Source organism: Neoarius graeffei, chromosome 5 (assembly GCF_027579695.1).
Source record: "Neoarius graeffei isolate fNeoGra1 chromosome 5, fNeoGra1.pri, whole genome shotgun sequence".
NCBI lineage: Eukaryota > Metazoa > Chordata > Actinopteri > Siluriformes > Ariidae > Neoarius > Neoarius graeffei.
Window position 1 is genome coordinate 33,890,820 of NC_083573.1, and position 72,089 is coordinate 33,962,908.

General features: G+C 41.7%; 2 long non-coding RNA genes and 1 pseudogene across 2 annotated transcripts; all 3 read left to right on the top strand.

Moving 5' to 3' along the window:
• The first annotated feature begins 1,605 nt into the window (after positions 1 to 1,605).
• Positions 1,606 to 5,510, top strand: LOC132885956 (uncharacterized). Its single transcript, XR_009654646.1, has 3 exons — positions 1,606 to 1,676; positions 1,820 to 1,897; positions 5,035 to 5,510. It is a non-coding gene; the product is annotated as an uncharacterized LOC132885956 (long non-coding RNA).
• A 599-nt stretch (positions 5,511 to 6,109) lies between these two features.
• On the top strand, positions 6,110 to 38,755 carry LOC132886236 (carcinoembryonic antigen-related cell adhesion molecule 1-like; annotated as a pseudogene).
• An 11,859-nt stretch (positions 38,756 to 50,614) lies between these two features.
• Positions 50,615 to 62,715, top strand: LOC132885957 (uncharacterized). The gene is made up of 4 exons (XR_009654647.1): positions 50,615 to 50,894; positions 51,071 to 51,142; positions 51,286 to 51,363; positions 62,291 to 62,715. It is a non-coding gene; the product is annotated as an uncharacterized LOC132885957 (long non-coding RNA).
• The last annotated feature ends 9,374 nt before the right edge of the window (positions 62,716 to 72,089 follow it).

Sequence of the window (72,089 nt, forward strand, 5' to 3'; positions counted from 1 at the left end):
ACGGCAAGCCCGCCTGTACGGCAAGGGTATGCGCCTTAGAGCGTTTGCACCGGGAGATAAAGTACTCTTACTGTTGCCCACATCGAGCTCTAAATTAGTTGCCAAGTGGCAAGGACCCTTTGAGGTCACACGGCGAGTTGGGGATGTTGACTATGAGATGAGGCGAACGGACAGGGGTGGGGCGCTACAGATTTACCACCTCAATCGACTCAAACTCTGGAACGAGGAGGTCCCCATTGCGTTGGTGTCGGTGGTTCCAGAGAAGGCGGAGCTGGGGCCGGAGGTTCAAAAAGGTGCATTGACATTGCATACCTCTCCGGTCCCTGTCAACTGGCAATAGGTCATTAACATGACTGGGTATAAAAAGAGCATCTTGGAGTGGCAGCGGCTCTCAGAAGTAAAGATGGGAAGAGGATCACCAATCCCCCTAATTCTGCGCTGACAAATAGTGGAGCAACATCAGAAAGGAGTTTGACAGTGTAAAATTGCAAAGAGTTTCAATATATCATCATCTACAGTGCATAATATCATCAAAAGATTCATAGAATCTGGAAGAATCTCTGTGGGTAAGGGTCAAGGACGGAAAACCATACTGGGTGCCCGTGATCTTCGGGCCCTTAGACGGCACTGCATCACATACAGGCATGCTTCTGTATTGGAAATCACAAAATGGGCTCAGGAATATTTCCAGAGAACATTATCTGTGAACACAATTCATCGTGTCATCCGCCGTTGCCAGCTAAACTCTATAGTTCAAAGAAGAAGCCGTATCTAAACATGATCCAGAAGCGCAGACGTCTTCTCTGGGCCAAGGCTCATTTAAAATGGACTGTGGCAAAGTGGAAAACTGTTCTGTGGTCAGACGAATCAAAATTTGAAGTTCTTTATGGAAATCAGGGACGCCGTGTCATTCGGACTAAAGAGGAGAAGGATGACCCAAGTTGTTATCAGCGCTCAGGTCAGAAGCCTGCATCTCTGATGGTATGGGGTTGCATTAGTGCGTGTGGCATGGGCAGCTTACACATCTGGAAAGACACCATCAATGCTGAAAGAAATATCCAGGTTCTAGAGCAGCATATGTATGTCTGTATATGAGGGCGGCACAGTGGTACAGTGGTTAGCACTGTCTCCTCACAGCAAGAAGGTTCTGGGTTCGAACCCAGTGGCCAACAGGGACCTTTCTGTGTGGAGTTTGTGCATTCTCCCTGCGTCTGTGTGAGTTTCCTCCAGGTGCGCCGGTTTCCCCCACAGTCCAAAGACATGCGGTTAAGTTAACTGGTTACTCTAAATTGCCTGTAGGTGTGAATGGTTGAGAGGAGAAAATCTCTATAAATAATCCAGTCGAAGGCAACAGGAAACCACTACTCTTATTCTTCCCTAGAAACACGGACCTGCCATCAGGCAGAACACGAAAGAAGGAGAAGCTCTATATGAGGTAATCAGCCCTTTCAAAATGTCACTGTGATCTCAACATGTGAAAATATGAAGAAGCAGCTAATATACTTACTATACACTAGAATGTTTATTAATATTAAAAATATTAACATTATCTTGAATGTTTACTCATAATACAGCATTTTACAGTGTGCTTCTTTTGCTCTTAGGATTTAGACGATATAAATATAGACTGTTTACAAAATAATAAGAGTGGGGTGACTACTGGTGGATCCAATCAGGTAAAAACTCTTTAATTTATTTGTGAACCTTTATTAGTTTAATTCCAGCCCCAATGTTAATGAAGTGACCTATTGTGATCCTGACATTTTGTCATTTCAAGTACATACTATTGAATTTATGTTTTTTATTCCTGACCATCGAGGGAGTAACATATGAAAACCTCAGACACAAGCAGAAATCTGTCCATGGTTAGGACTCTCATCTCTTTGAGGATATTGAGGTAAGCAGCTTTACTTCAATTAGTTTAGGAAATGAATTTAAATATCAGAAATAAGACTGATGATGCGTCAACTCCAGAATAACATGTGCAGTGAGTTATATTTAAGCAATATTGCATGAGCATGTTAAGCAAGAGAGCTATGATATTGAATATCAGCACAGCTGTGATTTGACTGTCGGCACGAGGTTGCAGACCGAGTGCTTCAGGTAATAACAGCTGTGCTGATATTCACTCCAACAACAAGTGAGTAAGAGTGAGTGTGATATTGCTTTTATAAAACGGTTCTTATTCTAAGAAGAAGTGATTATCTTATTGAGTGCTTTGTGGTCAACTCTTAACCTCCTGGCAGAGGAACATGGACTTGGAGGATTTGAGCTAAAATATCCTGGCAGTAAGCAAAAATCAACAATCATTATTAACACAGACTCATTTCGACTCATTTGAGGAAAACACGCGGTCCTATCTGTAATGTCAATGATGCTTGGCAATATTTAAGTGCTGCATTTTGTGAGCTGCTTTCATGCAGCCCTTTAAAACTACTTAAATCATGTTAACCATAAAACTCAGCTAAGCTGCACAATTCTGAAACCGTGACCTTTGGGTTCTTCTTTGGCTCCTTCACCGTCCTCAGGAGGCTCATGTGTCTTCTTCATGGCACAGGGCTCGAAATTCATATATTTTTTTCACCAGCCAGCTGGACTAGTTACCTTCCAAAGTAACTAGCCAAACAGAAAATCAACTAGCCAAAATTTGTTCATGTATGAATTTTACTTCTGTCAAAAATAACACAAAAGAGAGTAGTTACCATTGTTCATGACTAATGTGCATTTATTTCAAGACCCGAGTATTTTGATACTGTTGTTAAATACATAAATGAGAACAACACAGAGCACCATAATATAATATCAACAAATAATAATATATTGGAAAACTTGGCAACTTGGTGTATGAGTATTAAAAACAAATATACTTACTATCATGACTATACCACCCAAAATATGTCCAACATGCTTTCTGTATTTAACCATTTATGAGAGAGAAAGCATTAGGAGCTTCATATTGACTAGGAATCAACTTCTCATCTCATCTCATTATCCCTAGCCGCTTTATCCTGTTCTACAGGGTCGCAGGCAAGCTGGAGCCTATCCCAGCTGACTACGGGCGAAAGGCGGGGTACACCCTGGACAAGTCGCCAGGTCATCACAGGGCTGACACATAGACACAGACAACCATTCACACCTACAGTCAATTTAGAGTCATCAGTTAACCTAACCTGCATATCTTTGGACTGTGGGGGAAACCGGAGCACCCAGAGGAAACCCACGCGGACACGAGGAGAACATGCAAACTCCGCACAGAAAGGCCCTCGCTGGCCACAGGGCTCGAACCTGGACCTTCTTGCTGTGAGGTGACAGCTCTAACCACTACACCACCGTGCCTCCGGGAATCAACTTGAAAAAAATTAATTATTCCATAAAAATCGTAACGCAGCCAAGGCCTACCCTGCTCCCACATTTGCTTATAAGTCCTTTGTCGTTTCTCCTCTTCAGACCGAGGTTGCTTTGTCCCCGTCTCTGGTGGTTTCTGTACACCTTTCAGAAAATTCCTCATCACAACGTAGCTTTGGCAGATGTAGATGTAAACAACAAAAAAACACTTGTTTAAATGGGCGATAATGTGGCCACATCTATTGAATTTGATAAAGTGATGTGGCAGTGGGGGTGTGGCCAAGCATTGGTCTGTGAATGGAGGGCGGAGTCAGGGAAGGTACCGTAAATGGTGGAATCATTGCACCTGATGGGGATTAACCTGTGTTTGTGTGTCTTCCCCAGTGACCATGCCCTTTAAAAGGAGAGGAGAGCAGAGAAAGGGAGCTCTCCCCAACCAGAACACGTGTGGCTGGGAAGTGATAAAAGGCTGAAAAGCTAGCAATAAATAGTTCATTGAGAACTCAGTTCTGGCCTGCCGTGCTTCTGTGCTCCACCCACCTGGTTCAATACTACATGTGATTACTGCGATATTCAACAAGATGCGTTATATGCATGTGCAGTAGAGAAAAAAACGACAGCCTGACTCGTACACGATATGATTCTGAATTCTTCTGTATTTTCCGTCCTGCCGATAAACACATCGATTAACACAGACATGGCACACCCTTAATATGTGGCGGCTTTAGTTGACGGTGTGTCTGAATCTTCGCTTCATATATATATTTTTATTTTCAACTAGCCAGCCGGGCTGGCTAGTGACAGGAATTACCCGCCAAATGACAAATTAAGTCACCTCGGGCGACCGGACCACCGCGAATTTCGAGCCAGGCAGGTTTTCAAATGTCCCAGACACTTGAAAATGTAATTTGTCCATGAATGCTGTTCATAAATGTTTAATTATTAACGTATTTTTATTGCCATAAAGCTGTGCAGATCAACAGCCAACTGTATGTTTACTGTTCAGTGTTATTTGGTCTTCTCTGCTTCCTTGTGTCAGTAAAAGCACTGAAACCAGCAGCGCTAACCAAACTCCAAACATGGCCACTCAGAACTACAACAAGCAAGATTCACAGTCCCACCTGTTCCTCCTTACCTTCCATGAACATCTCTCTTTCATGAACAGTCATCAGTTCAACAAAGCTTTCTTTCTTTTGAGTGTTAAACTGGATTGGCAGAATGTTGCCTGTGAAGAAAAGACTGTCTGTCTGTCTGTTTTTATTACCCTGTGCCAAATTAATATTTACTTAAGTGCAATTTTTAAGAGCCATAGATTATTTTATTTGTTTTTGTTGTTAGTGGTTTTGTTTTGATTGTTTTATTTCTTTAGGTTATTTATTTATATATTTTTTACGTTCCACTGTTGAATTGACTTAATTAAAAAGTTTACTGTTCTTTGAAAGGGTGTATTTGCATGATCATTATTATTTTACTCGTAGCATAAAATTATCTTGAAAAGACGTCAACAATAATATCGTTTATCGCAATAATTTCTGCGACAATATAGCCAACAAAATTTGTCATCGTGACAGGCCTAATTTTAGGTTAATTTTGTGTTCTGTTATTGTAATTTAGCTTTAAACATATTTGCTGCAATGACAATATGGATATAATTGTGTGATCAACCCACTGCACTTTCATCTTTTACAGAGATTAAAGTTTTCTAGAGGACAGACTTCACCTGTTCTGGGAAGAGGAAGTGAATATTTACCTAGTTAAACATGAACTAAAGTACCCAGATTATGCCACATAACGATTTTACAATCTTCTTGGATCTGACTGACAGCTGTGAAGAAGAGCAAAACATTCCGATATGGATATCCTGATCTCCTGGCTGTGCATCTGATGCATCAAAATATAATGTTTATAGTCCATTTACCTGGCATTTAAAAGAAGCTCCAGATATACAGACACTTTTATTTTGGGATTTGTGGAGAAGATTACTAATTAAAATTAAGATAATTATTGTAATTTTCACATTAAGTTTAGTCTCGTAAGCTGTTCTATTGTGTTTATGTAAAAGGCCTTCACACAGCATGTGATGAGAAATATACATTAATGTTTAATGAAAGGCCACTGACCTGCTTTCCATCTTGCTGTTTTTATGTCTTCACTTAAAGCATGAAACTGTCACTTGTTTGACAATTATAGATATGCGAAGTTTAAAATAATGATATATATATATATTTTTTGTAAGCCATATGTGTGTAATTTCTGGTTTTAAATTCTGTGCATTTTAGAAATGTCATTTCAGTTGCAATTCATTAGTCATTATAGTTTCTCTTGTAGAAATAACTAATATAAGGAAGGACTGGAAGGGTTTCTGTCATAAAAACACTCATAAAAGGCAAGTGTGTGCAAATAATTCCCAGCAGTGCAATAATCAATTATTTAATTTCTTAATATTTTTCTAAATATATTTCCCTTGGAATTATAGATAATAAATTAATAGTGGTGTCTGTTCACTTGGTTTTAAATTTCAGAGCTTAAACTGGTTTGTTCATTTTGATATACTGTACATTGTCACAGGATATTGGAGTGATTATACAGTGACTTGTTTCATTTGCTATCATAAATCTCTGTGCTGAAATCGCATCTTTTAACATTATTTTATAGTTAACAAGTATTAAAATATAAGGACATTGCGTTTATAGGACAGAGCTGATGAAACTTGTCACATGACTATAAAGTTATAAAGGCGGAACCTGAATGTGACTGACAGGGTTTTTCCACTGAACTCTGTTCACCTGCTGTCTCGCCTGTTTATTCTGCTCACTTCTCCGGAGGTTTGTGTTATAACTAATCGGCACTGTTCGGTTTATTTCGGGTCACACTGTGGGATTAATCAGCACAGATCTTTCTGTAGAGACTCTGAGAAGCAGCGGTGGAGCTCTGGATCTCTCCTGATGGATTTACATGCTGTGTGCTGCACTCTGCTTCTGCTGACATGTACAGGTGAGTCTGTTATTACACCTCTCTCTCTCTCTCTCTCTCTCTGTCTCTCGCTGAGTCTGTGTGTTTATTTGGATACACAATGCCCACCACGATTATTGGCACCCCTTGTAAAGAGGTGACCCCTTGTAAAAAGGGTTAGAAAAAAAAAGCTTCGTTTTGGTGAAGTTCATCTCACTCTGAATAAGGAAAAATCCAACCTTTAATTGAAATAAATTTATTCAGAGAAAAGCAAATCCCTCGTCAAGAAATATTTTCAACAAAAACACGTGCCACTATTGGCACCCATCCATTTAATACTTTGTACAATCTCCCTTTGCCAGTAAAACACCACTGAGTCTTCTTCTATAACATTATATAAGATTGGAGATACAGAACAGGGCATCTGAAACCATTCCTCTTTACACAATTTCTCGAGATCATCCAGGGTCCTAGGCCCTCTCTTGTGCGAGCTTGTCTTCAGCTCACCCCACAGGTTTTCAATGGAGTTCAGGTCAGAGGACTGAGATGGCCATGGCAGAAGCTTGATTCTGGGGTCAGCAAACCATTTTGTGTTGATTTGGACATATGCTTTGAATCATTGTCCTGCTGGAAGATCCAATGAAGACCCAGTTTTAGTTTCCTGGCAGAGACGGCCAGATTTTGATTTAAAATGTCCTAGTATTTCATGGAGTCCATGATGCCATGTACTTCCAAAGGTTTTCAGGACCTTTGGAGGAAAAAACACCCCCACAACATCAGAGAATGTTGGGATAGGGTTCTTTTCATAATAGCCATCCTTCTTTTCCCACCAAACCCACTTTGAGTGTCACTTGTCAAAAAGTTCCATTTTTTTTACTAGCCCCATTTCCAGAAAAGTTGGAATATTTTCCAAAATTCAATAAAAATCTGCAATTTCTTAATTTATGTTAACCTTTATTTAACTGACAAGTACAAATAAAAGATTTTCAATAGTGTTACTGACCAAATTAATTGTACTTTGTAAACATAAAGTAGGTTACAATTTAATGCCTACAACACACTCAAAAAAAGTTGGGACAGAGGCAAAATAAGACTGAAGAGTTTATAGGATCTTCAAGTAACACCATTTTGGAAGATTAGACAATAAGCAAGTTAACTGGCAATATGATTGGGTATAAACGGAGCATGCACCAAAGGCGCAGTCTTTGCAAACAAGGATGGGTCATGGCTCACTCCTTTGTGCCAAAATTCATGAGAGAATTGTCAAGTAGTGAGTAAATTCATATGATTTATTGCATCTATATTTATAGATATTAAATTATGCATTTTTACATTCAAATATATATCAGTTATGCCCAAAATAATAATAAAGTGCTTATCTAACAAACACAACATAATATTTGCTCATTCAAGTATTATTCATAATAAAAATAAATAAATAAATAAATTGAATATTTACCAAATAATGTAAATTAAGTCAATTTTGTCATGGGTTAGTTTCATAAATCTTCCAGGATAGAGGAGATACAGTTTGGATGTCCTCCTCATGCCTATGTGGGTTTCCTCTGCATCCTCCAATTTCCTCCCAGAGTCCAAAGACATGTCAACTGGCTACTCTAATTTGATGATAGGTGTGAATGTCTGTCTGTCTCTCTGTGTTACTGCGATCTTTTGCCGACCTGTCCAGGGTGAACCCCACCTCTCACTCAGTATCAGCTGGGACTGGCTGCAGTTCACCTGTGGATAAATAGTACAGAAAATGAATGAATGATTCACAGTCATTTCAAATAGATTTATAGTCATTTCATGAGCAATTTAACTTTGGTTTATAATGTGTCTTTTCAGAGAGTAATTGCTTCTAGATAATCTTTAATATAATGATTTACATTATATAATAATTTATATAATATAATTTTTGAATTCCAAATGGAAAGAAGTATTGCTGTTGTAGTAATTATTTGTCAAATAAATAAATTTGCTAGAATAGTTAATTTTGAAACCACTAAAATAAATGCCAATTGGGTTTCAGTTTAAGTGCCTCAGCCAGTTCCATGTGATTGAATTGCATGACATTAAGATGATTTGTTTTCATACATCCAACATATTTGAAATGGCATGATCAAATTTCCTGAATAAAACCACATCATGTGCTCTCATAAAAACTCAGGCTTGAATCAGGATTGCTGGCGTTGTGAGACTGTGATATTTGTTGCCGCACTGTTCGACCTCACCAGGTTTAATTGCAAGATTTTAAAACATAATTGGATCAAGTTAATATTGTGTGAATTACACATGATTGAATTATGTAGTGTGTATACGTAGTGTATAGTTCAGTCTAGTAACTTTTGGAATACAGAGGAACAATACAGTTATTATTGTAATAATCACAGTACTGTAATTATCATCACAATAATAGGGTGCTGTATTTATCACAGCAGATATTTGACTACTGTAAAAGGAATTACGGCATTAATTTTATTATTGTAAATTAATTACTATTACATCCTGTAAAACAAAGATAGTTTTTCTCACAAAAATTTAATTTTTCCCCCACATCATTCAACTTTCAGCATTTTTAATTTGAAAATATAAAGGCACCAAATAATTTTTTGTACGTTTCATTTTGCAAACATATTTTATTTTTTTAAGCAATAACCTTCACTAAAAACTTTCAAATTACCATATACCTTAAAAATGAAAATGAAAAATAGACCTAAAAATGGGGGCAGCACGGTGGTGTAGTGGTTAGCGCTGTCGCCTCACAGCAAGAAGGTCCGGGTTCGAGCCCCGTGGCTGGCGAGGGCCTTTCTGTGTGGAGTTTGCATGTTCTCCGCGTGGGTTTCCTCCGGGTGCTCCGGTTTCCCCCACAGTCCAAAGACATGCAGGTTAGGTTAACTGGTGACTCTAAATTGACCGTAGGTGTGAATGTGAGTGTGAATGGTTGTCTGTGTCTATGTGTCAGCCCTGTGATGACCTGGCGACTTGTCCAGGGTGTACCCCGCCTTTCGCCCGTAGTCAGCTGGGATAGGCTCCAGCTTGCCTGCGACCCTGTAGAACAGGATAAAGCGGCTAGAGATAATGAGATGGGATGAGACCTAAAAATGCATCTGTTAGGCAGCTGGGCCATAGAAGGTTCACGCTGCACGCTGCATGCTGCACGCTACACGTGTGTAAAGAAAAGTGGACAAACATAGCATGACTTGCTCTGGGCCATAGAACGGTGTTCACGTTGCACGCTGCACACTTCACACGTGAAGCGAGAAATGAACATGCACACTTTTTTCTAGGCGTGAAGATGGAAATTCCAGTCAATGCATGCGGTCACCGCCGCGCCAGCCAATCAGAACGGGTCTAGGGAGATAACTCTATGCTTTCAGGGGAAAACTTCAGAAAAAATATAATTGAATGGTATAATTGAAAAATAGTTCTTCATCGGGATTGTCAAGCAGATTATAGAATGTTCGGTGAAATTCACCACGGGTTTCTCTCAGAAGGAAGTGTTCTCGGCTCCAAATTCTGTTCCTTTTTCTCTTCCTCTGTCTCAGTAAAAGCAGAATGAGGCAATCGTCGTCATCCGAAGAGTCCATATTGTTGGTTACTCGGTCAAAGTAGAACAGGCGCAACACGTGAACATCCAAGCATGAAGTTTAATGGCCCAGGGTCCGGTTCTTCACGTGAACGTGTAGCGTGCAGCGTGAACCTTCTATGGCCCAGCTGCCTTAGGGAGCGGTAGTAGATGGATGTAAGTGCAGAAGTAATATTTATCAATAATAGAGCAGCAGCTACAATTATCGACAGTCCATAATTATCAACACCTTTTCAGATTTACCAATAAAAAACAATATTACAAAGGTGAACTTCAGTTACAACAGTTATTATTGGTTAATTAATCAACCGGAATACCCCCTCGCCCTTTGATCATCTCATGTGATGACAGCTCGTTACCGGAGATGGAATTTTTTTTATCACGATCAGCAATTTGAGGAAAACTCGGACGTTATCATCGCAGGTAAGTATGGTGAAAAGCTCATGAACATGTTTTTACTTATCAAATTTTATCAATTAGTTTTTGCAGCCCTGGTTAGTTTTCACTTTAGCGACAGTAACTGTGCTAGAGGGCGGAGTTTATTTATAGCGACAGTAACGGTGCTAGAGGGCAAAGTTTATTTATAGCAACAGTAACCGTGCTAGAGGGCAAAGTTTATTTATAGCAACAGTAACTGTGCTGGAGGGCGGAGTTTATTTACAGCGACAGTAACGGTGCTAGACGGAGTTTATTTATAGAGACAGTAACGTGCTAGACGGAGTTTATTTATAGAGACAGTAACGGTGCTAGAGGGCAAAGTTTATTCATAGCGACTGTAACTGTGCTAGAGGGAAAAGTTTATTTATAGCAACAATAACAATGCTAGAGGTCGGAGTTCATTTATAGCGACAGTAACATGCTAGAGGGCGGAGTTTATAGCGTCAGTAACTGTGCTAGAGGGCGGAGTTTATTTATAGTGACAGTAACGGTGCTAGAGGGCGGAGTTTATTTATAGCAACAGTAACTGCTAGACGGCTGAGTTTATTTATAGCGACAGTAACGGTGCTAGAGGGCGGAGTTTATTTATAGCGACAGTAACGTGCTAGAAGGCGGAGTTTATAGTGACAGTAACGGTGCTAGAGAGAGGAGTTTATTTATAGCGACAGTAACTGTGCTAGAGGGCGGAGTTTATTTATAGCAACAGTAACTGCTAGACGGCTGAGTTTATTTATAGCGACAGTAACGTGCTAGAAGGCGGAGTTTATAGTGACAGTAACGGTGCTAGAGAGAGGAGTTTATTTATAGCTACAGTAACGGTGCTAGAGGGCGGAGTTTATTTATAGCTACAGTAATGGTGCTAGAGGCCGGAGTTTATTTATAGCGACAGTAACGGTGCTAGAGGGCGGAGTTTATTTATAGCGACAGTAACGTGCTAGAGGGCGGAGTTTATTTATTATGACCGTAACTGTGCTTGAGGGTGGAGTTTATTTATTATGACCGTAACTGTGCTTGAGGGTGGAGTTTATTTTTAGCGACAGTAACTGTGCTTGAGGGCGGAGTTTATTTATAGTGACAGTAACTGCTCGAGGGTGGAGTTTATCAATAATGTGACTGCGTTTGAGCTTGATCAGCTGATTCGATGACTGAACAAGAATAAAATGGACAAGCGGCGGTTTGGGGCGGAAGCCCCCAATAATACTTGGGAAAAATACTATTCAGAACCTACCTCATAGCTATGTGAGGGGGGTATAGAAAGCGAGAGCAAGAAATAATTTTTTCCAAATTGTTAAGGAAAGGAGCACGGTAACATTATCTCCAATTAGACGTGTGTGTGTATGACAGTTATTCCATAAAATCAAGTCATATATATATATATATATATATATATATATATATATATATATATATATATATATAAGCTGATACCCATTTGTGTAATTATATAAAAAATTGCACCCTTTAAGTGGTAGGCATGTTGTGTAAATCAAATGGTGCTAACCCCCTAAAAAAATCCATTTTAATTCCAGATTGTAATGGGACAAAACAGGACAAACATCAAGGGGTTTGTTTATATATAAAACGAACATGCTTCTACTATAATTAGTGACTGTTGGAAAGGAATACTCATCTCACTATGAACCACAGTAAAGATACAGGGGCATGCAGGAACTCCACTGAGAGTACCTGGTATGCAGTGAAACAGTTTACTGACAACAGGCACTGTAAAAAACACTATCAAATCTACTTTTTGGAGTACTGTGTCCATAAACAATATCTTTGCATACATGATGATAAATTCTTGGATTTCTTGAACTTGATAAAACCTGTTCAAAATGGGGAAGCTATGGCCTAATGGTTACAGAAGCAGCTTTGGAACCAAAAGGGTTTGATTCCCTGGACCAACAGGAATGGCTGAAGTGCCCTTGAGCAAGGCACCTAAAACTCAACTGCTCACCAGGCTGTATGGTGTATGTCGCTCTGGATAAGTGTCTACTAAATGCCATTAATGTAATGCAATGTGTTCTGAATAGTATTTTTTCCACAAGTATTATTGGGGGCTTCTGCCTCCAAACCCCTGCTTATTAATTTCATTCTTGCTCGGTCATTGAATCAGCTGATTGGGCTCAAATGCCATCGCGTTAGTTAGAATGAGATTCCGCCCCCTAGCATGCATCAAACACACATGCCCAGTGTAGTTTCTGGGGTGTTACTGCCACTATAGTGCAGTTGTCCTGCAGCCCTAGAAAGAAAGATATTCATTCATTTATTTATTTAAATCCATGGTGAAAACACATCCAATGAAACCGTCTTACCTGTTGTGATGCTCTGTTTCACCTTGACCCGCTTCAGTACCTCACAGTGACTATCAAGAGACAAAGAAGTGAACTCCAAATGAAGCTACGTAGTTAGCACACATGCGTACACACGATTCCAATTGAAGTTTTATCCAATAATGTTACTCCAACACCAAACTGATAACGTTATCAACTAAATGTTGCCAGATAAGTAAATCTATCAATTTCATGTGTAAATAGTTTATTTTGGTCAGATTATGCACACTAGGGTTGCCACATTTCATGTAGAAAAATAAAGGACACCTACCACAGCAGGGCCCCGCTCCTAGGGGCCACAACCACCACGAGCCCCGTGACACAGCTGTGATGGTAAATCATAATTTAAATCAGGGTCTAAAGAAAGTATTAAGGTTCTACTTAATGTCTGAAGTGCTTTATTAACAATGGACATTAAAAATAAACTGAATGGATAAGTTTTTAGTTATAAACTCCAATTGGTATACAAATCACTGTTAACAGGTGAACTCAGTCACTTTCTGTTACAACTTCACAGGCTTCTCTAGTGAACATATTGTCACAGCTGAATACATAAGCCACAAAAAAATAGGCTTTTTGAGGTGACGTGTAACAGAGTTAAAAATGCACTTCATTAATTCTTGTTTCCAATTTGTATTTGTGAAATTTTATTTATCATTTAATTATTCTGTTGAGTATTTGTGAATTTTATCTCAATGAGTTGTTTTCATTGACTTATTTTTATTTACATTTCCCATAGAAAGTACTTTTTGGCCATCACCTTTTCTGTAGGCGGCACGGTGGTGTAGTGGTTAGCGCTGTCGCCTCACAGCAAGAAGGTCCGGGTTCGAGCCCCGTGGCCGGCGAGGGCCTTTCTGTGTGGAGTTTGCATGTTCTCCCCGTGTCCGCGTGGGTTTCCTCCGGGTGCTCCGGTTTCCCCCACAGTCCAAAGACATGCAGGTTAGGTTAACTGGTGACTCTCTAAATTGACCGTAGGTGTGAATGTGAGTGTGAATGGTTGTCTGTGTCTATGTGTCAGCCCTGTGATGACCTGGCGACTTGTCCAGGGTGTACCCCGCCTTTCGCCCATAGTCAGCTGGGATAGGCTCCAGCTTGCCTGCGACCCTGTAGAAGGATAAAGCGGCTAGAGATAATGAGATGAGATGAGACCTTTTCTGTAGTTCCTCCTGTCTTCCCCTCACGGTGCCGTTACACTTGCTGAGGGAGCAGAAGTGCAGAGAAAAAGACCAGAAGGCAATTAATTGTGTTGTATTGTCTTCTGCAGGAGCAAATAAATGCAAGAAATCAGTTCCTTGTCTCGTCCCTGTCTATGCCCCACCCACATCCGTTACAGAAGCATAAAATGAAATTGTTCAAAAATGCTATAATTTAAAATAAAATTACACTGTTACACTAAAAAAGTAAATTAAACTTCAAGATATAAGTGATTAAATTAACTCTTCCATAACTTATTAAGGATATATTAAACAAATGCATTGACACTCCAGGGTTTCCCATACATAGACCATTGTGTGGCGCAGCGCCACACAATGGATTCCTAGCGCCACACAATCAGACTCGCGATTTTGAAGAAAAAAAAATTCCCAATCGAAACATTAACGTCTGCCTCGTGCATATGACGGAGTGCGCGAGGGAGCGCGCGAGAGAGCGCATATGACGGAGTGCGCAAGACAAAGAGCATCCTGATTGGGTTACTCAGCAAAATAAGCCAATCAGCTTTCAGTGTGGGTGGGCTTCTCTTTTCTCGAGGACCGAAGTTTTCAGTTGAGTCAGTGCAGCCTACAGGATCGGCATGGCAGAGAGAGAGCGCGCCCCAAAAAACGAAAATACAAAACCCACTTCACCTCAGATTACACAAAAGAATCTCCCTGTCTAATAAGGGTCAACAATAATGACAGTTTCGCGCGATGTACTGTTTGCAGCAGTGGTTTCAGCATTGCCCATGGTGGCTTAAATGATTGTAAAGGACATGTTGAGGTGAGGAGTGTCAGTTCATGTGCATTATATTTAGGTCTACAACAGGCTGCCATGAAAAGACCAAACTTACTGAAGATTTCCATAAAGTAACAATGTATGAATATACATCATATCAAATACACGTCATATATAAGTGTGTATCTTTTATAAATGGGGTTAGCTTATCTAATGTAGTATGTTGGGGAGAATCATAGTATCATATCTATATTTCTGATAAAATTTTAGGTATGATACCGTGTATAACATACGTGCTGAAATCAAGTTTAAGACATAACACGTTAGCTAGCTCCATAAGACGGCTACAGATACCAGCTGCTAGAGCTTACTGTCGCCAGATATGAGAGATATGAAAACATGATCAGCTCAGTGGCGTGGTATAGAGAAATTCCCTCTTCACAATAGATGGTTTCCAAATACAGTTTTTTTTTTCGAGAGCTAGAAAGCCGACAGGGTGTTTTTCTCCTAAAAATAAGCACCAAGCGTCTTTTCAAATCCCCGTGACAACCGCTTGTTCTAGCTTGCTCTGGCTGTAGAGCGCAAGCAATGCAGCTACATTGCAGCTCCTACTTATTGCTCATTTCATAGGGGGACGGAATTGCTGGCATGTGCCGCGCGGGAGCGTCTGCCCAAATTTTTTAGGCCGAGATAAACTTAGTTTTTTTATTTTAAAAAAAAATTCCAATATGTAATGCCCATTGTACATGCCTGTTCTTTAATTCAAAATCACCATCTTGATCTTCAAATTGACCATATGGTATCTGTATTACATTACACATCATCCTGTCCAGATAAAACCTAGTTAGTACACACAACAGTTGAAAGGGAAGTGATGAGTGATGTTGAATGTTGCCTGCTTAATATGCAAGACCTCCTGCTACCATGATAACATCAGAAGAAAGCTTAAGAGAATTATATGACAGAACTTTTTTCTGGTTTGCACTTCATTGTAAAGGATTAGAGTATTCAAAGACATGAATAGCAAAAATGCAGAAATATAATACTGTAGAGCTCGTTTATATTAAAAGGTGCATTGATTTTTTGAAATCATCAAATGTGAATTGATTAAAAACAAGTCTCTTGTACCATATTAATCATTTTCACCTGGTAGTCCACCAAGAAGGGGAATTCATTTCCAAATACATTGCAACTTTTTGCTGATAAAATTAATGGTTTTGGGGTAAAAAAAAAAAAGCCAAAAATCATTAGCTCCCTGCCCCTGGGCCCCACTGCAGCCCCCAAACCCCTGGCTTTTTTCAGACTTCAATATTTTTCATTCTCATCCCTGAATAACGCAGCCTTCCCGATTCGCCTTCCGACCCCTTATTTTAAAAGGTAGCCTACGTCGTGTTCGTGATGAGCTTTATCATAGCCTTCTTGGCTTACATGAAACAGACATCCCTGAGTCAGGCTATAAACCAATTTTGGTGCATACACTAGCAGCTTGACGCGAGGAACCGGCCTTATTGCATTATCCCGTTTATCCCGCTTCAGCATTCATGCAAGTTATTAATAATGGTTTGACATTCACAATAAATAAGGATTTCCCACTAGCCTAAATAAAATGTTATACTCGCGGGGATGCCTAGTTGATGCTATCTGAAGCATAAAATCTGAATATTTTAAGAAACATCTTTATTAGCTTTAATGGCGAAGTAGATAAACCATCACTGCACTGGATTTCTCAGCTATGAATAGGGTAAGCACATAGAAATTCAGTATTCCTTTGTATATATTTTTTGATGTAATGGAAATTTTTAGTGCTTTGATGAAGAAAATGTACTTTTTTATCCATAGATTAAAACAGACCTCCAGGAATAGGCTCCAAGGGGAATACCTGGCAGCCTGCTTACGAATCTCCATAAATGGTCCTGAACCCAATGACTTCCCTTATGATAAGGCACTTGAGTTTTTTTTCAGGAAGCCACGCAGAATTAAATGTTCTGATAGGGCATGTAGGCTTTGCACCAATTAGGGTAATCTCATCTCATCTCATTATCTCTAGCCGCTTTATCCTTCTACAGGGTCGCAGGCAAGCTGGAGCCTATCCCAGCTGACTACGGGCGAAAGGCGGGGTACACCCTGGACAAGTCGCCAGGTCATCACAGCAATTAGGGTAATGCTTTTTCATTATTGTTAGTTGTCTTGGTGTTACCTTAAGTGGTTTCTTACATCTAATTATGATATTTTATTATTATTTTGTTGTTACATTATACTATTTATTTTATTTTAGTATTGGTTGAGGTAAGTGTTGAGTTCAATATTTAAAATAAAAACCTCCAGCTTGTTTTTTTGCACTTGATTCCTTGAATGTCAACTAAAGAATGATTGAAAGATTGCCACCAAAAAGGCAAAAAACTAAGGTAAAAACTAAACTTTAACTTCAATTTTGGTGAGTAATTTTCATAAATTTAAAAGACAGGTTTTCCACCAACATCAAGCCCAGCAAACTAATGGCCTGCCCTGTAATGTAAAGTTGGGTCGAGGAATGAAACCAGGCAGGGTTCTGGTAAAAATTGTTTTAGCTGTCTTCTCTTAAAGAACTTAAAATAATTTAGATTGAACTGAATAATCTCAAATGCTTCTTGTAGCTTTAAAATAGTCCCAGCAGGTGACTCTGAAGAAAAATACTGTGTTTGAACACCGCCCGCTGTAAACACTTTGCATACACCCCAATGACCCGACTCCACCGCACACGATTCCGTCATGGGCACAGTGGAGCACCACAAATTGCTACCTGGTCTGTGGGAAACACTGCACTCAAAAGATCATTTAAAAAAACACACAAAATAATTGCATCAGCCCTTTTGTGTTATGTTTTTTCACAAATGAAAAAAACCCAAAATAAATTCAGGGTGTGGAAATAGTTTATGAAACTGTAAAACATTCCTCCTTACCTTCCATGAACATCTCTCTTTCATGAACAGTCAACAGCTCCCTCTCTTTCTCACTGTGTGTGTTACTTCCTTCTCCACGTGTATTTCTTATCACTCTTTGCAGCACTGAGTATCCGTTCGTCTTTCAAAACCGTGGAGTCAAAGTCGGAACAGGACTGCTCAAAGTTGAGAGTGATCAAGAGATCACTCCTCATGAGCTGCATGGAGCACCTGTTCTTGCTGTCACTTCATTTGTTGGTCATTCTGGAAAAGATCCTTTCCACATACCCAGCGGATGCTGGGATGTTCAGGATGTGGCTGACAATGGTCAGCATGTTAGGCAGGTCAGCCACTTGAAAGAGAGCCACCCACCTGGCAGCCACATCTTTGGATTTCCATTCATCTTCTGAACCTTCTCTGAGCCCCTTCAGAATGGTATTTGCTGTCATGCATTCATCATAAAATTCATCCATGTTGACTTTTTGCATGAGGCTGAGCTTATTAGTGATCCTCTCAGTATTACTAAAGGAAAGCATGCCATGGTGCAGAGAGAGAGGTTGCAGGGAGAACAGCCAATCGTCCTCTGGAAAGTTGAACCGTTTTTCAACGTAAAAGATTGCTGTGTTAAGAAATGCAGTGAAATCTGCCCTTGCCTCGTTTGTATCATGTGGGAGGAGACACTGCAGCTTCCCTTTTGTCAAGTAGCCATAAAACTGGTTATCTCTTCTCTATGTGAGTTTTTGTTTGAAGGTAAACATGATGGAATAGAACTCAACACAGGTGGTTGGATCATTTTTCAGCTTCTTTACAAATTCTTCAAAGAGGGAGAGTATGCTATTGCAGAACAGGAGATAAACCTCCACATCATCAGCATCTTCCTCAGTTGAGTCTTCACTGAGCTTGAACAAAGCTCTGATGTGTCTGGGACACTCTTCCCTCAGGCTGATGAAGTAAGACCTGAGAGCAGTCCAGGTTGTCTGATTTTGGAGTCTTGCGGAACATTTTGGTTGAGCTTGTGTCCACAGTTGGCACTATTATAGCTGAGGTTGTGTTTAACCGTGTGGTACACCTGCATTAACTCAGCTGCTGTAACCTAGAGGGGAAGAGTAGGATGAGAAATTATTAATGCACTTGAATAATTGTAAAGGATGACGTGAACACAGGTTTTGGCTAAAATGTGTCATTGATTGCAGTGGTCAGACATTTTACATACATACATTTTTAATCTATGGAAACTACTTAAGTAAAACACAATTTCCATTATTGTGCTTTATTTATATATCTATTCATTCATTCAGTTTTATAGTATTGCCTACTGTTAATCCATTAGTATTTAAAGATGCAATTTTCCAGACTGGTTAATCATAATATATCATAGTTGTTTATTTTCTTCACATGGGCACTATATTTTGATTCATGTATTAAATAAATGCTCATGTATCCGACAGTAAACATCAACTTGGCCTAATGTTACTCAAGAAGCCAGCTCATGGCACAAACACCTCGTTTCAAAAGACAATCAGTCCCTAGTAGAAAGTTATGGGATGTGATTCATTTACATGTAATGGTACATACAGCTAAAGTTATTTGATAACAGACAGGCAGCCACATGTGAAATCTAACATAGACAGACGGCCATTGATGTTTCCCACCGGCTCTCTGCTAAGAGACCCGCCCTCCTTTGCCTCTGATTGGGTAAGACCATCAGGGTCAGAGTCAATCACTAGCGGCATAGACCCCAACAAACCAATCCAACGATGGCGAGAGTATTGGGGCGGGTCTTTACGGAATGTAGACGGGATGAAGCTCCGTTCAAAACAACTCGGAAATAAGCGACAAACCGCGTCCCGTACTGATTAAAACCGGGACGGTTCCGTATTTTAAGGGACGTGTGGCAACCCTAAATTAGTATACACATTAGCCTGCTAGCTAATGAAGGCGTGTTTCTCCTCTTCTCTCTCCCACGGCGCTTTTAAAGTTCCACACACGGGGAACCTGAAAACTGCTAAATTAACATACAATTGTAAAATAATGAGCTCAGGGACCTTGCTGAAGAAATTGTGGAATCTTGCCAGTAAACTCTTGCAGCAAAATTGTTTGGAGAAAAGCAGGTTTAAAAAAAAAATCCTGCTCAAAATGACCGTGTTGTATTTCACAGGAAAAATATATTTAGTGTAGAATTCACCCACCAAATAATTTAGACCATGATGCTTTGCAGATCTCCAGCAACCTGCCGTATACAGGTTCTACAGTCTACATTTATTCATTATACAGTAAAAAGGTTGTGAAAACTACAGAAATTTGGAACAGTGTATGTTTTTGGTGTTTCAGATATTAGAACCTTACTTAATCTTTTTCTGGTTATATTTTATACAGTAAACTCTGGTGGTTTAGCATATCTTTTTCTTCCCACAGGAGCATGTTTTGCCCAACAGCTGTTATTACCTGAGAAAATGGATAAAGCGGTTGGGGAGAATGTAGTGATTACCCCAATCCGTATTCCTGATCCACCACACGACTACATCAGCTGGAGGTTTAATATGAGCATCATTCTCGCTGGACCTCCTGGTGGAATTACAGTACTGCGACCGTACAGAGACAGAGTCAGTCTGAACAGGAACACTTTAGCTCTGGAGCTCAGGAACCTGGCTGAGAGTGATACTGGAGAATATTCTCTGACTGTAAACACTCCTACAGCTTCGCTCACAGATGCCACCTCACTACAGGTGCTTGGTGAGTAAACGAAACATTTTCTTTTTAACACAACTGTAGTAAGATTTTTTTCTTTAATATTTTAGTCCCCCTTTCACAACTTTTACAACTAATAGATCACTATAATCAGGCTTTTTTTAAGCAGATGTGTAAGAATTAAAAGTACACAGATTTGTATTGCATTACATCTTCACAACTGAATCTGAATACACATCTTTCAAATAGTAAAACATTATCATATTAATCTTACATTAGATCAAGGGCGTAACCATGGTATAAATATTGGGGGTGTCCAAATTTGAGCCCTTCCCAAAATATTTTTAAGTGCATTTCGCGCAATTTTCATATGGGCCTATTGATAAAGATGTGCTTATCTAGAACATTGTTTTGATGAATACAATTACCAATGAACATGTTAACATTTATATCTTGTTTTTTTATTGTGTATCAGGCAAAACACAAAACAGAATGTGCAACTGCAAAACATGTAACGCAATACAACATACAAAAAACATGTAAAACATTGCATGAAAATCTGTCACACCAGAGCTAGTCACACACACACACACACACACACACACACTTCAAACAAATGCAGAAATGCCAAATTGCTACAAAAAAATGGCTACCAAAGCAATAGAAAGGAGCATTACCCTGGTTAATAGGTCAAAACAACATAGAACTTTGTAGAAAATATATTGACTTTATCTAAATAAATGGCCCAAAAATATGGAGGCGTTCAAGAATAGAGGGCTACCGCGTGACGTCACCGTACCATGAGATTTTGTTAGGGCGCCATATTGGAAGACCTCAAGTACATACATACATACTCACAATATAAAACAAACTACGAGCGAGAGTGAAGTGACATGATGGCTGATAATTCTGGTTATGTGAGTACATTACCAGCTGCAGAAAGGGCACGGTATGTGGAGAAACTCGCTGTGATTGATGGGTTTGACCCATATGATAAGACTCGGGGCAAGGGAGAATGGAAACATAAGGAGGACCTGACACCAATTCTGCCATCTGTTTGCTACCCAAACATTGTAAACTATTTGTTGTTTACACCCAGTGCCTACACTGCTGATGACTTGAAGGCCTACAAAGGGCTACAGGCTTATAATTATGTTGTTAGTGGTATTACAGCTGTTGTTAAGAATAACCTACACATAGTTATGGCCAAGGTAATCTTGTTGATATTTATCTTTTAATAATATATCTTTTCAGTTGAAAAATTAATACTTTTTGTTCCTATTAAGGTATCCATAATTTAGGTTAATTTATCCAAATTATACATATGTATTTATGATATATGCCTACACAACAACTATGCTTTATTTAAATAATAGGAGGGAGAGCAAGCCCCAAACCATCCTAAATTATTATTATTATTAAATTGTAGAAGTCTGGGAGGCTTGCTCCTCATACAGTTATCAACTTGGGGCCAATTTAGCATGTTTTAAATCTGAATTTCTTGCGTTTGCTTACCTCAAAGTGTCCGCAGATCATGCACAGACTTATCCATTATATCCACAGTTTTTTGCCAAGTCTCACACAGGTTTCTTTCAAGTCTACTGTTGGGCCAATAAATCATAAATAAAACAGCTCAGATTTGTTTGTTTAAGTCGTTTGCCACTCCACTTTATTCTCGTGGGTTCACATACCGCTGCCGTTATTTCCCCCTAATCACGAGTTTGTTGGTCTTCCAATATGGCGCAGGGTCTGTTTACTTCTGGTTTCGGGTGACGTCAGTGAAATCCCTCTTATAGAGGGACTGACCAAAATGATAATTATGACTGACCAAAATGATAATTATGACTGACCAAATTGATAATTTTATTTAATTTATTTACATTTAATTAAAGGATAGTATGCTCTTATTACTAGCCTACTGATGACATGCAGCCTATGATGAGGTTAAAAATAATGTAAAGCTGTTTTAAGGACTCGTAATACAATGCTCTTTACCAGTTCATCTTCAGAGCAGGTCTCTATCTGTTCCCTTCCTCCATCATGCCTGTGACTCTCTGTGACAGACTCATCATGTCTGTGACTCGTCTGGAAAAAAGGCGAATGTCAGCCTGTTGGTCCTTCCTTTTCTTTGCGGCTACCGCCATTTGAATGTGTCCACCAGCAGCCTACCTGACAGTCCGACTGAGTGGATTTTCAAACCAACTAAGCCGCACTACGGCGTCATGGGCTGACCCAAGTGCACAATCATGGGGTGGTCGCAAAGTTTTTTTTGTTTGTTTGTTTGTTTGTTTGTTTGTTTCTCTGTGCTTCCTAAATTGAAAGTAAATCGGACATAAGTGAAGGATTCATTATATAGCCATGGTTCAGGATGGCATATTATTTGTCTCATATTGATTTAATACGCCAAATATTGGGGGGGGACAGATTGGTACTTTCCCAATATTGGGGGGGGACATGTCCCCCCCAGTGCCTATGGTGGTTACGCCCATGCATTAGATGACTAAACATGCACTAGATGTTCCTGCTGATGCAAAACAAGCAAATCTTTATTAGTTTAATTGTTTCATTTGATAGAATGTATTTGGGTTAGAGACAGAATATTGTCAGGTCTGACTCGAATGTCTCACATTCAGAATATTCATTTTATCGTAAAATATTGAACTGTATAAAATGCAGGAACGATTGTGTGTAGTACCATTTTTTGGTAACAGATTTCTGTAATGATCATCCTGTAAATAATATGCTACACGACCACTAAGCTAGAATAGTTGTGTCTTTGGCCATTCTGTTTGTGCCAGTTTAACATCTGCTGCCACATTACATCAAAATGTCCTCTTTTGAGAGCTTCGTGACATGGCCATAACTACCATTGAGGACACCGAGGTCATGTCCTCTGTGTTTTTTTTTTCCAGAAATTTCAAATTGGTCTACGCTGAATTCGAGCAGTGATCAATGTAAAACGCAGCGTCCACATCCACATGTCATCTGTATTTCCCCCCAATAAAATTCATATTTGTCTAATGTCATCTGAAATCTCTCAGCCTCTATCTCTATCGTTGCCGTGTCTAACGCAGCGTCACGCGACTACTAGTGTCGGCCGGGGAAGTTGGGTTTTGGATAAAACAGGCAGGGTGTAGTCTACACTCTATCACATATGCCTACCTAACCTAACGTAGGCTAATAGTCACATAGCATTATAGAGCTTTACCTGAGTGCAAAATGAAAAAGTTGCAACAAACTAAATTAAGGTTTGGACAGCCAACAGAAGAGCAGGGAAAGAGAAGGAGGGAAGGTGAGAAAATATTGTCAGTGCAGTGGCAGACCGTTCAGCGGTGTCATGCCAACTTTCCAAGGGGAAACGTTTCATTGTCATTGCCTATTACATTTTAGTTAGCATTTCGAGAAACATTCAAAATTACATTGTCACAGGCAGCCCTGTGCAGGGCTGAGTAAACGGGCTTGTTCGAGTAACTCTCTCTCTCATATAACTCTTTCTGACTCACTCACACAGACACACAAATACAGACACACACACATACACACAAATAATACACTCTCACACACTCTCTCTAATGCATAGTCTTCACACAGAACTAATAGCTCTACATTCTAATGTAATTTAAGATAATGAAATGTAAATAATGCCAATACTTCAGGTAGCTGAGCAATACACTCAGTTCAGTTCAGTTTTGACTTTTATGTCAGCCAAAACTCCACAGTTCTGATGGCACAGTTTTAGAATTGTTGAAGTAAATGTGTTATGAGCCAAACTTACATTACAGGCAATGGTGAGAACACTCTGTTTCAGAGAAAGCATGCAAATGGATCTCAATTCAAGACAGCCAGATAGACTGATGCCTTTACATTACTGCTCAGAATGTCTCTACACATACAGACACCCACAAATAACACACAAACTCTCTCTCTCTCTCACACACACACACACACACACACACACACACACACACACACACACACACTATTATAAGGTGTAATACTAAAGCTTACAATTCAGCAGTTCACACCCTTTGTCATGTGTATGCTGCAATGTAAATAATGCCAATACTTTAGGTACGTAACTGGTACTTTAGGTATGTATACTCAGTTCAAGAGTTCACTACTTTTCTACTTTTATGTCAGACAAAAACACCACAGTTATAGTGCCACAGTTTTAGAATTGTTAAAATAAATGTGTCCACCACCAAATCTATCCTTGTTTGTTTATTTATTTAAGTTGTGCCGGGGGGCTTCGGTGCTGTCAGCCATGTTTGACCTCGGTATTTGAAAAATCCTGGCTACGGCCCTGCTTCGTGACTGGTGGCTAAAGATCGGTGGCTGGCGCCCACATTAAAAAATTTGTAGTTCCATAATAGCAGATTTATTGGACTAAAAATAAGTTGGCAAAGAGTACTTTCCTCGTTTTAACTCTCAACTAATTTTTACTCTTTTTTTTTTTTTTTTTTTTCCTCAGTCAGTATGGCTGAAACAAAGAAACAGTGTTGGTACAGTGACAGTGAATACGCTTATGTTTTGATGATAATTTAGTATTCAAATATTATTTATACTGGTGTCTACCTGAGCCCTGTATTACTTTTTAAATCCCCAGTTCCTGTCTCCAGCGTTACAATAGTACTAAATAACACAGAGCTGATTGAGGCTACGTTTACGTTACGTCGAATCAGCGGATCATCAGATTAATGTTCTTAAAATGATTCGCGTTTACACTAAAACCGTTAGCCGTGCACATAGCAACGCCAATACGCGGATACGCTCGGCTCCGCAGGCATCCTGCGCTCCAAATCACTCCGCCCTGAACAGCGAGTGCCCTCTGGAGGGTGCGCACTCCGGCCCTGCGCAGCTCACACAGCGCGCGAGTGAAGTGCACAAGCCACGATTCGGGACTGAGCCGCTGTGTGTGTGATCCCAGCGCATATCACTTACTACTTGCAAGTGGAAGGATGGCAAGCCTAAAGACAATCATAACTACACAATGGGCAGTATTTGCATCAGTATTTGCAGTATTTTCATACTTTTATACTCTTTAATGAAAGGTGATACAAGGCGGAAGTCCGCGCCGTTTTTCAGCAGTCACGTCACATGACCAACGCCAGCGAATCAGGAAGGTGGATGTCACAGTGACGTTGTCCAATGAGACGCCAGCTAGAGCTCAGCACAGCGTATCCACGTATTCTGAATGTTTACACAGCACTGGACCAGATACGATCTAGATTGAATACGTGGACGCTGGCGGATTCCCGTTTCCTGGCTTTTCCAGGGGGTTTAATGTAAACGGACAGTGCATCCGCGAAGAAAACGAGACAGATACGGTCTAATGTAAACGTAGCCTATATGCGCCAGCACTATGAACCTCGTCTGCTCTGCATCTGGTTCCTTGCTTTCATTTGTTTGGCTGAATGGCAGCTCTGAGGTAACCGCAGGGGGGCGAGTTCAGCTAACAGACAACAACAGCAGTCTGACCATCACCAGTGTGATCAGAGGTGAGACAGGCCCATACCAATGTGAAGCGTCCAACGCCATCAGCAAGAAAAGGAGTCCTCCATTGAGTCTCACCATTTACTGTGAGGTATTTCATATCGTGCGTCTTGTTGACAGTCATGAGATTTACCGAACAAACACGCATTTTATCTCTGGTCTTCACCAGACCATAATGGCTCTAAAGCTGATTTAAATATGGACTGCTCCATTGCAGATGGTCATGTGGGTGAAATACCTCAATAGAGGACAAATGGTAATATGACTTTGGATACAACATTCTCATACGTCTGGCATTTCATCATGTAAAAAAATCAAACGAGTATTTAAGAGATTAGTTATCGTGTATTGTATTTTGGCTATGCATGTTTGTTGGTGTGTGTGTGTGTGTTAGAGAGACCCAACTTGCTTAAACAATGAACACTGACTGTGTATTGCACTTACTTCTCAAATAAAAAATGTTAAATTGCACTCTTTTTTTTGTTTTGTTTTCCCATTAGCCCATGTCCAAATAATATAATTCAACATATTTTCAGGGAAGGCATAAACCAAGCATAGGGGGTACACACTTCTAATACTGGCCATTTCTTGTGCACACTTTGTGTGGAGTGAAGCATTATTGCCATTTGCAGTAGTTCATCAAATATTCAGTTCGAGTATCATGTAGTGAATAGTAGTGGCTTGGTGTTTTGTAACAGTTTCTAACACATTACATTACACTTAGCTGACGTTTTTATGCAAAACAGCCTACGGTTATTTAAGTACAGGGTATTGGTTACAGAGCAATGTGCTTTGCTCAAGGACCATGAATGAACGTGTAGGGACAAATATTCTTCCTACAGGTAAGGGTGGGATTCCTACCCGATATCTAACACCAGGTATCACCAGATGTATTTGTTTTCTTTAGATGATAATATGTCAAAGGTAAGGGTTAAACTTGGTAAAACCATGGGTGTTGTGACACTTTTCCTAACAAATAACCCAATATTATCTTGATGCTGTAATGCATACGACTTGTTTTAACTGTCCTGGACTCGGTCTTGACTCTGACTCGAATCTTTTTGGACTCGGTCTTGACTCGGACTCGGAACCTCTTTGGACTCAGTCTTGACTCGGTCTCGACTAGTCCTGGTGTCTGACTTGTCTTGGACTCGACCAAGGTGGTCTTCACTACAGCCCTGACTCAAGAAGCCAGCTCATGGCACAAACACCTCATTTCAAAAGACAATCAGTCCCTAGTAGAAAGTTATGGGATGTGATTCATGTAATAGTACATACAGCTAAAGTTATTTGATAACAGACAGGCAGCCACATAGGAAATCTAACATAGACAGACGGCCATTGATATTTCCCACCGGCTCTCTGCTAAGAGACCCGCCCTCCTTTGCCTCTGATTCGGTAAGACCTTCAGGGTCAGAGCCAATCACTAGCGGCATAGACCCCAACAAAACAATCCGACGATGGCGAGAGTATTGGGGCGGGTCTTTACGGAATGTGGACGGGATGAAGCTGCGTTCAAGACAACTCGGATATAAGCGACAAACCGCATCCCGTACTGATTAAAACCAGGACGATTCCGTATTTTAAGGGACGTGTGGCAACCCTCAATTAGTATACACATTAGCCTGCTAGCTAATGAAGGCGTGTTTCTCCTCTTCTCTCTCCCACGGCGCTTTTAAAGTTCCACACACGGGGAACCTGAAAACTGCTAAATTAACATACAATTGTAAAATGATGAGCTCAGGGACCTTGCTGAAGAAATTGTGGAATCTTGTCAGTAAACTCTTGCAGCAAAATTGTTTGGAGAAAAGCAGGTTTAAAAAAATCCCGTTCAAAATGACTGTGTTGTATTTCACAGGAAAAATATATTTAGTGTAGAATTCACCCACCAAATAATTTAGACCATGATGCTTTGCAGATCTCCAGCAACCTGCCGTATACAGGTTCTACAGTCTACATTTATTCATTATACAGTAAAAATGTTGTGAAAACTACAGACTTTTGGAACAGTGTATGTTTTTGGTGTTTCAGATATTAGAACCTTACTTAATCTTTTTCTGGTTATATTTTATACAGTAAACTCTGGTGGTTTAGCATATCTTTTTCTTCCCACAGGAGCATGTTTTGTCCAACAGCTGTTATTACCTGAGAAAATGGATAAAGCGGTTGGGGAGAATGTAGTGATTACCCCAATCTGTATTCCTGATCCACCACACTACTACATCAGCTGGATGTTTAATATGAGCACCATTCTCACTGGACCTCCTGATGGAATTACAGTAGAGCCACCGTACACAGGCAGAGCCAGTCTGAACAGCAACACTTTCGCTCTGGAGCTCAGGAACCTGGCTGAGAATGATACTGGAGAATATTCTCTGAGTGTAGAAACTCCTACAGCTTGGTTCACAGATGCCACCTCACTACAGGTGCTTGGTGAGTAAACAAAACATTTCTTTTTAACACAACTGTAGTAAGATTTTTTTCTTTAATATTTTAGTCCCCCTTTTACAACTAATAGATCACTATAATCAGGCTTTTTTTTTTTAAACAGATGTGTAAGAATTAAAAGTACACAGATTTGTACTGCATTACATCTTCACAACTGAATCTGAACACACATCTTTCAAATAGTAAAACATTATCATATTAATCTTACATTAGATGACTAAACATGCACTAGATGTTCCTTCTGATGCAAAACGAGCAAATCTTTATTAGTTTGTTTCATTTGATAGAATGTGTATTTGAATTAGAGACAGAATTGTCAAGTCTGACTCAACTGTCTCACATTCAGAATATTAATTTTATCGTAAAATATTGAACTGTACAAAATACAGGAACTATTGTGTGTAGTACCTTTTTTTGGTAACAGATTTCTGTAATGATCATCCTGTAAGTAATATGCTACACGACCACTAAGCTAGAATAGTTGTGTCTTTGGCCATTCTGTTTGTGCCAGTTTAACATCTGCTGCCACATTACATCAAAATGTCCTCTTTTGAGAGCATCGTGACATGGCCGTAACTACCATTGAGGACACCGAGGTCATGTCCTCGGTATTTTTTTCAGAAATTTCAAATTGGACTACACTGAATTTGAGCAGTGATCAATGTAAAATGCAGCGTCCACATCCACATGTCATCTGTATTTCCCCCCAATAAAATTCACATTTGTCTAATGTCATCTGAAATCTCTCAGCCTCTATCTCTATCGTTGCCGTGTCTAACGCAGCGTCACGCGACTACTAGTGTCGGCCGGGGAAGTTGGGTTTTGGATAAAACAGGCAGGGTGTAGTCTACACTCTATCACATATGCCTACCTAACCTAACGTAGGCTAATAGTCACATAGCATTATAGAGCTTTACCCGAGTGCAAAATGAAAAAGTTGCAACAAACTAAATTAAGGTTTGGACAGCCAACAGAAGAGCAGGGAAAGAGAAGGAGGGAAGGTGAGAAAATATTGTCAGTGCAGTGGCAGACCGTTCAGCGGTGTCATGCCAACTTTCCAAGGGGAAACGTTTCATTGTCATTGCCTATTACATTTTAGTTAGCATTTCGAGAAACATTCAAAATTACATTGTCACAGGCAGCCCTGTGCAGGGCTGAGTAAACGGGCTTGTTCAAGTAACTCTTCTGACTCACTCACACAGACAGACACACAAATACAGACACATACACACAAATAATACACTCTCACACACTCTCTCTAATGCATAGTCTTCACACAGAACTAATAGCTCTACATTCTAATGTAATTTAAGATAATGAAATGTAAATAATGCCAATACTTCAGGTAGCTGAGCAATACACTCAGTTCAGTTCAGTTTTGACTTTTATGTCAGACAAAACTCCACAGTTCTGATGGCACAGTTTTAGAATTGTTGAAGTAAATGTGTTATGAGCCAAACTTACATTACAGGCAATGGTGAGAACACTGTGTTTCAGAGAATGCATGCAAATGGATCTCAATTCAAGACAGCCAGATAGACTGATGCCTTTACATTACTGCTCAGAATGTCTCTACACATACAGACACCCACAAATAACACACAAACTCTCTCTCTCTCTCTCTCACACACACACACACACACACACACTATTATAAGGTGTAATACTAAAGCTTACAATTCAGCAGTTCACACCCTTTGTCATGTGTATGCTGCAATGTAAATAATGCCAATACTTTAGGTACGTAACTGGTACTTTAGGTATGTATACTCAGTTCAAGAGTTCACTACTTTTCTACTTTTATGTCAGACAAAAACACCACAGTTATAGTGCCACAGTTTTAGAATTTTTAAAATAAATGTGTCCACCACCAAATCTATCCTTGTTTGTTTATTTATTTATTTAAGTTGTGCCGGGGGGCTTCGGTGCTGTCAGCCATGTTTGACCTCGGTATTTGAAAAATCCTGGCTACGGCCCTGCTTCGTGACTGGTGGCTAAAGATCGGTGGCTGGCGCCCACATTAAAAATTTGTAGTTCCATAATAGCAGATTTATTGGACTAAAAATAAGTTGGCAAAGAGTACTTTCCTCATTTTAACTCTCAACTAATTTTTACTCTTTTTTTTTTTTTTTTTTCCTCAGTCAGTATGGCTGAAACAAAGAAACAGTGTTGGTACAGTGACGGTGAATACGCTTATGTTTTGATGATAATTTAGTATTCAAATATTATTTATACTGGTGTCTACCTGAGCCCTGTATTACTTTTTAAATCCCCAGTTCCTGTCTCCAGCGTTACAATAGTACTAAATAACACAGAGCTGATTGAATGCGCCAGCACTATGAACCTCGTCTGCTCTGCATCTGGTTCCTTGCTTTCATTTGTTTGGCTGAATGGCAGCTCTGAGGTAACCGCAGGGGGGCGAGTTCAGCTAACAGACAACAACAGCAGTCTGACCATCACCAGTGTGATCAGAGGTGAGACAGGCCCATACCAATGTGAAGCGTCCAACGCCATCAGCAAGAAAAGGAGTCCTCCATTGAGTCTCACCATTTACTGTGAGGTATTTCATATCGTGCGTCTTGTTGACAGTCATGAGATTTACCGAACAAACACGCATTTTATCTCTGGTCTTCACCAGACCATGATGGCTCTAAAGCTGATTTAAATATGGACTGCTCCATTGCAGATGGTCCAGAAAATGTTGTTGTTGAAGCAGATCCAGTGGGACATTTCTACAGTTCTGGGTCTAATGTCAAACTCATCTACTCAGCTGAGTTTCACATACATGAAAATCTCTCACCTTTCGGCGAAATTCGCCGTTTTGAAACCAAAATGGGTGACCTACGTGAATCGTGTAGATCCGATGAGAAAAAAAATTGGGGGGGGGTTGATATTGAGCCAAAGGGCAAGGAGGTCGCTTCGCACCCATAGACAGTTCGTGCCGGTTTGCGCCTCCTCCTCCTCCTGCTTTGATATTGACGCCATAGCGACGAGTACATCTCGCTGCAAAGGGCAAGTAGCATCATTTCGCGCCTCTTCTCCTGCTGGCCAGAGCGTGCACACATCAGTCAGAGTGCAGACCAGACCACCAGAAGCTGGAAGCTGGATTGAGTCATCGGACTGAATTTCCTACTTTTTTCAAACTTTCCTGATTGCTGTCAAAACAAACACAACTTCCGGCTTGATTACGTCAGCATTCAAAAGAGGGCACGCGCGTATTTTGACAATCCCTGTGTCCGAAATTGCTCGCTACTCACTATATAGGGCACTGTATAGTGGAGACGCCATTTTGTAGTGCTGTCCGTGCTGAAAGAAATCAAATTAAAAGTCTCAAATTTGATTTAATAAAAGACAGCAGCAAAGAAGAAAGTATTCAGCCTTGATTTAAAAAGAACTGAAAGCTGCAGGTACTTCCATATCTTGGCAGGCTGAGTGGTATGCTGGGGCACCTCTTGCCAGCAGACCAGGATATCCAGAGGGAACTTGTGCGGTTCAGTGTTGACCTGACCATCCCCAGCTTCAAGGAGGGAGAGAGCATCGTGGAGTGGTGGGGTCATGTCTTCGACAAACCAGACAAGTACCCCTCCCTGGGTGCACTGGTTAAGTGTTGCCTCTCCATCTTTCATGGGCCTAGAGTCGAGTCCTCGTTTAGTCTGATGAATGATGTAATTGATCAAAGGAGTGGCAACATGAATGTGGAAACCTTTAATGCAATACAGACGGTCAAGTACACGCTGATGTCCAGGGGGAAGACAGCTATGCAGCTCTTTAGAAGGGAGGACGTGAAGTTTGGGGAAGTGGACAGAACATTGTGCAAGAACATTAACTCTGCAGCAGCCACATACAAACACCAGCAGAGGGTGAACAAGGAGGAAAAGCAGCAGCAGCAGAGCAAGTATGGCTCTCAAGCAACTTGCAGTGCTCAGCAGGCCAAGAAACAGACTGCTGAAGGAGAGAAGCGGGCAAGGCTGAAACATGTGGCAACTCGGCGAAAGTGGGCCATGGAGACACTGGTGGTCCAGGCAAATAAAAGGAAAAAATGATCACTATACCTTGTGTGTTCTCCACTTTCTTCGTTCTATTATTCGCATTTTTTTCCAGGGCATAATTCAAATACATGTAGTTATAGTGAAATTTGTATTTGTACTGTATGTCCTTGTGCAAATGTCAATACAGTATACTTAGTAAGAAGGCTATAATATTTATTCTGGGGGAGGACCCCCAAACAAAATAAAACAACACCAGAGGCCACGTCACCACTCGCGCACCCTTCTCACCTTTTTCACCCCTGACCCGTTTTCATGCCTGGTTTCAGTGGGCTGTGAATGGAGCAGAGCTTGGTGAAATGGGCCAAGAGCTCAGACTGAGCAACATTCAGAGCAGTTAGAGTGGCAATTACACCTGCATCGCACATAACAAACAGACCCTGAGATACTCCACGTCTGAACCCTTCAGCATCACTGCACTCAGTGGGTTTTACTGTAGTTTATTTACTGAATTCATGTGCAATAAAAATGAGCAAAGCACTAAATTAAGCCAAAGCAGCTCTTCTAGAAAATAACAGATTTTTCATTGCTGTTTGTTGTACAGATTTTTGCCTTTTGCAAACTTTATCCACCTGCAAAATATGGCCACAAAAAGTGGACAATGACACGCTGAGATATTTTCACTCAAGTAAAATTAATAACTCGAGGTAATTCAAGGTAAAGCATTACTCTGAAATTCAGAAACTTTAATTGGGGCTTTTCTCAAGTTAATCAGACATCAGATATTTAAATCAAAATGCAAAAACAAGATTGATTCTTCACTGCAATAAGTATTAGATCGTTTTAATTAACATTCATTCTAGATCACTTGAGCTTCTGAAATGAATAACATAAACCTACTTATATAGCCATTATAAATCATTTCATATTTGTATTGAATTGTAGCTCAAATTACTGTACAGTATGAAGTTAAAAAAAAACAAGGCATATAAGACAAATGCAGCAAATACAAAATATACAATACAAATTCAAACCAACACTGAATAATAAAATGTAAACAAATAAATAAAAAATAACATTCCAATTAGGGCTCTGCGATATATTGAATATACTCAATATATCTCTGAAAATGCTGTGTGAGATACATAAAATTATTATATCGTAACTATCGAGTATTTTATGGTCATCTTCCGACTTGCGTTTGTTTCGTGTTTGTTGCGTTTTTTAAAAACATTTCCCGGTGGTTTTCTCCCTGTCCCTCAGGCAGTAACGTGAGAGGCTGCCTAAGGGTAAAGAAAACAATAACGTCACCAGCGGTCTCAAAAGTAGCCGGTCACCGGCGGCAAATCGCCATCTGTGGCTTGTTATGCCGCCGGCTATTGTCAGTCGAGTCACAAAATGTAATATTAAATATTTCTGACGGCAAAAAAAAAGTTGTGAACGTAAATTACATCCACTATGTCATGTATGTCCATTGCCGCGTCAACTTTGTTTACATCCTTGACATGAGTGCAGCCATTACTGCCCGCAGTGTTGCCAGATTGGGCGGTTTCAAGTGCATTTTGGCGGGTTTTGAACATGTTTTGGGCTGGAAAACGTTAGTAGTATCTGGCAACACTGCCCTTGTGCCATATGTAAGCCGTACTCTGATTGGCTTAGAGTGTTCCATGGACTGTGAATGGTTCATACTATCATGTGACTCACAAATGGCGACGAAGAGAGTTGCAAGCGGCTCCATGCTGGATGCGTGGCTAAAAAGGTCTAGAGGGAAAGGTAAGTACGTTTTGAACGCAAATTTATTCTGTCATTGTGTTGATATAGAAAAATAAATACGTCTTACTCCACCATTTCTCAGCCTTGCTTAAGACATTATAATCGCAGATCGTAAAGTTGACTCTGCGTTTGACAGCTGCTCGAAAAAAACAAACTGCGTGCGTAACAACGCTAATCAAGCTTAAGCTAGACGACCCGCCTCAAATACCCGTCCCGGGTAAATGTTATCCCAATTTTAGATGACCTGTTCCAAACCATCCCGCCCCATGAAAAATTCGTACTTGCATCTCTCTCTCTCTCTCTCTCATTATATATATATATATATATATATATATATATATATATATATATATATATATATATATATATATATATGTATGTGTGTGTGTGTTTTACCTTTACATTTTGTCATCATTTGCTCTTTATTTTAAAAACAGTGACTCTTTTCATTTTGTTAAATAACAAACATGATTAGGTTGATGAGATTTGGATAAAAGTTATTTTCAATAGAAATGCTGAAACTGTCAATGAGTGCTGCTAGCTGCTGTTTTTAATAACGAAGTCAGCTGATGAAGTACATGTAGCTGCATTTTATGTAACAGTTTATTAACTGCCAAAAAATAAACATTTTGATTATAATTGAAGTTGTTTTGTTCTTCATCTGTATTCAAGATTTCACCATATTCTTCAATAGTATTAGAGAATCTGGAGAAACTTGTCACCTTAGCTTAGACTAAGGTGCACATCAGACTTAAAATTGTGTCATCCATATGTGGATTTCAATCGGACTACTTTGTGTTTGTTTGCAAATATTTCTGAAATTTGATAAAATGACTGAGGTATGGTTTCATATTTCAAGTTTCCAAATGGTATTGATTACCCTTTATTTTCACTGTTAAAAGTTACCAGAGGCCACAATTTCTCAGTGCATTTCATAAAATTTTCCGTGCCAAAGGGGGGCAACCCCTCTTTGAAACCCCCCCTGCACGCTTTGCGTGCATTATGTCTGCCGCTGGCAGACATTTTACCATTTTGCACCGTGCTGTAAATTATTTGTACCCTGCTATTCTCCCAAACTTTGAAGCCCCTGCGTCACACACTCGCCAACCAATCCCGGGCGACATCTCAGTGCTGAAAGGAACTTGTGGGAAGATTTTCTAGTTTCGGTTGTGTTGCCAGATTGGGCGGTTTACTGCCCAATTGGGCGGTTTTAAGTGCGTTTTGAACATATTTTGGGCTGGAAAACGTCAGCAGTATCTGGCAACACTGCCGGCAGGAAGATTTCCTAGTTTTGGTTTACAGCGCTGACTCAGTTCGTGCAATCGCTGGTGCTGCATAGGCTACCGTGTAAGCTCTGTCAATTTCAGCGACAAATTAAAAATGGAAGCGGATGAATTGGTTCCTAAAAGAACTAGTAAGGGGTCAGTCATCTGGCATTTTTTTGGATATCGCGAGGAGGACGTGGAACAGCAAATGCCAGTTTGTAAAGTGTGCAAAAAAACGTCATCACGAAAGGCAGCAGCACTACAAATATGTTCCATCACCTGAAAACTCACCCGGTACAGTATGAAGAGTCTCTTAAACTCTTAAGAGTGTTTGGCCTCGTTCTCCAAAGCCACCCCATATGAGAAAACGAGTCAGAGATGGAGAGCTATAACGGATGCAATCACTAACGTCATTGCCGAAGACATGATCCCAATTAGTATTGTGGAAAAACCAGGCTTCCAAAAATTACTAAACACACTCGATCCCAAACATGAGTTGCCTGGTCGCAGACATTTCACAGAGAAGGCAATACCGGAATTATACACATCTGAGAGGCAGAGCCAGAAAACATTCAGTTCAAAAGTGTGCAAAGAGAAAAATTATGTTTTGCAGATCTCTCTCTTCTCTCCCTCAATCTCCCTCTCTATTGTGAATGTTCCAGTGGTTCTCAGTAGTCAGGTTAATAGCTTGGAGGTCTATTTTTTAAAATAATTTAATGAATGAGCACTTTTCTTATTTAGGCTAAATGTCTTTCTCAGTGTTGAGCTTGCACTTTATTGATTTGAGCTCTGAGCAGCTCTGTATTGTGTTGCCCCTTTGTTGCAATTTTCAAGATTGTTTTTGCAGTTTGTGCCACATCTTTGTTGAATAAAAATAGTCTTCTTTCAATTCAATTGTGATTAATCACTAACATGAAAATTTAAAATGTGTTGTTGAAAACCACCTGTAAAGTTAAGCAAGAATGTTATATAATCTGCAGGGATTGTAGTGAAAACAGTAAAGAGTAAAAGTTAGATTTCATGGGGTCCTTTAGAGGAAATTTAAATATATCGAGATATATATCGTATATCGTGAAATGGAGAAAATGTATCGGGATATTCTTTTTTTTTTTTTCCCATATCGCACAGCCCTAATTCCAGTGAAAGTAAGGAAACTAATAAAAGCTAATTAAATAGTTAAGTTGAAACAGTATGTTTTAGTATAAATACACGGGTGATTATTGGAAATCTCATATGCTGATTGGTCAAGAAATTTGGACCATTTCTCAATAATCACCCCAAGTCACTCGGCAACATGGTGGCCAATCGCCTCCTCCCAGTAAGTGAGGAAGAATTACAATATCTGAAAGAAAATGTTATTCCTAAAAGCATTAAATATGCTGTGAAGTTTGGTCTGAAACTATTCAAAGGTAAGGTGGCATTGTGATTTATTTTATTGATTTCAAAACAAAGTATTTTATGTGACTCAGCATGGATAAGTGACACAAGTCTGTGGACACCTTTATTACGTTTGCATTCCGCTTTTGAAGTTTGGAATAAATGACTTTTCACATGATTTTTTAAAAATAATCACCTTTGTATTTATTTATACGAAGACAATTAATGAGATTCCATCTCGCTATTATTCACCGATATTCACTTCCCCTTTGGCAAATAATTGTTAATTAGTGCATACAAATAAAAGGCTGCTTCACTGTAAGTTTTATATTTAGAATAAGGAGAAAGCTTACATTAAATCATTCGGAATAAAGTTTTTTATGTACTCCGAGATGTATGAAGGTTATTAAGAGATTTAGAAATGATGAATAATATTTTTGAATTAATTCTAAAGGAAACAGAGAGCCAGTTGGCTGATCTAAAACTAGTCTAATATGATCATGTTTTCTGATGCATGTTAATATTTTTGCTGCTGCAGATTTTAGTTACAGGAAGGTTCAGGTTACAGGAAGTCCTGGATCAATTTCTTGCAAAAATTATTTGATGATAAAATGCAGTTCTATTTAATTTCTCCTGACCGCCAGAGGCGGTGCTTTAAGCACCCGGATGTCCATCACATGCGCATGCAGTTCGAGTGTGTATACCAACAAAGTCACTTGCGACGGGGGTGACGTATGTCACTGCACCGGTACTTAAGGTGCGTTTACCCCGGAAGCGTTCTCTTGCATCTTCTCATGCAGAGCAGATTATTCGAGTAGTACTATTTTCTAAGAGCAATCGCTGGAGTCTTGCAAACCCTTAACGGGTTGGAGCTGCGGTTTTTTTTCGCCCTCTTAAGACTGCGATTTGCCATTTGCTTAAGGTAAGAAACCGTTTATGAGTAAGTTCGCTGACTTTGGCAGCTAGCAACTTCTAATTATAAATTTCAGTTTCACTGCGATCATAGGGGTGTTTTCTCGCCTTGTAGCGATCTAATAAGTATCATTTTGTTGCAAGTATGACACTTATTTGGTGCTTGTGTGTGCTTCTGATTCGCACTGTAGCTTGTTTACTTCAGCTGATTGCTGAGTGAAGTTTGCTCTGACTTCGGCAACTAGCAACTTTTAATTATAAGTTTCAGTTTCACCGCGATCATAGGGGTGTTCTCTCGCCTTGTAGCGATCTAATAAGTATCGTTTTGTTGTAAGTATGATACTTTAATTGGTGCTTGTGTGCGCTTCTGATTTGCACTGTAGCGTGTTTACTTCAGCTGATTACCTAAACACGGCTGGGTGAGCGTGTTTGCTCCTGACTCCGCCACGGATATTTCATTTTGGTTGCTTGGCTCTGTATTGGTACTTCGACACTGCTTGTTTACCATCACCTAATCCATATTTAGGTAAGTAGAATAAACAGCGGTCATGTTTGTGCTGATTGTCTCAAAGCTTTAAGGTAAGTAAAGTATTTTCAACTAAACCGGTTATGAGTGAGTCCACTCGGACTTCGGCAGCCAGCAACCTCTAATTATAAGTTTCAGTTTCACCGCGAGCATATGGGTATTTTCTCGCCTTGTAGCTTGTTTATTTCAGCTTTGATTGCTGATTACCTGAACGCGGTTGGGTGAGTATGTTCGCCTGACTCCGCCGCGGATATTTCGTTTTGTTTGCTTGACGCACTGCTAGGCTTGCTCAGCTGGAAAGCAGTTTGGGCTCTTGACTGCCCCCAGCACTGAGCGACTACGCTCTGCCTCCTAAGTCTAGGAAGCGCCCTAAGCAGCCGTCACGTGAGGCTCCCTGTAGGCCCAAGTACCAGAAGGTGGACCCCTTGGCGCAACAAGTGGGCACCTTGGCTCTTTTTGTATTGTATTGATTTATTTCGCAATAAAAACATACATAACATGTAAACATAATATAAATATTACGGAGGATAACACAAAAGTAAAAATACTTATTTCCATTGTTGTCCTTCAGAGCTTGCTGAGATTAAGGCTTTGCTCTATAACCTACAACCGCCTGAAGCACGGCCTGCTGATGATCTCGCCTCTGCTGCTTCATTTACTCCTCCTGAGCCACAGCCTCCGGTGCTGTTCCCGGCCGCGGAGCTTCAAGAGGAGGACGTGCCTTCCACTATGGTCAAGCCTGCGATAAAAATGGTGCCTGGGGTTGGACATGGCACCATCTGAAGTACGGATGCAGAGTGCCTTTTTTAGACTCCCCCTCTGCTGTTTTCACTGTTCCACCTTCAGCCCCCTTTATTGAGGAGCTGTAGAGATACAGGATGCATCCAGTCAGGGTCTGGTCAGCATGGAGGCGTTGAGACCCGATGCTCGCTGTCCACGGCCACAGTGTCATTTGACCGATGACTTCATCGGGAAGAGCTATGACGCTGCAGCACGGGCTGCACGCATAGGCAATTCATTATCTCACCTGATCCTGGCCCAGTCTCAGGCTCTTCAGTCTTCTGGAGCAGACCCATCACTGAAAAGCCTAAGCGAGGCCTCGCTGCAGGCATTTGCTTTCATGTCTAGGGAGCTGGGCAGACTGTCGTCTTTAACTCTCGCCAGGCGTCAGGTATGGTTGGCTCAGTCACTACTCTCAGATCCCTACAGGAGGGCCCTCCGCACTCTCCCAGTGATTCCGGGACAGCTCTTTGGTGCCGCCGCACAGGCACGTCGGGGTACAATTCCCCCCCGTAGGGGGTGTGGAGGCAGACATTGACTACTCCACTCCGGTGGTCGGACACTTCACCAGTCAACAACTTGCCTACTGGGAAGTGGTAACATTGGACCCCTGGGTTATATCCACCCTCTCTCAGGGTTACAGCATACAATTCAGATGCCGACCGCAGAGAGTTCAAGGGGTCAAAATGAAAGCTCTGGCAGTATGCCAGGAGGTCTTGACCCTCCTGGAAAAGGGTGCCATCGACCCATTAGATCCACCTTCACAAAACAGTGGTTTTTATTCCACCTATTTCATCATTTCCCCCCCCCCAAAAAAAAAGGGGGTGGGCTTCGCCCCATACTGGATCTGAGACATTTGAACGACCACCTCAAGGTCTTCAAATTCCATATGCTGCGCACATCCGACGTCTTAAACAGCATCAGACGGGATGATTGGTTCACAACCATCGATCTGAAGGATGCATACTTCCCAGAATCTTTGAGATTCGTCACGGCAGCACTGTCCCTACTTCAGAGCAGGGGAATGCGTATCCTCCCCCTACCTGGACGACTGGTTGATTTGTTCTCAGTCAAGGGTAGACGCGCTCAGCGACCCAGCCGTGCTGGTTTCTCACATCACCAAACTTGGGCTCAGGGTGAACCACGCCAAGAGCTCCCTCACACCCAGCCAGAAGACTGCTTTTCTTGGCCTTCAGCTGGATTCTCAGCTGTTGAAGGCAACCCTGTCTTAGCGACGGGTGAGCGATATTGTCTGACGGTTACATTGCTCCAAGAAGGGACGAACCCTGACCTTCAGGTCTTTCCAGACACTACTAGGTATGCTCACCGCGGCCTCGTCGGTAGTTCCGTTGGGCCTCCTCACACTCAGGCCTCTACAAATCTGGATGAACAGCCTTGGGTTACATCCACAACATCACAGGCACAGGCCAGTCAGAATCATGGCCAGTTGCTCATGTCTACACCCATGGAGAGAGTGCTCTTTTCTAACGCGGGGGGTCCCCATGGGGTCCATACCCTCTCGCAGAGAAGTAGTCGCCACCAATGCATCACTGGGGCACAGTGTGGCAGTGCAGGACTGCCTGGGGCGTATGGGCCCCACAACAGCGGGGACAACACCTCAATGTGTTAGAGCTGCGGGCCGTCTTCCTCGCCCTGAAACATTTCCGTCCGGTTTTAGCGGGTCAGCATGTCCTTATAAAGACCGACAATACATCTGTGGTCTATCATATAAACCACCAGGGCGGCACCAGGTCACTACCTTCCCTGAAAGCTCACTCGGCACCTAGTGACATGGGCTTACTCTTGTCTGGTGAGCCTGAGGGCAATGCATTCACCAGGAGTGAGGAACACTGCTGCGTATCTTCTGTCATGACAGAACCCCGATCCGGGGGAGTGGAAGCTGCACCCGGAAGTGGTGCAGAGTATTTGGCTGCGATACGGCAGGGCAGAGGTGGACCTTTTCGCCTCCCAGGCCACGACACGTCCCCTGTAGTTTACACTGAAAGAAACGTCAAGCCCCTCGGGCCAAGACGCACTGGCATACGAGTGGCCACAGCAGCTCCTATATGCTTTCCCACCACTCCTGCTAATTCTGCCCACTCTCGAGAGGATCCTCAAGGAGGGTCACAGGGTGCTGTTGATAGCCCCCTATTGGCGGGGAGAGTCTGGTTCCCTACCCTGTACGGGTTGCTGCACAAGGAGCCTTGGTGTCTCCCTGCACGGATGGACCTCCTCTCACAGATGGGAGGTCAAATTTGACATCCGAACCCAGCACGGTTGCAGCTGTGGGTGTGGCCTCTGAAGGGCCCGACCCACTGCTAGCAGAATGTGAGTCGACCGTTGTGCGGACCATCCAGTGTTCCTGCGCACCTTCCACCAATGCGCTCTATGCCAATAGGTGGAAGCTCTTTGTGAGTTGGTGCCAAGCACGCCATCAGGAACCGGCATGTTGCCCGATACCAGTGATTCTCAGCTTTTTACAGTCTCGTCTGGACGAGAGCCTTGCACCCTCCACCATCAAGGTGTATGTAGTGGCTATATCCACAATGCACAACAGGGTAGACGGGCTGACTGTGGGATCCCACACGCGGGTGAGCCACTTTCTTAAAGGTGCTCAGCGCATAAGACCCCCTCAACACAGTCCAAGACCAGCTTGGGACTTGCCTCTGGTTTTAAGAGCACTGTGTAAACCTCCATTTGAGCCCCTACAGGGGACGGAGCTCAAGTGGATATCTTTAAAGACAGCATTCCTTTTAGCTATGACGTCGGCTAAGAGAGCGGGTGAACTACACGCCCTGTCTATCGGCCGGGAGTGCTTACAATGGAGCCCCGATGGCACGGGTGTAACATTGTGGCCTAATCCTTCGTTTATGCCCAAGAACTTCTCCTCTTCGTACACCAATCAGCCCCTCAGCCTGGAAGCCTTCAGACCACCGCCTGAGGAGAATGAGCAGGGCCAAGGTCACGTCCTTCTTTGCCCAGTTCGAGCACTGAGGGCATACATTGAAGCGACTGCTGCATTTCGGCAGTCGGATGCACTGTTTGTGGGTCACACTGGACATGGGCGCGGCCACGCGTTGTCCAAACAGACTGTCGAACTGGACCGTGGAGGCCATTAGCAGCAGCCTCCCGGTCCCTCCCCACATCCGAGGCCACTCCACTCGGAATGTGGCTGCATCATGGGCGGCTCTACGTGGAGTTCCACTCTCTGATATCTGCGCCGCTGCCTCATGGGTCTCAACTTGCACGTTTGCAAGGTTTTATAGGGTTAATGTGGCCATGCACAATCCACTGGCCACAGCCACCCTTTTCAGCCATTCGTAGGGTAAATAGGTCTTCCTCGTGACCCTGTTGGTATTAGTCATCCGGGTACTTAAAGCACCGCCTCTGGCGATCAGGAGAAATGAAATAGAACGATGGTTACGTATGTAACCGCGGTTCTATGAATTTCGGATGACCGCCAGAGCTTGGCCGTCACTTGGAAGGCTGACAAGAAGACTGCCAAGAGAACGCTTCCGGGGTAAACGCACCTTAAGTACCGGTGCAGTGACATACGTCACCCCTGTCGCAAGCGACTTTGTTGGTATACACACTCGAACTGCATGCGCATATGATGGACATCCGGGTGCTTAAAGCACCGCCTCTGGCGGTCATCCGAAATTCATAGAACCGCGGTTACATACGTAACCATCATTTTAGTAAAGTGATTGTGTGGTTTAAAATTTCAGTCAGAATCCAGATGTACCTCAGGATTTCTAAATTTAAGCTTTTGTCTGTAAAGCCAGATTTCCAAGTCTGTTAGCTGCCTTTTCTTTTCTTTTTTTTCATCTGCTTGCTACCAGTCCATTTTTTTTTTTTTTTAAGTTTTTAGACAGACAGGTAATCAGCTTATCAAAAGGTGTTCCATCTGGCACTGCAGATGTTTTTTCTGTGTACAGAGTCAAGGAAAACTGAGTCTATTCTTCTTAGTTGTCTGACCCATTGGTAACATATACTGTACAAAGAAAAATAAAAGTGGGTAAATACCCAGGTAAATATAGAGAAAACCAATTTAAGAGTCCCGCAAACACCAAAGAAGTTCTCAAGCCATTTGAAATGTTTTCCATGATCTATAGTACCAAATATAGCAGTAAAATCCAGAAACACATTGACTAGAACGTTACCTGCATCAGTATTTTGTCATGAATTTCCCCATCTCACAATGCATTGTGGTTATTAGCTTGCCGAACACTGCTCGTGTGTAATGTTTTGTTGAGTAAAAGTATGCGTCAAACTATAGTGTTTTGATTTGTTCTTCCCTCTTCTTTCATTCATTTTTTTAAAATCATGCATGTATACCAGTGGCTGGTGGTTATTAAAATAAGGGAAGCACAATTTTCTATCACAAACTAAAATTCATTAAAATGTTGAATTTCATGAAGATTAGTAAATAATATAGACACTGTGGTAAACATTGCCTCAACTGAATGAAATTTTAGGGAAAGCTGAGCTTCCTGTGTAGTCTGAAAACAATCCCCTGTGATATACATTACATTAGAGTTTTTTTTACTTTTTTATTATAGTTTATAGATCAACATTGTTTTAAATGCAGTGTTCTTATGTTTATTTAATGATAATCTGATGGTTTATCTCCTTTATTTAAAAAAAAAAAGGTGGAGGTGGAGAGTCACTGTCTGCAGGAGCTATAGCTGGGATTGTTATTGGAGTTTTGTTAGGCATCGCTGCAGTTGCTGGTTTGATTTTCTGCTTCATGAAAAAAAAACAAATGTAAGTAAATTAGACCCTTACTTTGTAATATACTTGATGTACTTTATATGCAGTATGTAGTACTTCATAGTAGCTTTTTTTTTTCCTTTCTTTTTTTTTTGCTTAGCAGGAATTATGAACATTATTTTCTAAAAGTGACTAAAATTAGCTGATGATAAGTCAGAATAAACACAATAGCATTATTGTTCAGTTTATAAAGTTACTGGCCACTTCCACCTTTGGAAAATGTAATATCAAGCTCTAAGTATTATGGGGCAGCATGGTGCAGTGGTTAGCACTGTCGCCTCACTGTTGCAAGAAGCTTCTGAGTTCAAGCCCAGTGGCCAATGGTGGCCTTTCTGTGTGGAGCTTGCATCTTCTCCCCGTGTGTGTGAGAGAGAGAGAATGCTTATTTGTTTGGCGAAACTGTGACAGGCCTAGCAAGCCAGTGGTAGATGAAGCGTGCTCAAGATGGACACAGACAGCCTCGCAAGAGGCTCCAACTGACAGGCCAATTGGCCGACTATATATTGATTTTTAGAAGAAATGTTGACAAAATTCTGCCTTAATCGGTTTGTCATGTGATTGATAACTACCTTGTAAAGGAAATGCAATTGGATCTGTGTGACCTACATTGCATACATTTTAGTCATTTTTGTCATTTACCTACATCTTAATCATTCAGGCCAAAAACCAACTCCAGAGGAAATGAGCAGAATGAAGGTACGTGTGAAGATATTCAGCCATTTATAAATATGTACTGGGTCTGAAAGACCTGACATGTAGATGATGGCAAAATATAATGACAGCATTTTATAATATTGACCAGATTAGAATAAAGTATCATACACTTCTTTCATATGACACATTTGGTAATGTTTTACAGGAATTTTATTGGTCACTGTAAAGGTAGATTTCATGGAATTCATGCTGTTAACTGTTACTGCGCATGCGCTTACCGAGGGGTTAGTCGTTCATATCGAGGAGAATGGAATGGCTGTAATGTTGAATGATGGCTAAGTAAAGTTTCTAGTTTGTTTAAAACCTGTGTCGTCTTTGCGGACTAACATTGGTAGCAGAGGATGGCGGCACACAGCTACAAAGTGCCGCCACTTTTTGATGAAAATAAGTCTTATGAAAGTTGGAAGAATGAGATCCAAATCTGGAAGTTAGTTACCGAGTTGGACCAGAGGAAACGAGCGCTAGCAGTTGCACTGTCGCTAACTGGGAGAGCAAGGACCATAGCACTTGAAATACCCGCGGATGACTTGAACAAAGACAATGGATTAACAACGCTTCTGCAGAAATTGGACACGGTCTACTTGAAAGAGGAAAAAGACAGTCAGTATGACGCCTACACGGAGTTCGACAACCTCAAAAGGGACGGTAACGTTAGCATGCTGGATTACATCATTGAATTCGAACGGATATACAACAAAATGAGTAAATTGAAAATGAAGCTTCCCGATGCTGTTCTAGCATTTAAACTACTCGATACTGCTGGACTGACTGTTAAAGATAAACAATTGGCTCTTACTGCTTGCGCAGACCTAACATTCAGTAACATGAAATCTGCTCTGAAACGGATATTTGGCGACAATTCCCCGCCAGATTGTGCTAGTGCATCAAGTGATCCTGACTGTGCGTATTACACAAGATTTACCGGAAAAAAAGACAAAGTGAGTCCTCAAAGTCAAATTACGACGCCGCCTGGGTCCAACCCATTAGACAAATATGGAAGAAGATCGCGATGTGCAATCTGTCAGAGTACTTACCACTGGGCAAAGGACTGTCCTCACAAAAATGAACAGGCAAAACTGACAGAAAGTATTGAGAGTCACACAGAAGACACGGAAGAATGCCACATAACGTTGTTGTCAAAGGTAACATTGTCTGACACAGAAATATTCATGGTGGAAGCTTTAGGATCAGCTGTCATTGACACTGCATGCACCAGAACGGTTTGTGGAGAAAAATGGCTTGACAACTATGTTGATGGACTGAGCAAGCGAGATAAACTTGAGACCCAAAACAGTGCCAAAGCATTCCGATTTGGAGATGGTAGACTTGTTCATTCCACAAAGCGTGTCACAATTCCAGCAGTGATTGGGCAGACTAAATGCCAGATAGAAACAGAAGTTGTGCCAGTCGACATTCCCTTGCTTTTGAGCAAAACATCTCTGAAAAGAGCAGGTGCAGTCCTGGACATTGAAAATGATAAAGCCACAATGTTCAAGCAGCCAGTGAAACTTGAGCTGACCTCCTCAGGTCACTATTGTGTTAACATAAAAGCAAATGATAATTCAGATGAGATTGACATCCAGAATGACGAAGTTCTGGCAGTGACTGAGAATATGACAAAACAGGAAAAACAGAAGGTGTTGTTAAAACTACACAAACAATTTGGACATGCCTCCGTGGAAAAGCTCAAAAAATTACTGGACTGTGCAGGTAACAATGATGATGACTGCATTGCCATTCTTAACGACGTTGTGAGCAAATGTGACACATGCATACGTTACAGCAAGCCAAAGCCAAAGCCTGCAGTAGGCTTACCCATGGCTTCAACCTACAATGAGACAGTGGCAGTGGATTTACATGAGCTGGAACCAGGAGTGTGGTATCTCCATGTCATAGATCACTTCACACGTTTCAGTGCAGGAAGTATTGTGACCACCAAGAAACCCAAAGACATCGTGAAACATCTCATCCACTGCTGGATAAGTGTGCATGGACCCCCACACAGGCTGTTTAGTGACAATGGTGGTGAATTTAACAATGAAGAAATGAGGGATATGGCTGAAAAATTCAACATTGAACTCAAAACCACTGCAGCCTATAGCCCCTGGAGCAACGGCCTTTTGGAAAGACACAACCACACCCTGACTGACATCTTGTTGAAAGTGAAGAGAGAAAATGAATGCAGCTGGGCAATGGCTCTAGACTGGGCCTTAATGGCAAAGAACTCATTGCACAATGTGCATGGCTACAGTCCATACCAACTGGTCTTTGGGCAAAATCCCAACTTGCCATCAGTTCTTACTGATAAGCCACCAGCACTAGAAAGCACTACGATGAATACCTGGATGGCTCAGCATATTACAACTTTGCATGCAGCGCGCCGAGCATTCACAGAAGCAGAGTGCTCTGAAAGGATCAAACGAGCCCTTCGCAAACAACTGCGAGCCAGTGATGATCGATACGAGACTGGGGACAAAGTATACTACAAACGAGCTGACTGCCCACAGTGGAAAGGTCCAGGGGTGGTCATTGGCCAAGATGGTGTGGTAGTCTTTGTAAGGCATGGGGGCACCTATGTTCGTGTGCATCACACCAGACTGAGAAAGACTGATGCTCAACAAACAGTGCTGGAAGATATGGATATTCAGCAAGAGGTGAATGACAAACAAACACTACCAGATTCTGGACTTAACCACGAGGATGACGACACTGACAGTGGGGAAGAGACCAATACACATGATGACTTGCCTGAATCAGAAGAGCATGCTGTAGCCACTCCACTTGCACCTGACAACAGACCAAATGCTGACACAGTACAGAACGAAACAGTCACAACACATGGAGATTTGCGACTAAAAGCTGGACAAACAGTGACATATACAGATAGAGACAGTGGACAAACTTTAACAGGAAAAATTCTAGGTCGTGCAGGGAAGGCCACTGGAAAACACAGAAACTGGTACAATGTGCAGTTCAATGGATCTGGCGATCTTGCTGGTTCCACAAGCTCAGTAAATCTGGGCGAAATGGACAATGTTCAAACGTCACCAGATGAGCATAGCATTTTATGCGAGGAAAGCAGTCCAGATGATATTCTGATGGTTGATGACGATATCTTTGATCCTGCAAAACAAGCAGAGTTAAGCAACTGGAAAAAGAATGATGTCTTTGAGGAGGTTAAAGATGAAGGACAGAAATGCATCTCCACAAGGTGGGTGTGTACACTTAAAGAAACCCCTGATGGTGTCGCACCGAAAGCTAGATTAGTTGCCAGAGGCTTTGAGGAAATGCACATTCAAGAACTTCCAAAAGATTCTCCAACATGTGCCTCAGAGTCACTAAGAATGATCATGGCTGTCATATGTCAAAAACATTGGCAATTAAATTCTATGGATATAAAAGCAGCCTTTTTGCAAGGCAAAGAATTGACTCGAAACATCTACATTCGTCCACCACCAGAGGCCCAGAGACAAGGTGTTCTATGGAGACTGAAGAAATGTGTCTATGGACTAGCAGATGCCTCTCTTTATTGGTACAATAAAGTCAAGGACACAATGCATCAGTTGGGAGCAGTCGTGTCACAAGTTGACCCAGCAGTCTTCTACTGGCTAGATGACTCCTCCAATGTTATGGGAGTACTCGGCTGTCATGTGGATGATTTCATCTGGGGAGGATCTGAAAGGTTTTCCACAACAATCATACCACAGTTAAAAGCAGCTTTCCAAGTTGGACGAGAAGAGCACAATACGTTCAGCTATATTGGAATGCAGTTTTCGTCTCTGAATGACACGGTACAGGTACAGCAGAGTATGTACATCAAAAATCTCCAGCCCATATCAGCGACCCCAACTAGAGCTGCTGAGCGTGATGCTCCCCTAACCGATCAAGAAATGGACATGCTAAGATCAAAGATTGGCCAAATACTGTGGGTGGCAAGACAAACAAGGCCAGACGCAATGTGTGATGTGTCCATGTTAGCATCTAGTACAAAAGCTGCTACTGTTCAAACCCTGCACACAGTAAACAAACTGATTCAGAAACTCAAATCTGATGACGTGACCTTGAAATTCCAGCACCTAGGCAAAGACAGCTCCCTACAGCTAATCGTGTTCAGTGACTCGTCAATGGGCAACCTTCCTGATGGTGGCACTCAGGGCGGTCATCTCATCATGCTCATGGGAGAGAATGGAAGATTCTCTCCTATATGCTGGCAGTCAAAGAGAATAAGAAGAGTTGTGAGAAGTACTCTCGCAGGAGAAACACTGGCCCTTGCAGACGGCATCGACAATGCAGTATTCCTGGCCACACTGTACTCAGAACTTACTGTAGGTGACTGCAAACACAGAGGCTTACCAATAATATGTGTAACTGACAATCACTCACTGATGGATGCTGTAAAGTCAACCAAACCAGTCACAGAGAAGAGACTACGGCTTGAAATTAGCAATATCAAGGAGCTTATCCAGTCAGGAGTCATTCAACACATCATGTGGTCAGCGACTAAAGATCAGCTTGCTGACTGCTTGACAAAGAAAGGAACGTCAGCTCTCCTCCTCCTAAAGGCACTCAGCGAAGGCGTGTGGCACCTCAAAGAATAAAAAACAAAAAAAAACAAGACAACAATGGACTTTGATGGACTGTAAATATGAGGGCAGTATATGTTTCTTTGCTCTTTTGAAGTTTCGTTCTTTAAACAGCAATATACTTAAGTTTGTTTTTTTTCTTTAAAGAAAAAGGGGGAGTTTGTTAACTGTTACTGCGCATGCGCTTACCGAGGGGTTAGTCGTTCATATCGAGGAGAATGGAATGGCTGTAATGTTGAATGATGGCTAAGTAAAGTTTCTAGTTTGTTTAAAACCTGTGTCGTCTTTGCGGACTAACACATGCAATATAGATTACCAGTCAAAAGTCTGGACACCCATACTCATAGGTGTTACTGTGTTTTGACTATTTTCTACATTGTAGAACAATACTGAAGACATCAAACAATAATATATGAAATAACAAATTGAACATGTATGGAGTTAGGTGGTAAACAAAAAAGGGTTAAAAAAAACAAAATATGCTTCATATTTTAGATTTTTCAAAGTAGCCACCGTTTACCTTGATGATGCTTTGCACACTATTGGCATTATCTTAACCCGCTTCATGAGGTAGTCACCTGGAATGCTTTTCAGGAAACAGGTGAGCCTCGTCAAAAGTTAATTAGTGCAATTTCTTGTGTTCTTAATGCGTTTGAGATCAAACAGTAAACCGTAAATAATAAAAATACAGTAACTTCCACCACTGTAGTCATGCATATTATGTCAAGAACTGCTCAACTAAATAAAGAGAAACGACATCCATCATTACTTTAAGGCATGAAACATCTTTTAGTTTATAAAAGTAAAGAAAAACCATTTGAATTAGAAGCTGTGTCCAGACTTTTGACTGTTATTCTTGTGACAAGACATGACTTCTTTATATATTATTTTTTTTGTACAGCAACAAATAATGAAGATGAACATGTAAGTCCATTTCTTTTCTAAAATGATGTGATTTATATTACAAATAGAGAATATGACTAAAACATGCCCATTAGTGTTAGTACAAGATGGCTACAGGGTGATGTGTTTTCATTGCATTAGCTGTTCAGCTGCACAAATTCAGCTAAATTTGAACAGGGTTTGCAAATTAGCAGTTTTTTTACTTCCAGAAATGCAGCTCTAAATCAACTTCTCAAGATTTTTCTCATATGAGGCATCAAATGTAAAAAGTTGAATGCACTTTTGGCCCTGGCCCAGACTCCTCTTGATCAAGAATTCTGTATTAGTCTGGACTCTGGTCTAAGTCAGCTCCAGGCTTTGCCCTGCTCCTTTGCCCTGCTCCTTTGTCAGACCCAAAGCCTGCTCCTATTAGTCAGTTTGTGACCCTTTTAATTTATTGTTTTTTTTCCATTTTTCCATTATGCTGCATGAAAAAACACAAAAAAGCATGAACAAATCTATGTATTACCATAACACGAGCTATAATGTAGCAGACAGGTAGAGAGCAAATTAAAGTCTAAAATTACATTACATTAATGGCATTTAGCAGACACTTATCCAGAGCGATGTACAACATATCCAGAGCAGCCTGGGGTTGGGTGCATTGCTCAAGGGCACTTCAGCCATTCCTGCTGGTCCAGGGAATCAAACCAACAACCTTATGGTCCTAAAGCTGCTTCTCTAACCATTAGGCCATGGCTTCTCCCAATCAACTAGTTTACAAGCTAGCTCATTTTTAAACTAACTAATAGCCCACAAATCAACTTTGAGTTACCGGTATAAGTCTGTATATGAGGGCAGCACAGTGGTACAGTGGTTAGCACTGTCTCCTCACAGCAAGAAAGTTCTGGGTTCGAGCCCAGTGGCCAACAGAGACCTTTCTGTGTGGAGTTTGTGCATTCTCCCCGCGTCTGTGTGGGTTTCCTCCGGGTGTGCTGGTTTCCCCCACAGTCCAAAGACATGCGGTTAACTGGGTACTCTAAATTGCCTGTAGGTGTGAATGGTTGAGAGGAGAAAACCTCTATAAATAATCCAGTAGAAGGCAACAGGAAACCACTACTCTTATTCTTCCCTAGAAACGCGGACCTGCCATCAGGCAGAACACGAATGAAGGAGAAGCTGTATATGAGGTAATCAGTCTTTTAAAATGTCACTATAGTACTGTGATCTCAACATGTGAAAATATGAAGAAGCAGCTAATCTACTTACTATACACTAGAATGTTTATTAATATTAAAAATATTAATGTTATCTTGAATTTTTACTCATAATACAGCATTTTACAGTGTGCTTCTTTTGCTCTTAGGATTTAGACTATATAAATATTGACTGTTTCCAAAATAATACGAGTGGGGTGACTACTGGTGGATCCAATCAGGTAAAAACTCTTTAATTTATTTGCGAACCATTATTAGTTTAATTCCAGCCCCAGTGTTAATGAAGTGAACTATTGTAATCCTGACATTTTGTCATTTCAAGTACATACTATTGAATTTATGTTTTTTATTCCTGACCATCGAGGGAGTAACATATGAAAACCTCAGACACAAGCAGAAACCTGTGCATGGTTAGGACTCTCATCTCTTTGAGGATATTGAGGTAAGCAGCTTTACTTCAATTAGTTTAGGAAATGAATTTAAATATCAGAAATAAGACTGATGATGCGTGAACTCCAGAATAACACGTGCAGCGAGTTATATTTAAGCAATATTGCATAAGCATGTCAAGCAAGAGTGCTGTGATATTGACTATCAGCACGGCTGTGATTTGACTGTCAGCACGAGGTTGCAGGCCGAGTGCTTCAGGTAATAACAGCTGTGCTGATATTCACTCCAACAGCAAGCGAGAGTGAGTGTGATATTGCTTTTATAAAACAGTTCTTATTCTAAGAAGAAGTGATTATCTTATTGAGTGCTTTGTGGTCAACTCTTAACCTCCTGGCAGGGGAACATGGACTTGGAGGATTTGAACTGAAATATCCTGGCAGTAAGCAAAAATCAACAATCATTATTAACACAGACTCATTTTGAGGAAAACACACAGTCCTATCTGTAATGTCAGTGATGCTTGGCAGTATTTAAGTGCTGCATTTTGTGAGCTGCTTTCATGCAGCCCTTTAAAACTACTTAAATCATGTTCACCATAAAACTCAGCTAAGCTGCACAATTCTGAAACCGTGACCTTTGGGTTCTTCTTTGGCTCCTTCACCGTACTCAGGAGGCTCATGTGTCTTCATGACACAGGGCTCGAAATTCATATATTTTTTTCACCAGCCAGCCGGACTAGTTACCTTCCAAAGTAACTAGCCAAACAGAAAATCAACTCGCCAAAATTTGTTCATGTATGAATTTTACTTCTGTCAAAAATAACGCAAAAGAGAGTAGTTACCATTGTTCATGACTAATGTGCATTTATTTCAAGGCCCGAGTATTTTGATACTGTTGTTAAATACATAAATGAGAAACACAGAGCACCATACTATCAACAAATAATAATATATTGGAAAACATGGCAACTTGGTGTATGAGTATTGAAAACAAATATACTTACTATCATGACTATAGCACCCAAAATATGTCCAACATGCTTTCTGTATTTAACCATTTATGAGAGAGAAAGCATTAGGAGCTTCATATTGACTAGGAATCAACTTCTCATATCATCTCATTATCTCTAGCCGCTTTATCCTGTTCTACAGGGTCGCAGGCAAGCTGGAGCCTATGCCAGCTGACTACTGGCGAAAGGCGGGGTACACCCTGGACAAGTCACCAGGCCATCACAGGGCTGGCACATAGACACAGACAACCATTCACACCTACGGTCAATTTAGGCTACGTTTACATTACGTCGAATCAGCGGATCATCAGATTAATGTTCTTAAAACGATTCGCGTTTACACTAAAACCATTAGCCGTGCACACAGCAACGCCAATACGCGGATACGCCAATCACATGACTTTAGACGGCGCGTAACATGATCCCAGTGCATTTAGGGCATGCGCAAGGCTCACCACTTGCAAGTAGAAGGATGGCAAGCCACGCAAGGCTCACCACTTGCAAGTAGAAGGATGGCAAGCCTAATACACAGATACGCTCGGCTCCGCAGGCATCCTGCGCTCCAAATCACTCCGCCCTGAACAGCAAGTGCCCTCTGGAGGGTGCGCACTCCGGCCCTGCGCAGCTCACACAGCGCGCGAGTGAAGTGAACAAGCCACGATTCGGGACTGAGCCGCTGTGTGTGTGATCCCAGCGCATATCACTTACTACTTGCAAGTGGAAGGATGGGAAGCCTAAAGACAATCATAACTACACAATGGGCAGTATTTGCATCAGTATTTGCAGTATTTTCATACTTTTATACTCTTTAATGAAAGGTGATACAAGGCGGAAGTCCGCGCCGTTTTTCAGCAGTCGCGTCACATGACCAACGCCAGCGAATCAGGAAGGTGGATGTCACAGTGACGTTGTCCAATGAGACGCCAGCTAGAGCTCAGCACAGCGTATTCGCGTATTCTGAATGCTTACACAGCACCGGAGCTGACACGATCTAGATTGAATACGTGGATGCTGGCGGATTCCCGTTTCCTGGCGTTTCCAGGGGGTTTAATGTAAACGGACAGTGCATCCGTGAAGAAAACGAGACAGATACGGTCTAATGTAAACGTAGCCTTAGAGTCACCAGTTAACCTAACCTGCATGTCTTTGGACTGTGGGGGAAACCGGAGCACCCGGAGGAAACCCACGCGGACACGGGGAGAACATTCAAACTCCACACAGAAAGGCCCTCGCCGGCCACGGGGCTCGAACCCGGACCTTCTTGCTGTGAGGCGACACCGCTAACCACTACACCACCGTGCCGCCAGGAATCAACTTGAGAAAAATAATTATTCCATAAAAATCGTATTGTAGCCAAGGCCTACCCTGCTCCCACATTTGCTTATAAGTCCCTTGTCGTTTCTCCTCTTCAGACCGAGGTCGCTTTGTCCCCGTCTCTGGCGGTTTCTGTACACCTTTCAGAAAATTCCGCATCACAACGTAGCTTTGGCAGATGTAGATGTAAACAACAAAAAAACACGTGTTTAAATGGGCGATAATGTGGCCACATCTATTGAATTTGATAACGTGATGTGACAGCGGGGGGCGTGGCCAAGCATCGGTCTGTGAATGGAGGGTGGAGTCAGGGAAGGTAAGTGGTGGAATCACTGCACCTGATGGGGATTAACCTGTGTTTGTATGTCTTCCCCAGTGACCGCGCCCTTTAAAAGGAGAGGAGAGCAGAGAAAGGGAGCTCTCCCCAACTAGAACGCGTGTGGCTGGGAAGTGATAAAAGGCTGAAAAGCTAGCAATAAATAGTTCATTGAGAACTCAGTTCTGGCCTACCGTGCTTCTGTGCTCCACCCACCTGGTCCAATACTACATGTGATTACCGCAATATTCAACGAGATGCGTTATATGCATGCACAGTAGTGAAAAAACAGACAGCCTGACTCGTACACGATATGATTCGGAATTCTTCTGGATTTTCCGTCCTGCCGATAAACACCTCGATTAACACAGACACGGCACACGCTTAATATGTGGCGGCTTTAGTTGACGGTGTGTCTGAATCTTCGCTTCATATATATTTTTTTTTATTTTCAACTAGCCAGCCGGGCTGGCTAGTGACAGGAATTATCCGCCAAATGACAAATTAAGTCGCCTCGGGCGACCGGACCACCGCGAATTTTGAGCCCTGTGGCAGGTTTTCAAATGTCCCAGACACTTGAAAATTTTATTTGTCCACGAATGCTGTTCATAAATGTTTAATTATTAATGTATTTTTATTGCCATAAAGCTGTGCAGATCAACAGCCAATTGTATGTTTACTGTTCAGTGTTATTTGGTCTTCTCTGCTTCCTTGTGTCAGTAAAAGCACTGAAACCAGCAGCCCTAGCCAAACTACAAACATGGCCACTCAGAACTACAACAAGCAAGATTCACAGTGCCACCTGTCACCAGAGTATTGAACTCAGCTGTAGCTCATCTCTCATCAGGCATCATGCTATATAAACCTCTCCCTCACACTGTTTCACTGCGAAGTATCGTTCCGAGTTCCCAGTCCATACCGAGCCTTTATATCTCTGCCTGTCTCTTGTTGTTCTTTGACTCTCGCTATCCTTTCACTGTTTACGCTTTCTGTTTTGCCTACGTTACCCTGTTCGCCGATCGACTGACCCTCGCCTGCATTTTGACTATGATTATAGCTCCAAGATTTGGCTCTGTACTGTTTGCTACCCACTTTCTCCAGCAATTACATCTGTAAGTACCTGCATCTTGACAGGATACTTCTCCTACAGCGGATGTAACAGAGGAAGCAAAACAAACTGCACTGGGGCGGTTGTTAGGAGAACATCAACAGATGCTTGCTGACCTCAGCATGAGGATGACACAACTTGCAGCTGCAATGTCGCAGGCCCTCCTTCCATACCATGATGTGTCCTCTAGTGCCGTATTACAGCTCCCTGTTCCTGAAAAGTATGCCGGAGACACGGTCGCTTGTAAGGGATTTCTGCTCCAGTGCTATCTGTACTTTTCTACTATGCCCCACCCCTCGGATGAACACAAAATCGCCAAGTTTCTATCCTTTCTCACGGGCAAGGCACTGCAATGGGCTAGCGCTGTATGGAGAAAAGGAGGAGAACACACAGCTTCCTATGAGCGTTTCCTCAAGCTCTTCAAATAAGTGCTTGATCCTGAACCTGAGGGCATCAAAGTTGGAGAGAGTCTCCTCACCATGAAGGAAGGTTCTAGAAGAGTTGCAGAATATGCCTTGGACATTCGGACTCTTGCCGCAGCCAGTGGATGAAATGAACCAGTGATGAAAGCAGTGTTCCGTTAGGGCCTCTGTCCAGATGTGCTCAGCGATGTGGCATGTAGGGATGAAAACCTGACACCAGACTCCCTTGTTGACTTGGTGATCCGGCTGTATCATTTGCTCACCAGCTGGCCCGGTCTCAAGGAAACCTCTGGGCCTGTTCATCTGACTGAAGAAAGTGCACCCATGGAAGTTTCCCACACTCGCCTGAAAAGATCAGAGCGGGAAAGGAGGAAAAGAGAAACGTCTCTGTTGTTACTATGGGAGTTCAGAGCATAAGATAAACCAGTGTCCTATCTGCTCGTCATGCTCCAAGCCAGTAGAGAAACCACAATGCATGTGGTGAGTCCTGAGCGAAAATTTAATGCACAATCATTTAAAGTCCCTGTATTGTTAAAGCTGGTATCCTCCACACACGTCCTGTCTGCCTTCATAGACTCAGGGGCAGAGGGTAATTTCATCAACAGCGCGATCGTCCAGAAGTACGACCTGCCCACAATCCCTCTGCAGAGTCCACTCAGCATCCAAACCATTGACGAAGGACCCATAGGTGACGGCCAGGTCACTACCAGAACCGCTCCCGTTCTCATTCAGGTGGGAGCACTCCATTCAGAGCAAATCTCCCTCTATATAACCACCACAGAACATCACGACATCATTCTAGGGTATCCCTGGTTACAACTTCATGACCCATTAATCTCTTGGCACAAGAAGGAAATTCTTCAATGGCCTCCCATGTTTCCAACATTGTCTCTCACGTCCCCAACTGTGTATCTCTTCCACGTCAGTGGAAAGTCTGCAGCCAGATTCCATTGAGAATGTCCCAGAGTGTTACCTTGACCTGTAGGTCAAGGTAACACTCTGGGACATGAGTCTTTAGTAAAGGGAAAGCTTGTGGGCTACCACCAGACCATATGACTGTGCCATTGACCTTCTATCAGGTATGTCATCTCCACATGGTCGAATCTATCCCCTTTCCCAGAAGGAACGCGCTGCCATTGAAGGATACATCCATCCCTCCAGATCACCAGCCTCAGCGGGCTTCTTCTTTTCAAAAAGCGAGGTGGTGGTCTTCGGCCTTGTATAGACCATAGAGGACTTAACCAGGTCACTGTTAAATATCCCTATCCTCTGCCTGTTGTTCCGTCTGCTCTAGAGCAGCTCCATTCAGCTAAGATGTTTTCAAAACTTGACCGACATAGCGCCTATAATTTAATAAGAATCAGAAAGGGTGGCGAATGGAAGACCGCATTCAGTACAACCACTGGTCATCTCAAATACCGGGTAATGCCATATGGCCTTTCTTCGGCTCCCAGTGTCTTTCAGTGTTTGATCAACGATGTACTAAGAGACATGTTGGGATAGTACATTATAGCTTACATGGACGAAATTTTAATCTACTCCCCTGATGAGAAGAGTCATAGAGAACATGCCAGAGCGGTCCTCCAATGTTTACTGGATAACCATCTCTATGTTAAAGTGGAGAAATGCGAATTCTACCATAACCAAATCTCCTTCTTAGGATTTATTATAAGTTCAGAGAGAGTAAGCATGGATTCCTCCAAGGTTTCTGCAGTCATGTCCTGGCCTGTACCCATATCAGTAAAGGAACTTTAACAGTTTTTGGGTTTTGCAAACTTCTATTGTCGTTTTGTTAGAGGCTTCAGCACGATTGCATCTCCTGTAACTGCCTTGCTCAAGAAGGGACCGAGATGACTTCAATGGAACCCCTCGGCTGAAGAAGCCTTCAATCGATTGAAGAAAACGTTCACCTCAGCCCCAGTTCTGCAACATCCTGACCCAACTAAACCTTTTGTAGTAGAAGTCAATGCATCTGACACAGGAGTTGGAGGGGTCTTATCCCAACATTGTGGCGAGAAGCACAAATGTCATCCTGTGGCTTTCTTCTCCAAAAAGCTCACGTCTGCAGAGAGAAACTATCATGTCGGGAACCGTGAACTATTAGCCATCAAACTCGCACTTGAGGAGTGGAGACACCTGGCTGGAGGGAGCCACTCATCCCTTCACGATACTGACCTACCACAAGAACCTAGAATGCCTCAAGAAAGTCAAGCACCTCAATCCACACCAGGCCAGGTGGACTCTCTTCTTTACCTGTTTCAATTTCACGATCTTGTTCTGCCCAGGATCAAGGAACACAAGGCCCTATCACGTGCCTTCGTATCTTCTCACCAGGATTCTGCTACCCATGTGATTGTTTCGTCCAACTGTTTTGTGCAATCCATTACTTGGGACCTAGACCAACAGATAAGAAACTCTCAGCCCAGGACAGTTCCCGTGAGCCTTCCACCTGACTTACTCTACGTCCCTAAACTGTTCTGAGGGCGACTTACCACCTGGGCCCACACGTCTCCCGCCACAGGACATCCTGGCAGCCAACGAATTCTCAAGATGTTGAGTAACAAGTACTGGTGGGAGAACGTGTTCATTGCATCTTGCTCCGAGTGTGCCCAGGCAAAAGTTCCATGCACCCCACCAGCAGGTAAGCTTTGTCCTCTCCCAGTACCCCAAAGACCCTGGTCACATATCGCCATTGATTTTATCACGGATCTACTGCCGTCTCTGGGCAACACCACTATCATGGTGATTATCGACAGATTCTCTAAAGCACGGAAACGCTTTCTGTTACCAGGCATCCCTACAGCACTCCAGACCACCGAGCTACTTTTCCAGCAAATATTCAGATACTTTGGCATTCCCGAGAACATAGTCAGCGACAGAGGCCCCCAGTTCATTTCACGGCTATGGTCCTGCTTCATGGAACAGCTAGGCATATCAGTCAGTCTCAAGTCAGGTTATCACCTTCAATCAAACAGACAAGTGGAGAGGGCAAACCAAGAGATCGGATGTTTCCTGCAAATCTTTTGCATGAGGAACCAGGGGGACTGGGCACATTTCATCCCATGGGCCGAGTATACACAAAACTCTTTGAAGCACTCCGCGATACAACTAACCCCATTCCAGTGCATACTTGGCTACCAGCCATCCTCATTTCCCTGGGACGACACCCCAGCACAAGTCCAAGCCATTGAGGACTGGTTTTCACGCAGCCAAGCCATCTGGGAAGAGGTCCATCAGTGCATTGAAACAGTCAATGCTAAGTACAAGGAATAACACAGGATCAGCAACCCTGATTTCGCTCCTGGTGACAGGGTGTGGGTTGCCACCAAGAACCTTAGATCATCCAATACTTGCCGAAAACTACAAGCACGGTACATCGGCCCATTCAAGGTACTCTGGAGAATTAATGAGGTCTCCTACAGGCAAGAGCTCCCCCATCACAGTCAGATATCCCCAACATTCCATGTTTCCAGTCTCAAGCCTGCCATTCCAGGCCCAATGGCCGAGAACCCTCTTGCCTAGAAACATCAACTGCTGAACCTAGAGGGTGAACCCATCTACCAGATGAATAGACTACTCGACTCCAGACGCCGAAGAGGCCAAATCAAGTATCTGGAAGATTGGGAAGGCTATGGGCTAGAAGAAAGAAGTTGGGTAGGTGCCAAAGGTGTCCTGGATCTGCTGATAAAACAGGAATTCCACGCTCAAAACCCTGACAAACCTGCACCTAAGGGTAGAGGACGCCCCAAGAAGAATGTAGCTCCCAGTGGGAGCTCCTCGGGGGGGGGGACGTCTGTCAGTAAAAGCGTTGAATCCAGAAGCACTAACCAAACTACAAACGTGGCCACTCACGACTACAACAACCAAGATTCACAGCGCCCCCTGTCACCAGAGTATTGAACTCAGGTGTTGCTCATGTCTCATCAGCCACCACGCTATATAAACCTCTCCCTCACACCGTTTCACTGCAAAGTATTGTTCTGAGTTCCTAGTCCATAACGAGCCGTTATATCTCTGCCTGGCTCTTGTTGTTCTTTGAACTCTTGCTATCCTTTCACCATTTATGCTTCCTGTTTTGCCTATGTTACCCTGTTCGCTGATCAACTGACCCTCGCCTGCCTTTTGACTACGATTGTTGCTCCATGATTTGGCTCTGTACTGTTTGCTCCCTGCTTTCTCCAGCAATTACATCTGTAAGTGCCTGCATCCTGACACCTTGTCAGTGATGTTTATTGTCTCTTTTTTTGAAAGAGAGAGAACCTTCCTCCTACAGCAGCATTTAGGTCTTCTAGTCTTGGCTGTGTGTGTTTTGGGAACATGGACTTTTTTTTTTATTCTGAATTTAAAAACGGTGAACCTGTTCATCTAACTTCACATACTGTCAATGCTGTAGTTATACTGCACTGAGTCTACACCACTTGTATGGAATCATATGATTTTATATTTTAGGTAGGCCTGTCGCGATATCCGATATACCGACTTATCATATAGTAAATGAAAATGAACCGCGATTTTGGCATTTACGCGCTGTACATCTACATAGGGAACTCGCCGGAGTATTAGCTTGACTCATTGACTGAATAAAACACCGTGCTGTTTTCTGTCGTCTCACGCGGCTCTCTGTCAGAGGCGGGGGCCTCCCAGCATGCAACAGTTATCCAGTCAGGGTATCCACTGAATGGGGAAGAGACAACACGTTGCTCCGTTGTACAGACCATAGGCGTAGAATTAGGTATGGATGTGTCCCTACCAATATTTCTAATAGAAGAAAAAAAAATTATGCTCCGTGTGCAGTACACAAATGGTTACTGTAGGTTTCCACTGGGTGAAACACCACACAAAATTCACTCATGAATATTCACTCTGGGGACATGGTCGCGAAAACAGCAAGCAAGTTTGGCTACGATGTCAGTTAGCAAGTGCGGTTGCAGTGCAATGACCGGCTGCTAGCTAGCAAACTGTCCTTGAGGAATGTAACGTTAGATTAGCTCATAAAATTAATCAGTTAGCAACAGTTTGTATTCAGCGTGTAAAAACGACAACATACGAATATGACTAAGTTTGTGTGGCATGTAAATAACAATCCGACTTGATACGGACAACACCTGGTGTTCATTGAAGTCACAAAGACATTAGCACAATTTGACATTATTTAATAATGTTGGCTAATATTGCACCTAGTCTTGCTTGTGAAAGGCCTGCAAACTTGAGCAGCCCACTAACGCTTAATTTGAAGTGCTTCAGTTAGGACCTGCAGAGAGCCCTGACCAAGTTCATGTAACATGACCCATGTAAACAACAACCCGATGGTGATGGGGACATTGTTCGTGGCCCAGACACCTTTTAATCAAATAAGACATTTTCACGTAATAAGCATAACAGCCTCTGCCTTCTTGATCAGAAGTTTTTGGTTTCTCCTGCCTCTCTTTTGAAAATGTCATGTACCAAATACATACATGCGCTGAACTGTTTGGTTTTCGAGGGGGTTCGTTTGAAAGCGGTAGGCTAAAAACTTTTCTCTGTTGAACCCTGTCACGACCTCCTCTCCCTCCCCTCTCCACTCTGGGCTCAAGAAGACAACAAAAGGGCAATAATATAACAACAACCAATCAGAATTCAGATACATTCTGTTGCCAAGTGAAATTGTAACCTTTCAACATGTCAAAGTTCTAGAGACCTCGTCCTGTTTTACCATTAGATCAGTCACACATCAGCTTAAACTAGCATTCTAAAACTAGTTAAAGATCACACAGAAGATGGCCTACTCCCCCTGCCAGCCTTATGGAATGCAGTGTTTAAGGCTCCGGATGTATTTTACTTCCATTTATGAGGGAAAGGAACATACTCCCTCCTGACAGTCAATGCGTTATTTGCTTGTAAAGCACATTTGCAAATTGGTAGAATGAGTTAATCACCACATGCAAGATTTGCAATTAATCAAATGAATTGCATATTTATTATTATTATTATTATTATTATTATTATTATTATTCATGAATTACTACAGTTCTGAACTTCAGATTTTAAAAGTCTGGACTTTGGAGAGATGATGGATACTCTTTTGGTGGAATACAACGGAGCAAAATATTGTGACCCTCTAATGTTGACCTGAAGTTGGTGCCACTGGGGGTTGGCATTGGGTTTATGTCCCACCAATGTTGATACCAAACCTACGCCCTTGCCGACATGTTATCTTGTTCTAATTGTTGTTACTTTTATTCAAATGACAGCTGGCAATACATTGTTACTTTACACTTTGTTTATCTGGGTCCTAATCTTTGAGAAACTGGATTGGCAGAATGTTGCCTGTGAAGAAAAGACTGTCTGTCTATCTTTTTATTACCCTGTGCCAAATTAATATTTAGTTAAGTGCAATTTTTAAGAGCCATAGATTGTATTTTATTTGTTTTTGTTGTGAGTGGTTTTGCTTGTTTTATTTTTTATTTCTTTATATATATATATATATATATATATATATATATATATATATATATATATAAAATATAAATTTTTTTTACTTTCCACTGTTGAATTGACAATTAAAAAGTTTACTGTTCTTTGAAAGGGTGTATTTGCGTGATCATTATTTTACTAGTGGCATAAAATTGTCTTGAAAAGGCATCAACAATATTGTTTATCGCAATAATTTCTGCGACAATATATCGTCCAACAAAAATTGTCATCGTGACGGGCCTAATTTTAGGTTAATTTTGTGTTTCTGTAATTGTAATTTAGCTTTAAGCATATTTGCTGCAATGACAATATGGATATAATTGTGTGATCAACCCACTGCACTTTCATCTTTTACAGAGATTAAAGTTTTCTAGAGGACAGACTTCACCTGTTCTGGGAAGAGGAAGTGAATATTTAGTTAAACCTGAACTAAAGTACCCAAATTATGCCACACAAAGATTTTACAATCTTCTTGGATCTGATTGACAGCTGTGAAGAAGAGCGAAACATTACGATATGGATATCCTGATCTCCTGGCTGTGCATCTGATGCATCAAAATATAATGTTTATAGTCCATTTACTTGGCATTTAAAAGAAGCTCCAGATATACAGACACTTTTTTATATTGGGATTTGTGGAGATTATTACTAATTAAAATTAAGATAATTATTGTAATTTTCACATTAAGTTTAGTCTCGTAAGCTGTTCTATTGTGTTTATGTAAAAGGCCTTCACACAGCATGTGACGAGAAATATACATTAATGTTTAATGAAAGGCCACTGACCTGCTTTCCATCTTGCTGTTTTTATGTCTTTACTTAAAGCATGAAACTGTCACTTGTTTGACAATTATAGATATGCAAAGTTAAAAACAATGATATCTAAATTTTTTTTGTAAGCCATATCTGTGTAATTTCTGGTTTTAAATTCTGTGCATTTTAGAAATGTTCATTTCAGTTGCAATTCATTACTGTCATTATAGTTTCTCTTGTAGAAATAACTAATATAAGGAAGGACTGGAAGGGTTTCTGTCATAAAAACACTCATAAAAGGCAAGTGTGTGCAAATAATTCCCAGCAGTGCAATAATCAATTATTTAATTTCTTAATATCTTTCTAAATATATTTGCCTTGGAATTATAGATAATAAATTAATAGTGGTGTATGTTCACTTGGTTTTAAATTTCAGAGCTTAAACTGGTTTGTTCATTTTGATATACTGTACATTGTCACAGGATATTGGAGTGATTATACAGTGACTTGTTTCATTTGCTATCATAAATCTCTGTGCTGAAATCGCCTCTTTTAACGTTATTTTATAGTTAACAAGTATTAAAATATAAGGGCATTGCGTTTATAGGACAGAGCTGATGAAACTTGTCACATGACTATAAAGTTATAAAGGTGGAATCTGAATGTGACTGATAGGGTTTTTTCACTGAACTCTGTTCACCCATGGGCGTCGCCACCACTGAATGTAAAGGGGGCGTGTCCCCTTCACATTTCATAATTCTTCGTTTGGACCCTCCCACATTTAACATAAAATATTAGTTCACCCAGCGCCGTTTCTATTGCTTCGTGAAAGAATCCATTCCACTTGATCGATAAGAGAATACACAGACCACTGAAAATCCACTCCGGGTTTTCCGGGCGTTCCCGACAAAAACTCACCGCGCGCGAGGGAATCTCAGCGCGAGCACAGACATTTTGGCAACGGCGCGGGAAGACATTGTCGGCAGGGGGTGCTGTGACGTGACCTGGGACATTTTTTTGAAGGGGGGTCTGGGGGTCCTCCCCCAGAAAATTTTGTATTTCTTAGATGCAATTTCCTGCATTTTAACCAATCAGGCGTCCGAAATCCTTTTAAGCTTGCAATTGCAATATTTCGTTAAACTGCCTACTACTTATAGGCCTAATCCGTTAAAAACGACGTTGTTTTTTTTTTTGAGTGATGACGGAAGAATCTGAAGCCTGTCTGTCAATGACAATTCTCAGTTAACACGATTACGAAGGACAGGTTATTTTAGAAGCAGAAGCGCACAGCTGTGGTTTAACAGTCGCAGGTTTTACATCTGCTCTAGATAAACTGAAAGAGACGCGGATTCCACCCGATTACAGCCTTACATACCCAGATCCAGTCAAGCGAGTGTGCATTTCAAATACAGTAGTTAGTCGCACACACACACATGAAACAGAACAACACTCTCGCTGGAACAACACAAACACCATGGTTCTCTCAATCAACAGACCGAAATCCATGAACCCACTCATCCTACTACTATGGGTTAGTGACACTAACTTAGTGTTCTATTGCAAAAATCACTCATAAAAGTGATGCAGCGGTATTTCACACTCTCCATTAAGAAAAGTAAAACATGATGAGCATGGACACACCGTTTTAAACGAACGTTTTTTAAGACTGTAGTTACATCTGAGTCAACTTCAAAGCACGATGCTAGCAACACCTGCACTTGTTCAAGGCATACCAAATAGGATCAAGTGAACACGACACAGCGGGCAAAATTAATAACCATAGGCGGTTTTAAACGGGGGCCAGGGGGGGGCAGTGCCCCTGTAAAATTGCTCCTGGCCCCTGTTGTGGCCCCTGTGCTGAACAGATAATAAGCTTTATTAATTTCGACGTGCGCTGGCTCGAAGATCGGAACTGACATGACAGAGTGTTCTACACGGACTCCTTAGTGGAAAAGGGCCATTAGATGCAATTTCCTGCATTTTAACCAATCAGGCGTCCGAAATCCTTTTAAGCTTGCAATTGCAATATTTCGTTAAACTGCCTACTACTTATAGGCCTAATCCGTTAAAAACGACGTTGTTTTTTTTTTTTTTTTTTTTTGAGTGATGACGGAAGAATCTGAAGCCTGTCTGTCAATGACAATTCTCAGTTAACACGATTACGAAGGACAGGTTATTTTAGAAGCAGAAGCGCACAGCTGTGGTTTAACAGTCGCAGGTTTTACATCTGCTCTAGATAAACTGAAGGAGACGCGGATTCCACCCGATTACAGCCTTACATACCCAGATCCAGTCAAGCGAGTGTGCATTTCAAATACAGTAGTTAGTCGCACACACACACACACACACACACACACACACACGAAACAGAACAACACTCTCGCTGGAACAACACAAACACCATGGTTCTCTCAATCAACAGACCGAAATCCATGAACCCACTCATCCTACTACTATGGGTTAGTGACACTAACTTAGTGTTCTCTTGCAAAAATCACTCATAAAAGTGATGCAGCGGTATTTCACACTCTCCATTAAGAAAAGTAAAACATGATGAGCATGGACACACCATTTTAAACGAACATTTTTTAAGACTGTAGTTACATCTGAGTCAACTTCAAAGCACGATGCTAGCAACACCTGCACTTGTTCAAGGCATACCAAATAGGATCAAGTGAACACGACACAGCGGGCAAAATTAATAACCATAGGCGGTTTTAAACGGGGGCCAGGGGGGGCCAGTGCCCCTGTAAAATTGCTCCTGGCCCCTGTTGTGGCCCCTGTGCTGAACAGATAATAAGCTTTATTAATTTCGACGTGCGCTGGCTCGAAGATCGGAACTGACATGAGAGTGTTCTACACGGACTCCTTAGTGGAAAAGGGCCATTAGATGCAATTTCCTGCATTTTAACCAATCAGGCGTCCGAAATCCTTTTAAGCTTGCAATTGCAATATTTCGTTAAACTGCCTACTACTTATAGGCCTAATCCGTTAAAAACGACGTTTTTTTTTTTTTTTGAGTGATGACGGACGAATCTGAAGCCTGTCTGTCAATGACAATTCTCAGTTAACATGATTACGAAGGACAGGTTATTTTAGAAGCAGAAGCGCACAGCTGTGGTTTAACAGTCGCAGGTTTTACATCTGCTCTAGATAAACTGAAGGAGACGCGGATTCCACCCGATTACAGCCTTACATACCCAGATCCAGTCAAGCGAGTGTGCATTTCAAATACAGTAGTTAGTCGCGCGCGCACACACACACACACACACACACACACGAAACAGAACAACACTCTCGCTGGAACAACACAAACACCATGGTTCTCTCAATCAACAGACCGAAATCCATGAACCCACTCATCCTACTACTATGGGTTAGTGACACTAACTTAGTGTTCTATTGCAAAAATCACTCATAAAAGTGATGCAGCGGTATTTCACACTCTCCATTAAGAAAAGTAAAACATGATGAGCATGGACACACCGTTTTAAACGAACATTTTTTAAGACTGTAGTTACATCTGAGTCAACTTCAAAGCACGATGCTAGCAACACCTGCACTTGTTCAAGGCATACCAAATAGGCTCAAGTGAACACGACACAGCGGGCAAAATTAATAACCAAATGGCCTTACCTTAAAACGCTGTCTTGATCATATGACTTCTCGCAATTATTCCACTTAAATCCACACGGTTCTCTTCTGAGACATAGTAACTATTAAGTATCAACTAACTAACTCTTCTCTACAGACGGTCGACTCGTACTCGCTTCCTGTTGTAATTTCGCGCGCTGAAAAGCTGAACGTCAACGTCACGACAAAAAAAAAATTCTGATGGTCCACTAGGCTGCATATTAAGTTATAAGTTTTAATTAAATCCTTTTTTAAATAACTAAAATGTAGCCCTCATCATCCTACATCTAAAACATGATATATAAAATCAGCAGAGCCAAATGAAAACAAATAAATAAACAAATATATTTTCACGTAAGTTTTGTTTTATGTTCATGTCAGTTTTGAGGGTCCACCACCAGGGGGTGCTGCCGCACCCCCGGTTCCCGCGCCGGTGCATTTTGGTGCAGCTGCTCGAAAGTGGAGAAGGTGACGTCATCCCCATTGCCACCTCACAACGTCTAGCTTTTGCTGAAACCTTATTCTTTTGTTATATGCCCTCAGAATTAACCCTAGGCCACGTTAAATTAATGTTCAACTAAACAATTAAATAAGCTTAGCCTAATGGGGTATTCTTGGTTGATGATGAATTGTTTGCAGTATTTGCTCCCTCCCCAGACACAATGGATATAAGGACATTCTTTACAAAGAAGCGGAAAGTCAGTCAAAATTTCCCCACAGAACAGGTTTTTTTTTTTTTTGTCCTGATGGAAATGTTAGTGCAGTTAGGTGGCTAGTCAATGTTAGATGTCTCAGTTAGCTTAATGTTAGCTATCATTTAATTCAAACCCAGTAGGCCTGCCTTACTGTAATGCCAAGAATGAGGTCAAGTCTGTCTGATGATATTTATTGATTCCCTGTCGTGATTTGAAGAACTTGTTTTGTCTGGTCTTTGCCAGTTTTCTGGAAAGTAACATGGGAAATCAGTGTATGGGGAAGGAATAGAGAGAGATGGATATTATCCCAGGTGGATTGTGATGGAAAGGGGGATAAAAGTTTATGAAGTGGTAGAAATTGTGGTGGCACCAATGTAAGAAGGAGTTATATCTATAAATCTATCTGTTATACTAATCTGTAAATGTTACTGTAGTACCACCATTGCATGTACGGTAGGTTGACACAACTGCACTTGTTCATTGTGTGACGTTCTCTTTTATGCGTCATTGCTTGACAGAGTGTAATTTTGTGTTATGAAGACTGCATGATGCCATGTCATTTTTGTTACATCACTAAATCGGAAAAAAGTAAAATGCACCCACTAAAGTCACTGTTGGTGGTTAACAAAATTGCACCTGTTCATTGTGTAAAGTTATTTTTTATGTCACTGTTGCTTGACACAGTGTGATTTTGTGTTATGAAGTTTGCATGATACCATGTCATGCCTGTTTATTGTATGAAATTATGAATATTCTTGTTTTTAAACATACAGTTGAGTGTCACTATTGCTTGGCACAGTGGCATGTTGTGTTACATATAAAACTAAATAAAGGAAACACAAAATAAAAAGTAAAATGCACCCATAAAGTCATTGTTGGTGATAAATTGTCTCACATTCATCTTATTATCTTAGGCAGAGCAGTGGGTTTAAAAACATGCTGATGAATATATGGACTAGTTGTTGAATGAGGACGTATTGTTGAGTCTCTAAAATAGTCACTGAATTAAGTGACTTTTGTAGATAAAATTAGGTGTTTAACAACCTGTTAAAAATACACCAGAATGCAGGAAATGACATTTAATTAATTAAAACTTTTCTGGGAGAGGACCCCCAAACCCCCCACCAATGTGTCCCCCCCACATTAAACATGCTTCTGACACCTGTGTTCACCTGCTAACTCGCCTGTTTATTCTGCTCACTTCTTTGGATGTTTGTGTTCTAACTAATCGGCACGATTCAGTTTATTTCGGGTCACACTGTGGGATTAATTAGCACAGATCTTTCTGTCGAGACTCTTATTGAGGAGCAGCGGTGGAGCCCTGGATCTCTCCTGATGGATTTACAGTTGGGTCCATAAATATTTGGGCCCAATCCCAATTCTAATTTCTACCCCTACCCCTCCCCCTTCCCCTCTCCCTTCCCCTTGGCCCTTCCCCTTGAAACTGAGCTACAAGGGATAGGGCTTGAAATTCAACCCTTACGTATTGGGATAGCCCTTCAACGATCGCATACGTCATCGCGTACCTCTGTCAGCGTTTACGTTAGCAAAACGCGACCAAATGCGTCATTGGCTGCGACCAGCCGCTACAGTCAGAGCCAGAAATCTCTGCTGGCAGGGTGTGATTTGTTAACTAACACCACTGAATGGGATATCTTTGGCGCTTCGTGCACCACATCCGACAGAATGAGGTGTCAGAACACTCATGTAAACAATAAAAGTGAGAATAACAGAACAAAACGTACGCAGTCAAGCAACCGAAAACAATACTCACTCCCAAAGCTTTTTAGCAGCAGCTTGGATTTCAGAAATCGCTGCTCATTCTCAGCTCGAAAGCGAATCAAGTGGCGTGTTTCCTCTGGATAACAACTTAAAACACATAAATAATGGAGAAAATACATTTATGACAATCTTTCGCCGCGGGAACCGCCATCTTTCTGAAATCCGCATGAAATCTCGCTGAAATCCGCATGGCATTGTGGGAAATCACTCAAACCCCTTCGTTCGGAGTCAGCTCCAGGAAAATCTCCGTTTGGAGGGGTACAGAAGCCCTACCCCTTCCCCTACCCCTCCGCGTTAACTGGGATTGGGATACCCCTACCCCTTCACGTGAACACGCAAAATGGAGGGGAAGGGCCAAGGGGTTGGTCCAAGGGGTGAAATGGGATTCGGCCTTGGACAGAGGCAACATTTTTCTAATTTTGGTTCTGTACATTACCACAATGAATTGTGAACAAAACAATTCAGATGCAGTTGAAGTTCAGACTTTCAGCTTTAATTCAGTGGGTTGAACAAAATTATTGCATAAAAATGTGAGGAACTAAAGCATTTTTTAAACACAATCCCTTCATTTCAGGGGCTCAAAAGTAATTGGACAAATTAAAGAATTGTAAATAAAATGTTCATTTCTAAGACTTGGTTGAAAACCCTTTGTTGGCAATGACTGCCTGAAGTCTTGAACTCATGGACATCATTAGACGCTGCGTTTCCTCCTTTTTAATGCTCTGCCAGGCCTTTACTGCAGCGGTTTTCAGTTGCTGTTTGTTTGTGGGCCTTTCTGTCTGAAGTTTAGTCTTTAACAAGTGAAATGCATGCTCAATTGGGTTGAGATCAGGTGACTGACTTGGCCATTCAAGAATATTCCACTTCTTTGCTTTAATAAACTCCTGGGTTGCTTTGGCTTTATGTTTTGGGTCATTGTCCATCTGTATTATGAAACGCCGGCCAATCAATTTGGCTGGATTTGAGCACACAGTATGTCTCTGAATACCTCAGAATTCATCCGGCTGCTTCTGTCCTGTGTCACCACATCAGAAACACTAGTGACCCAGTGCCACTGGCAGCCATGCATGCCCAAGCCATCACACAGCCTCCGCCGTGTTTTACAGATGATGTGGTATGCTTTGGATCATGAGCTGTACCACGCCTTCACCATACTTTTTTCTTTCCATCATTCTGGTTGAGGTTGATCTTGGTTTCATCTGTCCAAAGAATGTTCTTCCAGAACTGTGCTGGCTTTTTTAGATGTTTTTTAGCAAAGTCCAATCTAGCCTTTTTATTCTTGAGGCTTATGAGTGGCTTGCACCATGCAGTGAACCCTCTGTATTTACTTTCATGCAGTCTTCTCTTTATGGTAGATTTGGATAGTGATACGCCTACCTCCTGGAGAGTGTTGTTCACTTGGTTGGCTGTTGTGACGGGGTTTCTCTTCACCATGGAAATTATTCTGTGATCATCCACTACTGTTGTCTTCTGTGAGTGTCCAGGTCTTTTTGCATTGATGAGTTCACCAGTGCTTTCTTTCTTTCTCAGGATGTACCAAACTGTAGATTTTGCCACTCCTAATATTGTAGCAATTTCTCAGATGGTTTTTTTCTGTTTTCGCAGCTTAAGGATGGCTTGTTTCACCTGCATGGAGAGCTCCTTTGACCGCATGTTTTCTTCACAGCAAAATCTTCCAAATGCAAGCACCACACCTCAAATCAACTCCAGGCCTTTCATCTGCTTAATTGAGAATGACATAACGAAGGAATTTCCCACACCTGCCCATGAAATAGCCTTTGAGTTAATTGTCCAATTACTTTTGGTCCCTTTAAAAACAGGGTGGCACATGTTAAGGAGCTGAAACTCCTAAATCCTTCATCCAATTTTAATGTGGATACCCTCAAATGAAAGCTGAAAGTCTGGACTTTATGTCCATTATATAACAATAACTTGAATATGTTTCAGTAAACAGGTACAAAAACAAAATTTGTGTCTGTATCCAAATACATATGGACCTGTTAGGACTAGGACTGTTTTGGCCTCTAGAGGCCGCTGTTATTTCCTTTTCATGTCGTGTTTATTTTGGCCTCTAGAGGCCGCCACTGTTCCTGTGTCTTGTGTTTGTGTTAATTGCCTAATTATCTTCACCTGTGTCCTTAATTAGTTTGTCTATTTATACCCCTGAGTTCAGTCCTCTTGTCACGGAGTCTTTGTGCTGTTATGTTTATCTCCAGTTTCCTTTGTACTGTGTTTTTTGATCTTCTTAGCTTTTGAATTTTTGCACTTTGCTTTTCTTTTGGATTATACTCTTTGGTTTTTTTTTGTCTTTTGTTTTGCCCTGTATATAGTGTATATAGTTTAAATAAACCTTTTGATTCTTTTTCTACTTCCGCCTCACGCCTCTGCATTTGAGTCATCCCCCTGGTGGCCTAGTGGGGGTTTGCTGGATTATCACACCAACGAACCAGGTTCGAATCCCAGCAAAACCCTAACAGAAAGACTCCGTCATGACCGACTCAGCAGAGGCTGCTTCAACTGTCTACCCGGCCAACCTTCAGGGAATTATGGCAGCTTTGACACGCTTCGGAGCGACCATGGACGCTCATGGACGTACGCTCACCAGCCAACGTGAGGCCCTCGCTCGCCACGAGGAACTGCTTCAGCAAATTGGGAAAACCCTGGCACAGCTGACATCTCTGCCTGCATCTCCTGCTCCTGATCCAGTTCCTGCTCCTGATCCAGCTCCCACTCCTGCTCCAGTGCCTCCTGCAATGCTGCCTTCTTCACCTCGCGAACCCAGCCTTCCTGCACCACAGAGGTATGACGGCAAGCACAGTGAGTGCCGAGAGTTCCTTACCCAGTGTCAACTCACCTTTGAGCTTCAGCCTACCACCTACACTACGGATCGCCGCAAGATTGCCTTTGTGATCACCTTATTAGCTGGTAAGGCGCGAGCCTGGGCTACTGCTATCTGGCAAAGACAGGGACCTGAGTGCTTTGATTTCCAGCTGTTTTCTGAAGAGATGCTTCGGGTCTTCGATCAGGCAGACATCAGTACCGACGCAGCCCGAAAGCTCATGTCCATCCGGCAAGGAGGAAGCGTCGCAGATTACGCCATCTCGTTCCGAACACTCGCAGCAGTAAGTGGATGGAACGAGACTGCCCTGGTGTCAGCCTTCCACCATGGTCTGTCTGACCCCATCAAGGACGGTCTGGCCTCTATTGGATGCCCAAGTGACCTCGAAACCCTCATCTCACATGCTATTCGTCTGGACAACAGGATGAGAGAACGCCACCAAGCCTTGAGCCCC